General features: G+C 33.1%; 2 protein-coding genes and 1 long non-coding RNA gene across 3 annotated transcripts; all 3 read right to left on the reverse strand.

Moving 5' to 3' along the window:
* Positions 1-16,265: 16,265 nt before the first annotated feature.
* Positions 16,266-30,583, reverse strand: LOC107939109 (putative disease resistance protein At5g05400). The gene is made up of 5 exons (XM_041116545.1): positions 29,151-30,583; positions 25,102-26,608; positions 23,329-24,327; positions 16,592-17,131; positions 16,266-16,457 (listed from the first exon to the last, which is right to left on the reverse strand). The coding sequence occupies exons 1-5, from the start codon at positions 30,581-30,583 to the stop codon at positions 16,341-16,343; spliced, it is 4,596 nt and encodes a 1,531-aa protein (XP_040972479.1). The 3' UTR covers positions 16,266-16,340.
* A 12,863-nt stretch (positions 30,584-43,446) lies between these two features.
* Positions 43,447-44,810, reverse strand: LOC121204525 (uncharacterized). Its single transcript, XR_005899552.1, has 3 exons — positions 44,536-44,810; positions 43,819-44,201; positions 43,447-43,702 (listed from the first exon to the last, which is right to left on the reverse strand). It is a non-coding gene; the product is annotated as an uncharacterized lncRNA (long non-coding RNA).
* A 14,593-nt stretch (positions 44,811-59,403) lies between these two features.
* LOC107939110 (probable disease resistance protein At4g27220) lies at positions 59,404-63,610 on the reverse strand. Its single transcript, XM_016872386.1, has 4 exons — positions 63,330-63,610; positions 62,599-62,628; positions 60,606-60,694; positions 59,404-60,521 (listed from the first exon to the last, which is right to left on the reverse strand). Exons 1-4 carry the CDS (start codon positions 63,608-63,610, stop codon positions 59,404-59,406), a joined length of 1,518 nt encoding a protein of 505 aa, XP_016727875.1.
* Positions 63,611-72,089: the final 8,479 nt, after the last annotated feature.

A 72,089-nucleotide genomic window follows, 5' to 3' on the forward strand; every position in this document is an offset into this window, starting at 1 on the left:
TGGGTTCAAGCTCGATATAATCAGTTGAACCTCATTGAAGAAAAACGTATAAGGGCAATTTGTCATGGGCAAATGTACCAAAAGAGAATGATCGCAGCCCATGACAAGAAGGTACGACCAAGAGAGTTCCATGAAGGAGAACTCGTTCTGAGAAAGATTCTCCCAATACAAAAAGACCTGCGAGGAAAATCGGCACCAAATTGGGAAGGACCATACATTGTAACAAAGGCATTCTCAGGAGGAGCTTTAATCCTTACCGAGATGGATGGGAAGGAGTTACCGAATCCGGTGAATTCAGATGCGGTGAAGAAATATTATGCTTAAGATGAAAACCCGAAAAGGGCATCTTAAAAAAAAGAAGAAGAAAAAAAGGGGATCAGGGCGAAAACCCGAAAAGGGCGTCTTGATTAGTACAAAAAGATTAGGATGAAAACCCGAGAGGGCGTCCTAATGAAACAAACCTGGCGGTCGAACGATAGGTCAAGTAGTGAGACTACAGTATTTGAAGCACTTCTGAAAGCTCGAAATTTTCTACGCAAGAAGTCATGCTCGAAAAGATTATTGATTGAGAAACGTGGAAGAGTTCATGTGTTGAATATCTAGAGCATTTGTATCCGTTGAATACGACATTTTCTTTCTTTTTGACATTTTTACTCTCATTGGTTAACTTTCTTTGTTTGCCACATTTGAAATAAAGGAATATAAGATATCCAGTTTTGTCCCTACATAACCATTGTTCGTGCATCTCATTATGTGTTTATTTAATGATAAATAGTGAAATGACATACTCTAAACAAAAGAAATGTCAAGCATTACCCGGATAAGAATTTGATAAGTGCAAGATCTTCAAAGCAAGAACAAAGTTTAACCAAGGGCAAAAGGGTGATATCTAAGAAACGTCGATTACTCGTAAAGCTCGAAGACAGGTATGAAGCCTGAAGAGAAGGTCGAGAATCAAAGCGATGAACGCAGATCCTCAACAATCATGGCGAAAATGACATACGACCAATATGCTTAAGGAGCACTGCATAATCATGTAGGCATAAAGGCATTTAAAACAAACATGTGCATATCATGATGACATCATGCATGGCATATACAGGTAATCCAGTAAAGCAAGAAATTTTGAATGAGAGTCGCACTGAATCAAAGGAAAAGATACCCGAGTTCTACCAAAGGACTGGTTTTGGTATTTTGATGTTTAATATTCATGGCTTTCCAAGGAAAATCAACTCATATTGCGAGAGATGAGTTGAGCCTCAAGACACGTTGAGGTATTTTTAATTTTTTTTTTCAAAATCAACTCATATTGCGAGAAGTGAGTTGAGCCTCGGGGCACGCCGAGGTATTTTTAGTTTATGTTTTAAATTGACTCATATTGCGATAGGTGAGTTAAGCCTTTTAATTTTTGTTTTTCAAAATCAACTCATATTGCTAGAGGTGAGTTGAGCCTTAGGACACGCTGAGGTAATTTCAATTTCTGTTGTTAAAAAAAAATCAACTCATATTGCGAGAAATGAGTTGAGCCTCAGGACACGCTGAGGTAATTTCAATTTCTGTTTTCAAAATTCAACTTATATTGCGAGAAATGAGTTGAGCCTCAAGACACGTTGAGGTATTTTCAATTTCTGTTTTCAAAAAAAAAATCAACTTATATTGCGAGAGGTGAGTTGAGCCTCGGTTCACATGCTGAGGTATTTTCAATTTCTGTTTTTAAAAAAATCAACTCATATTGCGAGAGGTGAGTTGAGCTTCAGATTACACACTGTGGTATTTTTTTCAATTCATATTGCGAGAGGTGAGTTGAGCCTCAGGACACGATGAGGTAATTTCAATTTCTGTTTGTCAAGAATCAACTCATATTACGAGAGGTGGGTTGAACCTTTTAATTTCTACTTTTCCAAAGTCAGCTCATATTGCAAGAGGTGAGTTGAGCCTCGGGGCACGCTGAGGTATTTTCAATTTTTGTGTTTTAATTTCAACTCATATTGCGAGAGGTGAGTTGAGCCTCAGGACACACGCCGAGGTATTTTCAATTAAGCCTTTTGATTTCTGTTTTTCAAAAAAAATCAACTCATATTGCGAAAGGTGAGTTGAGCCTCAGGTCACACGAGGTATTTTCCATTTCTGTTTTCATTATTATGTTTTTGAAAGAATCAACTCATATTGCGAGAAATGAGTTGAGCCTCAAGACACATTGAGGTAATTTCAATTTCTGTTTTCAAAATTCAACTCATATTGCGAGAAATGAGTTGAGCCTCAAGACACGTTGAGGTATTTTCAATTTCTGCTTTTCAAAATTCAACTCATATTGCGAGAAATGAGTTGAGCCTCAGGACACGCTGAGGTAATTTCAATTTCTGTTGTCAAAAAAATCAACTCATATTGCGAAAAGTGAGTTGAGCCTCAGTTCACATGTTGAGATATCTTTAGTTTTTGTTCTAATGTCTGTTTTTAAAGAGTCAATTCATATTGCGATAAATGAGTTGGGCTCAAGATTACATGCTGAGTAAAGAATAAAGATTGAAGTTGATGAAAGACACCAAATGTGGTCTCCCTGAAGTTGCAATGGAGCGGTCAAAGTTGCAAGTCTTGACTCCCTGAAGTTGCAGTGGAGCTGATCGAGAATATCAGATCTTGCCTTGCTAGAGTTACAGAAGAGAAGATCGCAAATTTCATCTCACAGAAGCGATAGAAGAGCAGATTAAAGCTGTAGACCTCATCTTTCTGAAGCAGCATGGAAGCAGATAAAGCTACATATCTCATATCTTTGAAGTTACATTGAAATAGGTTGAAGCTACAAGGCATATATCAGAAGATGCAATGGACCAAGCTACAAGATACGATGGACTGGAAGAAGACTATTTGCATAAGAAGAGCACCAATGAAGTCAAGACTCAACAAGACGGGACAAAATTGGCCTTTCATTTTGTCTTTGCTCTATTTTCGTTACACGAAAATGAGCAAAGAGGGGCAGCTGTACAGGCCAATTTTGGGCCCTAAACCAAACAACCCACTAAACCAAACAACCCAATAACCCGTCAGCCCAACTAACCTGAACCCATTACAAATTAAACCCAGATGTATTACATTCATAGCCCAAAACCCCAAAACCCTAATCAGCCGAACCACTCGCCGTTGCCCCATGTGCGCGATCACTCAGCCCTCACGCGAGCTGCCAGACCACTTCCTCCTCTGCCCGAGACCTGGCACTGCCCATACCGTCTGACACTCCCACCACCAACACCGGCCATGCCCTGCAAAAACAACAGACAAGCAAAGCAGAAGCAAGAATAGAAAAAATAATAACAAAGTATGTAACAAAATAGGCTATAAAAGCCGAAAAAAAAACTGAAAGGGGACCCTTTTTTTCTTCTCTCTTTCGATTTCTTAACAAAAAAGCAAACAATTGATATCCGAAATACTACGATCTTAACATCAAAAGGCAGAGATTCGAACACCCAAAATCAGTGAATCAACAAGTCAAAAATCAGAACCGGAAACCTAAGGTGATTGTGAATCTATTCTTGTTTTGTCTTCTGTTCTATTTTCCCATATATATATACTAAAATATATAAAAATAATAATATAATACAAACAATAAAAAAAAAGAAAAAAAATTGACATTTTCGAATTTCCGGCCACCGTGCACGGTGGCCGGCGCCGGCGCCGGCGAGACTCCGGTGACCGGACCGGTGACCGGCCCGTGGCCGGAGCTCCCTCTTCTCCCCTCTCTTCTTTCTTCCCTCTCCCCTTCTCTCCTTTTTTTTCTCTCTACGGTACAAAATGAATTTTTTTTAGAAAATTTTTGACTTATATAGGGGTCCAAAACGCACCGTTTTGGACCCCCTCTGTTTAGACTAAAAACGACGCCGTTTTGGACGCGGGTCGGGTCGACCCGACCCGCACCAGGTCAGGTCCGCGTGTTTTTTGAAGCGGAAGGGCTAATTCCGCGATCGGCCCTTCCGCATTTTTGCTATTTTACAATCAGGTTTTTAATATTTTAATTTGGCCCCAGAGTTTTGCCCGTTCATCAATTTAGTCCCTCCGTGCTGCGCTGCATTTTGGTAATAGAGAATATTGCACTTTTGGTCCTCGTTGTTTTCACGCGTGTCCATTTTAGTCCTTTATTTCTTTATTTCTTTTTAAATTCGCCCTGAAATTTTGTTCTTATTCCGATTTAATCCTTTTTCGTTTATTTTCCTTTTTTTACATATTACTAATATTGTTACTATTATATTTATTATTATATTATTTATTTTCACTATTATTATTATTTTCATCATTATTATACATATATGTATATATTTATGTAATATTATTAATAGGCGTCCCAACATTATTATTATGTATGTATATACATTTTAATACCGTGCATGTATATGATTCTATTTAATTGTTAGTTTTGTATACTAAATTCATACGTATATTTCTCATGTCATTTCATGTATCCATTTTTACTATTATATATGTATATAGGTAATAATTTTTCAAAACTTTGTTTTAATCTTATGCATTATTTGTATCGTTCCCTTTCATAATATTATTATATATTGGTGTATATATGTTCTTTAGGTGCATGTGTTCCTCAATATTTATTTTATGTACATATGTAAATATTATGAATATATATTTAACATTACTAGTTATATATTTTTATTATCTTATATATCTTTCTAATACCATTAATATTTATATATACATATTTTACATATATACTCTTAATTATTTTCATGTGTATATTCATCGTATTCTCTTTATGTTCTCGTATTCAATGCTAACATTGCATTTGATCTTGCATGCGCGGTTATTATTTTCTAATATTATTGTCATGTTTGTTATTTGTTTCAAATGTATCAAGCCATTTCATTTACTTATTTTCATTTCGTATCAATTATGTCTTGCATTCTCCTGAAAATTACGTTCCGGTTTTCTAATTAATTTCAATAGTCAAGGCAATATATCGATTTAACATTAAGTCATCAAGTTCATCGCTATGTTGGGTGAACGTCAATTGACTCGTGTTAAAGCGATATACCCTTCTAAAAGAAAAACGGAATAAACTAAAATTTCTTGTTTTTTAATCGAATCACGACTAAATTTTACATTGAACCGTGTTTTTGAAAATCAAGACAACCTGTGTTTATGAGATACCAATTTTTGGGCGTCGCGAGGGTGCTAATACCTTCCTCGCGCGTAACCGACTCCCGAACCCTAATTTTCCTCTGGCTTTTAACGTAGACCTAAATTCAGCCTTTCTTTTGTTTTAAAAAAAAAGAATCTAATAGGTGTCCGATCACACTTAGGAAAAGGATCGGTGGCGACTCCCTCTTTTTTTTAAAATCAAACTTCAGTTTTCAAACTTTTTCACTAGATTGCCACAATTTAGCGACCCGAATCCACAAAATTTTTACGTCGCTACAAATGATGACCTCTATCTTTTGAAAAAGAATAAAAATTAGTGAATAGGAAAAAAAGTTAAGAAAGATACTTTTTGGTTGTGAACCACAATAATAGTTTATCGAATCATTTTATTGAGAAAGTAAAAAAGAGGTGTCCAGCGACAAAGGAACCCGAAAGGGACCCCTACACATTATAAAGGGACTTGATTGAACATATATATTATATATATAAAATATGGTTTGATTTTAAAGAGAAAATTTTCATGCACGTAGCAATCTTATATCGGCTTTTTGGGATTCCCTTTGCCTACTCTAGATTTTGTATCTTTTGCCATATTTTAATGTTATTCGATGATGTCATATATCTAATTAAGTGTTTCAAAAATTATTTCATAAACATTATTGTATTTTTATTTCATAATTTTAGATTTACGAGAGATTTTGTACCTTTTGTTCTATAGGAGGTTTATTTTCACTCATAACCCAAATTTTTAAATTGAAGGAAAACGTGTTTAAGTACATTTAAATTTACGGATAGCAATGATGCTAATTAAAGTCAATTTTATGTAAAATTTGAAATTAAATTCAAAAATAATAATTTATATGATATTTACAAGAATTTTTTTTCTTAGAATTAGTTTGATATTTCAATTATTTCTATGGATATAATAATTGGTATTTTATTTTTTTCTCTTTCAAATTAATAAAATAATAAAATTACACTTTGACACTTCAAAATTTATAATTTAATTTTATCAACTAAAATAATTTCTTAATTTTGCCATTAAAAAAGTTTTGAAGTCCCAGAAATAAATTTATTAGATATACAAAAATACATGTAATTATAATAATATTAAAAAAATCTTAAATTAAAATTGAAATTTAGCTATGCAAAAACTATAAAAGATGGTGGTATTTAGTAAATTTCTAAATCTCAGTATGCACAATCCCTTTTATCCTATTACTGAGTTGAAACTTTTTGTACCAAAAACTAATAAATTTTACATGATTACGAAAGAAACATATAGAATAATCCTATAAACATGCTTTGTGTGTGTATATATATATAAATAATATATAATATTCTAATTCTCATTATTAACCTTATTAATGTTTTTTTTTCTAAGCCACAAACAAAGGATAGAAATGAAGGAAAAAGGTAACTTTTATCTTGGTGACACAACACCTTACGAGATTCCTCTAAGATGCCTATATTCCATTTCATCTTAGTGAAAAATGGAAACTAATTAATTAGAGAATGGATGATATAATCTTTAATTAATCTTTTAATTTGACAATTAGGTTTACTTGTACTTTTTTTGTTCACTTGATACTTGAATTAGACACCTAGGTCGATTTTTGATCCCTGAATTTGAAAATTTTAAAAGTTTGATGATGTAACGCTTTGAGATAGTGCCACATCATCACTTAAAAATTACAAATTTATATAATTTTTCAGATGTTGACGTGATACAATCTCAGAATGTCATGTTTGGTGTTTTAATAACTATATTGATGGTTTAACATGTCAGATTACTATTTTCGATTCAACCAGTTTGATCGATTCGACCTCCGGACCAACAATAATTAAATATTAATAAAAATCTAAAATATTAAAAATTTATTAAATTGGTTCAACCTATTGAATTCTTGATTTTTGTCCCAATTTTCAATCTTTGCCAATTTCAAGTAGTTTCTAAGTTAATCGATTCAACCCCTTTGTTTGGAGTTTGGACCATTATATTTATTAGTTTTCAGTCCGATCGATTCGGTTTTGTTTCAGTACATTGGTCACATCATCAAATCTTGACAGAATCGAACAATGGCCAAAATTAATCTCGATGTCAAGTTCAAAGACCAAAATAGACTGAAAAATAGTATAAATACCAAAGTGAATTTAGTTACCAAATTCAAATCCGAAAATTATATCACCCCATTAAAGAATGATGGGATAAAATTGGGACCATTTTCTTCATCCATCTAGTTGATTATGACATCAAAATTTCAATCACTAGGGAATATAAAATAAATCCATAATATATCAACATTAAGTTCCAAGGAATTTCAATCTTCCCTCATTTTTTATTACGACAATTGGGGAATATGGCTTTTAGAGAGAACAATTGCATTTTGGTTTTTTTATATTTAATAGTTTAGCTTTTATAAGTATGAAAGTAGAAGGAAAAAAAAAACCGAGTGAAGAATTATTTGCAAACTTTACTTTTGAGTAATGGGTGAAGATGGCCACCTTCACTAGGTGGTCCTTTAGAATTGAAGTTATAACTTAAAAAGAAAATACAAGTGAAGGAAAAAGTTATTTTTTATTGCGTTTGACTTGCTTGTAAAATATGAATAGGTTAAACAAATTAATAAATGTAAATAAAAGGCATAATGCCAAATTTAGTTTTCAATATTTATATTTTTTTCAATTTGATCCTTAATTCTTTGAGTTAAATTTAATCTTCAATCTTTTAAAGACTCAAATTTGATCACTAACATTTTAAAAAGAATAACTATTTTTTAACCGAAATATTAAAAATACAAATTAAATTTTTAAACATGACAACTTACATAAAAATTCGAAATTCGTGTGTACTGAAAATAGCTACAGCTTAAATCTTTTGGTATAAAAGCTTTCACAAGGAATTCGTCTCTATCATGTGATATGTATATATATTCTTTTAATTTCAAAGCGCATCCCTAACAGATCAAAATTTGACCCTTATTAAAACCTTTTTTTTTTCTTAAATTAAAATTGATTTTTTAACGCCAATCCTGGAAATGGGCAGCGCCGTCGGGCCTGTTTCGGTTCTTTACAGGATGGCTTGCGCATGATGCCTTTCCGTCACTTGTTAAGGATAATTGGTTGACTAATGGTATGTTTAGGGAACCAATTGAGCGATTTACTCAGGCTGCGAGGAAATGGAATAGAAACGTCTATGGGCATATTACACACAGGAAAGAGAAGTTGATGCGGCGAATTGCTTGGATACAAACGGCGTTGGAGTTCCAGAAATTGGAACGACTCACTCATCTTGAATGAGACTTACGGGGGGAACTATAGATTACCTTAGATCAAGAGGAACTATTGTGGCATAACAAATCTAGATGTAATTGGATTGTTGGTGGGGACAGGAACATGAAATATTTCCATAGTCGTGCTTCCTCGAGACGCCGACATAATCAAATTAAAGCCCTTAAGCTGTCGAATGGTGATTGGTGCTTTGATGAGGAATAGTTATAGGGGTTAGTAGTTTCCTTCTTCCAATAGTTATATACGGTGGACAACCCATATATGGGACAATATCTTGTTCGGGGTTTCTTTCCGTTCCTAGATAGTGGTGAGCTTGGTCGGCTACAAGCAAGGTTGACAATGGAAGGAAGTCAAGGCTGCATTCTTTGAAATGGCTTTTCCCAAAGCACCGGGTATTGGTAGGCTGCATCTGTTTTTGTCATGATACATGCGGTTTTCAACAGAGGGAACGTAGATGAATTCTTTAATAAAACAATGCTAGTGTTGATACTGAAAGTGGAGCATCCTGAGCAGCGGCCAAGCCAGAACAAATTTGTAGGGGGTTGAATGAAATTTTAAAATTTTATAGTCTATATCTTTATAATTTTTAAAAGATTAAATTAAATTTTTTTAATTTTAAGGGGCCAAAATATAATTTTACTTTTACTAATTTAAAATTTTAAAAAAAATTAAGGGGTTAAATAAAAATTTTACATTTTAGGGGGACCGGGCCCTACCAGCCCCCTAAATCCGCCCCTGATCCTGAGGTTCTATCTCAACTTCGTCTGATAAGCTAGTATACCGAGCCTTATAAAATTCTCACCAAGGTAATAGTCAATCGATTAAAGCCTATGATGTCAGAAAAAATTGGGCCTAATCAAACGAGCTTTGTTGCTAATCGATGCATTGCAGATAACATTCTTATTGCATAGGAGATTATTTACTTTATGCATGATCGAAAAGGAAAGAAAGGTTGGATGGTCATTAAGGTGGATTTGTAAAAGACATACGACTGTGTTTGTTGGAATTATATAGAAGATTCCTCGGTGTGGATGTTGGAATGTTGGCTAAGCTTATCTGCTTAATTATGCATTATGTCATCACTTCATCTATGCAGGTGATATAGAATGGCACATTATATATACATGACTTGTATATTTTGATGGAAGTAAATGTCTAAATTCGAATAGATAAGGAGCTGAAAGTTGATGCATTGAATATATAATTTTTGCAATATGTAGCATCATTTACAATTGTGGAATTCATAACCCAACTAATGGGTAAATGATATTCTCTCATTGGCATTACATGATAGATGAAAAGCTAACGTGATCACGATTTGTTTGTTTTTGTGATAAATGACTTTATTTATATTTGATAGTAATTGAATTTTCATGAAAGATGTAATTATTACCACGTGATAAAATAACATCATATTGAGAGATTAAAGATATTCTATGAAGGTAACACATTTATGAAAAGATCATTAGACGAAGATTTATTAAGTAGCTTTTGTAATGATATGTAATTAGAGAAAACTCAGTCATAATATTATAGTGGAATGGCTTTGTGACTAAATAAGTTTATAATTAATAGGTAACAAGTTAGAACTTAATTATAAATTATTTAAGCTCTAATTATATATGTCCAATTAGTACCTCTCCTAACTCGTTCAAACTTGAAATAAATTGGACGTAGAATCAAATAAAAAGAATGAATGGAAATGATGAAATTAGAGAATTTGGCTGAATTCACAAATGAATGTATTTTCTCACCAAGTACAGAAATGACTTGAGAATTAATTTAATTTTTTTTAAAATTATTAATTAATTAATTATAATTAAATAATTAAAGTTCAAAAGTGAAATTAAATTAGTTAGTCGTTGTGAATCTGTTGAAAATTACATTCATTTACAGTAAAGTAGTTATAACAGAATTAGAATTGGGTTAATAAAATTATTTAATTGAGAAATTAATTTAGTTAATTAATATTTATTTTGAAAAATAGGAAACAAATATTAGATTAAATTAAATTATAAAGTACTGAATCAAAAGTACAATAAACACATATAATTGGATTTGATACATGAGAGACCCAAAATCCCTTGTAATATATGAAACGGACGACAATCCTAATATTATTAACCAGGGTGCGGTGCTCGCCCCTACTGTACTTAGAGAGTAGGAGTGTGTTTTCTATTAAGATAATATTATTTGTTTAAGCCTTATTCAACTAGTATTCTCCTGTTTTTCCATATAAATAAATGACACTAATTGACCTAAAAAACACACTTTATCATTACTCTGCCAAAAAATAGTGATAATTTATTTACTTAGAATAAAATTTATTTTTTGGGAATTATGATCGTTACCTATTTTTATTATGAGAAATATTTTCCTACTAAAAGTAATAATATTGTTTCTTGTTTTATGTTTGGTTCATTTTACATTAGCCTACACTCGACGCAATTTAGGGGCACCAGAGTAGTGAAAAAGACCATTCGATTGAAAGTCGAAATTGACTCGAATCTATCTCACATAAAGTATAAGTACTTTTGGTAAAAAAATTATTACTATAAATATCACAATCCGATCTGCTATAACTGTAAACCGTTTTCTTAACATACAGCCACAAACTCGTTTTTTTCTACTCTCAAAATTTTGGCCCAATCTTCTTCGATTTCCACTTTGCACTGTTAGATAACACCCTCCCCATTCCCCTCTCTGTCCCTCAAAAGAGAGCTAAAAGGAAACAACTTGATTTTGAGATGATGAAAAGGAAAGTAAAATTATCAACAAAGTTCATCATTCTTTGGACAGAAAATTTATTCATTTCAACCCAAAAAGAAGGGAAAAAAATTGGTTGATGATGAAAAATGAAGCAAAATGATAGCAAGTGCTCCTCTATGTCTACCCCAATTGCTAGTACCTACCTCTATTCATTGCAAGTAACTTTATTCTACAAGGAAATCTCCTTACACCTCGAAGTTTTCCTTTAATACTTTATTTTTTTACTTACAATCCATTTGATAGGAAAAAGTTGAAATGTAATGGTGGAATTACATTATAGCATTGGGTTGAAACCCAAGAATCTTATCTCATCCCTAATTATTGAATGCATACATGCGCATGCATAAAATGGTAGGCAAAACCTACCTATACCTTTGTTTTTAGTTCTCTTTTGTTTATTTCGCAATTCTTTTGAATAAGGAAAAGGGAGAAACTGACCGAAAGAAGGAAGTGAAAAAAACAAACAAACTTGTTTGATATGGTTTTAATATAAGGGACACATGATCCGAAGTTAAGGTGAAATTTTAAAAGGAGAGATTTTTTTTTCTTTTTACAAATTAAAAAACTCATTAGATGAATAGGGAATTTTTTTAATTTCACATATTTAAAATTTTAAAAGAAATTTTAAACTATTTTTGGTACATAAATATTATAATTAGGGAGGGAATGAAACAAGGGTTTAATCATTGCTCCTTTATGCCTTTAGTATTTTTGTATAGACTAAAACATGCTAAGTCTTTATATTCTTTTTTTTACCTTTGAAATTTAATCTTCCTATTTTTATTTTATGAAGTTTAGTTTTATTTTTTTAGTTTAAAAATGTCAATCTAATTGTTAACGTTATTAAAATTTTTTTTAAATTTAGATTTTATAACAATAATTTTTTGCTACATGGTCACCAAGTGAGTATTTTTTAAATTTAATATCTCATACCAATGAATTTGATATGAGAATTTTAAGGCGGCATTAACAATTGGATTTAAATTTTAAATTCTAAAAAATATATGAACATAATTATTTTAAAAAATTAAATTCTAAATTTATGAAGAATACGAGAATAAATTTTAAATTTTTTAATATATAATTATAACTTAAAAATTAAAATGAGACTAAATTTCAAGTGAATAAAAAGAAATTGATAAGAAAATGAGAAATGAATTTGGAGGATAAATAGAGACAATGTTGAGGTGGAAAATTGATTGAAGTCAAGAAACAATATCCGGAAATCCATGTCCCCATACCAAATATGTTTAGATGATGGAATCTGCAATAATAAACTACATTGAAAAAAAGTGAATGAAAGGCACCCCATTTGCTGAATAGATTCTATACCAATCCCATCCCATCCCATCCCATCCCCTCTTTCTATTTCTCATGTCTGCATGTCTCTCTCCTTTCAATGCTACGTTGAAAATACAGGGTGAGGTGAAAACCCTCAACCTTTTTACTTCTAATTCCTGTTGAATTCCTAGATTTAGGCATAATGATTATTATAGAGTTACAACTTTATAAAAAAAATTATGTTAATTGTTAATTTATTTATTTTTATTTTATTTAGCTCTTAAATTTATATATTTTTTGTCAAATCACATTAAAATATGGAAAAGTTAACGTTTTTTAACTTTATTAACGTGACATACATGTAGATTGCCATATGGATGACATGTCACCATTTGATTAAATTTTTAAATTTTTAAATATTTAAAATATTTTTTTAATTTTAAAAAATTAATTAAATAAAATAAAAAACTAAAGTACCCTCAAATAATATAACTTATTTTGATTACTGGAAGATATTTTCATAATTTCCCTAATCGAGTTGGTGTCCAGTTGACTCGTGACATCAACTTAGTCAAAGACTTAAATAATAGTATAGATATACAAATAATAAAGATGTATTGACTTAAATGGAGCAGTGGTTAAACTTTTTGTCAAACCTCTGTTTGGCATGGGTTCGAGCTGTGTTACCCTCATCTCCTACCTCTAATTTTTTTGCTCGATAAAAACACATTTTAAGCATTTGCAAACAATGTTATAATATGCAAAATGCAACAATCCCCCACCAAAAGTGTCCCTCTACCAAGTACAAATCACCAAAATTTCATTTCCATAACATCATAATTCCATACCACTATACCCCTCAAACCCCCCCTCGTTATTCTGCCCTTTAAAAAGCACTTATGCAAGCAACCGAAACATAAGCCCCATATAACCAAAGATCCTTTAGTCACTAATAGTTAACCAATTCGTCAGAAGAAACTCAGCTACATCGCTCATGATATATTAACCACCATGCCTTAAACATTCTAGGCCTTTTTGTTCCAGCTAATGCCAAAGCAAATGCTAAATCATTTTTGTGCTTTTCAGCCTTCGAGAAGGAAACATTACCTACTCTATCCATTCTGTTTTTGATATCCTTGAAGATAGATTGCAGTATGAATGGTCTCAGCCTTTTGTTCTCAATCCAACTAAACACCTCATTTGATCCAATCTCAATTATTAGAGAGCCTTCACCTTTCAAGCCCATTACTAAATACACATCCAAAGCAATGATGATAACTCCAACCTCGGCTGCAATGGAGTCCTTTGCAGCAATTGGACCCAAAAATAATGCCCTTGCCACCCCATCCACATCTCTTAGCACCCCTCCACATCCGGCTTCGTACTCGTTCGGCACTCCACTTACATTAAATTTTACCTAACCATATCTTGGAGGACACTAGGCCACCCATCCCAAATTTTACTAATTTAATTAGTACGGGTACAAATCCCATCATATGCATATTTTTATTTGTTTTTTAAATGAAAAGATTAAAATACCCTCAAATAATATGACTTATATTAATTACAGATGAACATTTCTGTATTTTTTCCAATCGAGTTGATGCCTAGTTGATTCGTGACACTAACTCTATCAAGAGCTTAAATAACAGTATAGATATAATTTTAATTCTTTTCATAAATGGTAGAGATAGGCGTTGTCCATAGATTGAACAACAATAAAATTTGAAGTACATTTTTTTAAAATCAAATCTCTATAACAATTCTTATATCAAATTTTAGTAAAATTAATTTTATTCCTAAATAAAATATAAATAATAAGTTTCACATAAGATATTATTTAAATAAAATGTTTAAGCCATATTTTATTAAATGAGTTAATCTTTAAAAATGAAATTATTTAAATATTATATTAAATTATTTTATATATTAAAATGGAATTATGTATATTATAAAAAAATATACAATCAATTTTCTTACTAATACGTATTCATTATAATTATGATAAATAATTAAAAAGTTTTGATATATAGCTATATATATTTTAGAAAGGAAATACTTCATTAATAACTAAAAAAAATATATAAGGAAGGACTGAAAAGAGAAAAAGGACAACTAAAATCCCAAGTCAATAGATTTATTCCATACACCTAATTCTAATTCCTATCTCTTTAATTGATCCATTATATGAAATATTCATAAGCAGGACAGAAAAAAGACAACTTAGTTCACAATAATTGACATTACATGAGTTATCTTTTTAGTGCTTTTAAGAGTCTAAATGAAGTAGAAAGACTGAAAATTAGACTAAAGTTGGAGATAATCTTTGAACCAGCTTTCCAAATTTAGAGACATCATCGTTTCGACTGTGCCCAAATTAAGGCCTCCTGACTGCGTATAATTCAGCAAATTTTGGGGCCATCATTGGATTAACATGACCCTTTGCATCACGGGCTATAGCAGACCAGCCTGCAGCATTCTCCTCAATACATAACGTGGCATTAATATTGCACTTCACCCATCCCACGGGCAACTTTGACCAACATGAACCAGCAACACCAGAAACTGCTCCAGGCTCTTGAATTTTATAAAAAATTCGTCGAACATCATTCCAATCTTACATAAAAGAGACAGAAAAAGCAAGGATATGAGCGGTTGAAGCATTTTTTGATTGCCATGCAAAAAGGTTCCTCTGGAACCAAAGACTCCACATAATACCAACGAGTTATTTTTAGTGAAATATTATAATGAATCAAAATTGATATTGTGTGAAAATAAATTAAAGATAATGCACATACATACCATCTGATTGCATCTGCAACCAATCTTGTGTCATATCAAATCCTGTCGAGAATCGGGGTTCAGTGAGCTACGGTTGGGGGATCTAAGATAAAGATGATACTGCCAAAGCTAAATTGCATTGCTCCAATATTTATAGAACTTTGCTTTCATCTTTGCTGCCAATGAACTATGAAAAGTATTTGGGATCTTGCACAATTCAATCAACAGTATGTAAACATGACAGATTTCAGGAAAATATACATTTGCAATAGAACTTTTGTTACTAGAGAAGACATTAATGGTTTCAATAAATAGCTTGAAATAGCCAGTAATGGAACTTGCCCATTCCCACTCTTTACCACTTGAAGCAAGGTCTGAAATTCAGACCAAGCTCTTGTTAAAAACTTAAGCGAACTATGTAGCATTGTTGTAAACATGTTTGCTCCGTAAAGATAGAGCACCTACTCACCATGTACTGACCCTAATTCTCTTTGATTGAAGGCAAATTAGCAACACCATCATTACGTTAGAGATGATGCAGTCCCCTAAATTGTAGGGTTGGAATAGTGTGTAATCCCTCAATGTAGAATCTTGCCCATTACAATGAAAAAAAATAGACATATAGCTGAACAAATCAGTACTTGGTAAATAAACTATGCCTGGGACGTGCCAAATATTACTGTCAAGACTTTAGCTTTTAAATACTCATTTATTTCTGTCAAACAAAATCAACAAATTAATTTATTCATTGCAACAAAGATCAACCAATGGGTAAATTGTCCAACATTATGTTTTAAAATGCTTTTCAAGGTAGCAAATGCATCAAACTCTGTACAAAAAATAAAGAACGAGTAGATTATTCCATAAAAGAAGCGACTCGATCGATCAGACTTTGAAAAACATAATCAATAAATAAGTAATAATTAGAACTAAAAAGAAAAATAAAAAGAACAAAAAACCAAGGCAAGAAGAAAGGTAAATGGTCATGCCATATTTACCTAGTTAATTAACTAGTGTTGACTGTTGGTACAATCGACGTGATTTAGGCTCAAGAATGATTTCTGCAACATTTTTCACTTAAAGGGTGAAATTTCTTCAGCTTCTTCTTTATACTGAGGTAGAAAGGTAGGTCTTCTCCTTTTCCAGAATATAGCTTCTCGTGAAGGACTGGTATCATTTAGCTGAGATGCCTTCATTTCATAACAAATTAAATTTCGTTGAGAATAAAATAAAAATAAAATGAAAATTACTCAATTTCATATATATTAGAATTTAGAAACAATAGTGGAAAACTCAAGTAAAAGAGTGTTGGGAGGATATATACCTCATCAGTTTTAGCATGCACAATCAACGTTAAATAATCTGCACTGAAACTTGTTATCAGCTTGGAACATTGACTAATATCAAGAAAATCCAAACATGGGAATTCCAGATGATAACCCACAGGGCTGAAGCTCTCGAGCTTTGACAAATAGTTAAGTACTATTTGCTTTAACCGAGGGAATACCATTTTCATCTCCAACTGAGGACCTTGTGCTGATGATGAAGATGCTAAAATGTCATCACTTCCAATTATTTCCTTCAAGTTCTCACATGACTGTATCTCTAGAAAGCTTAATTGTGATAAATTTTGAATGAACATCACTGGAAAGATGTATGTCAAATTATTACAGTTGTGAATAGTTAGTTCTCTAAGATTGGTTGCAACCTCTCGCAACCTAACCACATTAAAAAGATCCAATTGTTCAGAAGTCCCTAAAGTTATATTTTTGAAATCTGATGATTTTTGCCCCAACTGAGTGTTTACCATATTGCATGACTTGACATCTTCACCGTCTATATCTTCCATAGCAAAGGTCAACTCCTGCACAAAAGCACAGGAAAGTGTTATTATTATAAGTTCTTTCGATATCAACCAAGTATTGCACTCTCATATTTGGTTTTCTTTTTAACTTTTAATTACACGAATTGATGTAAAAGCTATTAACAAATTGTGCATAAGAGACTTTCCACTTCTTTTTTTTTTAATAAAAAGAAACAAAGGAACTATGAAAAAAAGAAGTGATAGCGAAAGAACCTTTACAGAAACACACTTCTTAACTTCTTTATGAAAGGTATAGTTTGTAAACGCTGAACATTTTTGGATATATAAAACTTCCAAAGTCGGTGCTTCCAAAAAATTGTTTCCCCTAACAATACTCCTCAACTTTCTCAATTCAACAAGTTGTACTTTTTGTAGATGAGAAAAACCTCCAACTGAAGCATGTGGGAAGACATATTCTAAACTTGGGCATCTTTTAATCTCCACAAATTTCAAGTTTGGCAAGTAACGTGCTTTTGATTCTCTTCCATCATTAACTCGAAATATCTTTGAAAAATTTTCACAATGAAAAACTCTCAAAATTTTGAGATTTTGCAAGAAACACTTGGGAGGTTGGTCATTGCATTTGAATTCCATCATTGCTTGTGATGTATCTGTTGCGGAAAGGATCGATTCGAGAACTCCGATATGACTACAAGTAAATTGACCGGAACGAAAAATAAAGTGAACACAAGGATTTACGTGGTTCGGCTTTAATGCCTACGTCCACGGGCAGAGGCGAAAAGAAATTTCACTATAACAAGATGAAGATTACAAGTGTTTTACACTCAAGACACAACCCGAGAACCTCACAACTCTCAACCCCTATAGAAAACCCGAAAGCTAAAATCCTAGCTTTCAAAGAACAAGCTTTGCTCTCTCTTGGTTTGGGATAATGAATATGGCTAATGAACCTCTCTATTTATAAGAGAGTTCAAGGACATAATTGTCCAAAACTTTGGCAAAGATTTGTGGTTGAAAATGGACACCAACAACCATCCACTAATCCACTACCACCAACAACCCACTACCAACAACAACAATCCACTACCAATTTTAAGCCATTTCTTAACAAATCTCCACCTTGGCTTGAAATTTACCAAGCTGAACATCATAGTGAATTCCTCGAACTGGATCACCTCTTCCAAACGCCTCTCTGGCGCTAATCAATCCCGAATACCTATCAAGTTCAAGCAATGCTTGAACTTATATGCAGGGATCACCTTAGTTAACATATCTGCAGGATTCTTCTCGGTAGCAACCTTGCTGATAACAATGTCACCTTGCGTAACATGTTCCCGAACAAAATGATATCTGACATCAATGTGTTTGGTCCGTTCATGAAACATCTGATTTTTAGTCAGATGTATGGCACTCTGGCTATCGCAAAATACAACAGTGAAATCCTGTTGTAAACCCAAACTGCTTACTAGACCTTTCATCCACAATGCTTCTTTCACTGCTTCTGCTAACGCCATATATTCCGCCTCAGTCGTAGATAAGGCTACGGTAGATTGTAACACAGCTTTCCAACTAATGGCTCCTCCAGAATAAGTGAAAACATAACCCGTCAGAGATCTTCTTTTGTCCAGATCTCCAGCATAATCAGAGTCCACATAGCCCGTGACACTGCTAGTGCAGTCACTCTGATCATATACCAAGCATAAATCTGCAGAACCTCTCAAGTACCTGAGAATCCATTTCACGGCCTGCCAGTGTTCCTTGCCAGGACAACTCATGTATCTGCTGACCACACTAACTGCATGTGAAATGTCTGGACGAGTGCAAACCATTGCATACATCACGCTTCCAACTGCACTCGAGTATGGAATGTGAGACATTTGCTGCTTTTCTTCATCAGATTGTGGTGACAACTCTGCAGAGAGTTTGAAATGTGGTGCCAACGGAGTACTCACAGTTTTCGCTTTATCCATGCCGAAGCGTTGAAGAACCTTTTCAATGTAGTTCTTCTGCGACACACGAAGCTTGCCCGCCTTGCGATCTCTGTGAATATCCATGCCCAAAATTTTCTTGGCAGCACCCAGATCCTTCATCTCGAACTCACCACTCAACTGCGACTTTAACTTGTTGATTTCCGACATGTTTTTGGAAGCAATTAACATGTCATCAACATACAGCAACAAATAAATGTGCGAACCATCTGAGAGCTTCCGATGATAGACACAAGCATCATAGTCACATCTTGTGTAACCATGCTGAATCATGAAGCTATCAAACCGCTTGTACCACTGCCTTGGGGATTGTTTCAATCCATATAAAGACTTCTTTAATAGACAGACATGGTCTTCTTTACCAGGAACTGTAAAACCCTCTGGTTGACGCATGTAGATTGTTTCCTCGAGCTCACCATGCAAGAACGCCGTTTTTACGTCAAGCTGCTCAAGTTCTAGATCAGACTTGGCCACCATGGCAAGTAATACACGAATGGAAGAATGCTTTACGACTGGGGAGAAAACTTCATTGTAGTCAATCCCCTCTTTCTGAGTGAAGCCTTTAGCAACCAATCGTGCCTTGAATCTAGTTGCTTCAACCCCTAGGATGCCTTCCTTTTTCTTGAAGACCCATTTGCAACCAACTATCTTCTGGTTACTTGGCGGCTTAACCAACTCCCAAGTATGGTTCTTGTGAAGAGATTCTATCTCCTCACTCATAGCAATTGCCCACTGTGCCGACTCATCACACGTGACAGCCTCATTATAACTGGAAGGTTCTATACCAATGGACTCCGCCACACTGAGCGCGAAAGACACCAGATTAGCGTAACGCGGATTTGGTTTGATTTGTCTCTTCGTTCTTCCAGTGGCAATGCTATATGGTTTTTCTTGAGGTGACTCATCTTCATCGGAATCTTGCACCTCAACTTGATCATCCTGGACTGAAGTACCTTCCGTAGGAATTGGAGCGTCCACCTGACACTCCACCTGCTTCTCAACACCGTGATCTCCCATTCTATCTGACTCCTCCTTTTCCCGGGAATTTGTGGTGGATCGAAGCATGGATGACTCATCAAAAGTCACATCTCTGCTGATGATGAACTTGGACGAAACCGGATCAGGACACCACAACCTGTATCCTTTCACCCCTTGGCCGTATCCAAGAAATATGCATTTCTTCGCCCTCGGTTTGAGTTTTCCCTCATTTACATGAGCATACGCAGGGCAGCCAAACACTCTTAAACCAGAGTAATCAGCAGGAGAACCAGACCATACTTCCTCAGGAGTCTTCAGCTCAATAGCTGTTGACGGAGATCTGTTAACCAAATAACAAGCAGTATTAACAGCTTCAGCCCAAAATTCTTCACCGAGCCCAGCATTTGATCGCATGCAACGAGCTCGCTCCAAGAGAGTTCTATTCATGCGTTCTGCAACTCCATTTTGTTGTGGTGTTCGACGAACAGTGCGGTGTCTCACTATTCCTTCATTTTTGCAGAACTCATTGAATTCACCTGAGCAAAACTCCAAGCCATTATCCGTCCGGAATCGCTTGATCTTCTTTCCTGTTTGATTTTCGATCAAAGCTTTAAATTTCTTGAAGTTGATGAGAACCTCATACTTGCTCTTCAGAAAATACACCCAAACCTTTCTCGAGTAATCATCGATAAAGGTAAGCAGATATCTGTAACCACCTTTAGAAATTGTCGGAGAAGGCCCCCAAAGGTCAGAATGGAAGTAATCCACTGTGCCTTTTGTCTTGTGAATCCCAGTGCTGAACTTTACCCGAGTCTGCTTACCGAATACGCAGTGCTCACAGAAATTCAACTTTCCTGTACACTGCCCAGACAATAATCCTCGTTTGCTTAGCACCGATAAGCCTCTCTCGCTCATATGCCCGAGCCGCATATGCCATAACTTCGTGGTGTCAGAATCTAGATCATCTGATGATGACACTCCCGCAACACCTGTAACCGAGGAACCATCGAGGAAGTAAAGGCCCCGCTCCAAATTACCACGTATCACAGTCAAAGCACCCGAGAATACCTTGAGAACTCCACCTTCAGCAGAGTACCGAAAGCCTTTCTTGTCCAACGTACTCAAAGAGATCAAATTTTTCTTCATTTCTGGAATGTGCCGAACATCAGTTAGAGTTCTAACAATACCGTCAAACATCTTTATACGAACTGTGCCAATCCCCATGACTTGACATGCGTGGTCATTTCCCATTAGTACTGATCCAGAATGCTTCTCGTATGTTGAGAATGCATCTTTCGAAGTACTTATATGAAATGTAGCTCCCGTATCAAGAATCCATCTCCCACCAGCGTAAGAGTCGGATACTGCAAGAACGATCTCGGCATCACTTGAAGAATCTGCATCAGCTACATTCGCACGATCATTTTGTTGCTCCTGTGATTCTGATTTCTCCTTCCTTTTCGGACAATCTACCTTCATGTGCCCGTACTTCTTACAGTAGTAGCACTGTATTCTCTTCTTGGACTGCGATCTAGGATGGCTTTTACTTGAACTTCCACCCTTTGCCTTGGATCTTCCTCGAGCAACCAAGCCTTCGCCTTCATTGTTTTCGACCACCTTACCAGTGATTTTCTTCCTCAACTCACTGGAACTTAAGGCATTTTTCACCTCCTCTAGAGTCAGGTCATCACGACCGTACATCATTGTATCAACAAAATTCTCATACGAGGGAGGCAAAGAACACAAAACAATTATTGCTTGGTCCTCATCATCGATTTTGTTATCGATATTATTCAAATCCATGATAATGGAATTGAATTTATCCAGGTGCTGGGAAACAGGTGTACCTTCCTCCATCTTCAGGGCATAGAGTCTTTGCTTGAGGTAGAGCCGGTTCGTCAATGACTTCGTCATGTACTTGCTCTCTAACCGGAGCCACAAACCGGACGCGGTTTTCTCATCCGCTACTTCTCGTAGCACTTCATCTCCTAGACATAGCAGAATAGCACTATGTGCTCTTTCTAGCATGTCATCCTTTTGCTCTTCCGAAAGCGTGCTTGGTAATTTATCTTTACCAGACAATGCTTTTAGCAATCCTTGTTGAACCAGCACTGCCCGCATCTTGATGCGCCATAAACTGAAACTATTTTTCCCGGTAAATTTCTCGACATCATACTTAGTCGATGAAACACTTGTAGCCATAATTTGGAACCTTTGAATGAATGATAATATTTTCTTCCTGATGTGAAAGATCAGACAAAGCTGCAGTCACAGGGCAATTCAGAAAATATTATCACTCCTTCAACTACGCTCTGATACCAATTTGTTGCGGAAAGGATCGATTCGAGAACTCCGATATGACTACAAGTAAATTGACCGGAACGAAAAATAAAGTGAACACAAGGATTTACGTGGTTCGGCTTTAATGCCTACGTCCACGGGCAGAGGCGAAAAGAAATTTCACTATAACAAGATGAAGATTACAAGTGTTTTACACTCAAGACACAACCCGAGAACCTCACAACTCTCAACCCCTATAGAAAACCCGAAAGCTAAAATCCTAGCTTTCAAAGAACAAGCTTTGCTCTCTCTTGGTTTGGGATAATGAATATGGCTAATGAACCTCTCTATTTATAAGAGAGTTCAAGGACATAATTGTCCAAAACTTTGGCAAAGATTTGTGGTTGAAAATGGACACCAACAACCATCCACTAATCCACTACCACCAACAACCCACTACCAACAACAACAATCCACTACCAATTTTAAGCCATTTCTTAACAGTATCAACCAAGCATTCACCGCTCCTCCAGTTCTTAATAGTAAGGGAAATTAATCCGTGTAGATGTTCTAAATCTACAAGATCAGGGACGAGATTTTTGTGATCCTCAATATCTATGAGAATAAGATCTTTTGTGTTGCCTAGCAATTCCTTGAATGCGAATAACCCAATCTCCTAATCGAAATTAATCACATAAATAAAAAACAAATCATTAATTAATAAGATCACGAGGAAAAAATTAATGAAAAATAAATTAAATATTAGATTAATATAATAAGATATTGGTATCATAAAAAAATATAATAACAGATTGACATAACAATTACCACCAGGATATATGATAATTATACACAACAAATATAACGATTACCATTTTTAACTTTAAGCTCAACTTTAAGGGTTGGGAGGGGCGTGGTATAAAAAGGTTTAATAATTAAGAAAATCAAATTAAAAATCCAGAAAAGGAAAAAGGAGTAAGAAAAGTGTACCTTTAACGTTAACTCCAGCTCATTGTTGGCTTGTTGAATGGGAAGGTTCGTTACTTTAGAACAATCATTAGCTTTCAATCTTTTCAAAGATGGTGCTTTGACAATATAGTTTTGTGGGACAAAACTAGTCAAGTTTCGTAAGGAAATAAGTTTTAGATCTTGTAGACTTGGAAGGAGCAGGCTACCATGGTGTTGAACTCCATCTTTTTCATTTGGCATGCCGAATACTTGCTTTAATTCATGACAATCACAAACCGAAAGAGATGCAAGAGCAGGAAGACCTTGAGCCAAAGTGATTGGCACAACACATTCCAGTTTTGAACACCAATTGATGAAAAGAGTCTTCAATTTGGGCAAGCGGAGAGGAAGGGAAGAAGTCTTTGATTCTATTTCACCATCATTGAAAATAGTTACCAATTCGTGGCAGTCTTGTATCTTGAGTTGTTCTAAAAGCACTAGGCTTTGAATAAGGGAAGATGAAAACAGGGATTTCAATTTTCCGCAGCCATCTATGTTTACAACCTTAAGACTTTGGAGGGTGAAAGAGTGGGATGAGCCTTTGAATATCCATCTCAATTCTGGTAATTCGTAGAGAATCAAAGATTGTAAATTTGAAAGTGGGTGCTCTTGATTTTCTTCTCTGTTATGAAGCAGCTCATCCACCACTTGGAACTTGGAACATTCTCTAACTTCCAGATGTTTCAAGTTTTTGAGGAAACCTTGTGCAGGCTGACCCTTGCATAAGGCTTCTAATCGAAGCATGTCTGCTATAAATAATGTCTCCAAATGAGTGAATGCTGAAGTTGGCCCATTCTTTGTTGCAGTAGTGGTGGTATCAACCAAGCATTCAAGATACAAGCAATCCCGAAGTTGAAGTGAAGTTACTCCATTTAGTCCATCTTCATTAGCTTCTGGAACCAGATTATGATCCTTAATTGCTTTTACTTTAAGCTGTTTTGAAGTTTTGAACCATTCCTTGAATGCTGATAATCGAACAGCCTAATTGTAATTCACATATATCATTCATAATTAAAACACAAATTTATTTATATATCAATTAGCAATCAATAATTTACATGCGAACATAAATAATTTAATTAGCAATCAATAATCAAGGGCGCTAAATACCATTAATGCAGAATTAAACTAAGGGCAAACAACTCAAAGGTTAGTACTAACGTACATTTAATGAAAACGTCAAAAATGATGTAATTTTCACCCTTAAAAATTAAAATCTAAAGTAATCAAACTCATAAATGTTAATGAAAATGTTCCATCTACATGGTTTCATTGATTAACTTAATTCTATAGAAAATGGAAATTAATATTAAAATTACATTAGTTTTTATTAAGTAAGAAACTAGAAAATAATTCATTTGTTTATTAAGAAAAATACATTTGTTGATTACAAATAAACCTATAATTGTGCACCTGGATATGATTAACTCTGCTTTTAGCGAAAGCTAAAAGAATGAACTTGAAAAAAAAACTGAGATTGAGTGCACTTTATTACTAAAAGAAAAGTCAGTAAAACTATAAAAAAAATGAAAAATAATATATATTAACAACGTTGTTGATGTCCTAAATTTTTTTTATAAAAAAACTATTGATATTTTTGAAACACCAATAATTATTATTTTTATATTATTTACTTCCACACACATGGCAGTGTCAGTTCTAGTATGATTAAAATATCTTAAACATTTTGCTGTAAAATCATAAATAAATAAAATTCAGTAATGTAATTAGAAAGGGAGAAAAAGAACAATGCACCTCAATGGAAACTTTCTCAGCTTCTAAATGAACAACCGAATCAGTTAATTGAGGGCATCCTGACACTGAAAAGGACAATAACGATATCAAGCACTGCTGGTGTTGGAGCATATTGCCTTTGGCAACTCTGAACACTTGTTTTAGTTGAGGGCAATCCCTTATCGTAAGAGTCAATCCCTGAAGCCCTTGTGGTGCCAGCGACGTTGGAAAAATATACTCCAAACCATCACAATTAGATATTCTGAGCATGGTTAACTTTGGGAAGCACAAAGAAGTATGAGAATTGATGGTCGATGAAATTTCTTCCAGTTCTGCCACTATTTGCGTCAATTCATCACAGAAGCTTATGTCAAGTTTTTCTAAGAGTATGAGACTTTGACCAAGGGAAAGTGAAAAGAGTGATTTCAAACGTGAGCACCGTTCTATAGTCAATTCAACTAAGCTTTCAAGTCTTACATGTTGGGTTGGCAATTCCCATATGCAACTCAAATATGGCAACCCTTTAAGATGTAAAATCTTTAAATTTGAAAGGAACGGAGCTTCATTCTCTTCCACCTCCTCCATTTGAAATACCACTTTTATATTGTTGCAGCGTTCAATTCTCACTTGTTTTAGGCTTCGTAAGATCATTGGTACCGGCACCTTTTGTTGTGTTCTATTAGTTAAGCATTTTACATACTCATCCTTGATATCTGACACTTGAAGACACTCTAAATTCCCAAGTAATTGGGAAACTGCATTGTAAGGAAACACTTGCTCAATTTTCAAGGATCTTGCTCCGTCTAACATCAAGCTTAAAATGCCCCTTTCACGACTTAAGCATATTTTGTATTTTTCCAATTTAGGAAATTCAAAGTCTGGTGGAAAATGTAGAAAAGATATCCCAAGAGATAGACTGGTTAATCTGGTTAAAAAATTTATCTCGAGAAAGGTATCACTACTTATCTCAATTCCTAATTCTGGTAGATACAACTCCTCTAGCTGAGACAACCTTCGAATGACATTAGAGGGAAAGCTCAAGGAAAATATACATTTGGTTAGATCCAGTATCTTTAGATTTTCCAACCTCCCTAATTCATTTGTCAAATTCTCAGATCTCCAACCATCCAAACTTAGAATCTCAAGTGTCTTAAGGTTTCCAAGGAACGAAAAGTCCTTAAAATTCTCCAAATGCAGAGCACGAAGTTTTGGCAAGAACGTAAGAGCATACAAGGAAATAATCCTCTCAGAATCATATGCAACTGTAAGATTTAAAACCTTTAGTTCTCTCATAGCTAGAAAACATGTACCTTGTATATCGCAGTTCTTAAGCAATAGGATCTCTAGCTTTGAATGCATCAATTTACCAGGAAATTTTTTTTCTTCATTGTCCAATAATGAGATTGCTTTACTAGATTCAGAGTTTTTATTTAGTAACTCCAATCTAGATTTGATCATAAAATCACTTTTTTCTTCTGATGCAATCCATAAAGCAACATCACGAACTATGTCATGTAATTTAACGTTCCTAATCAAGCCAAAATAAAAGAGAATATAGTGAATAATATTTTTTTATAATACAATTTTTGGAAGATTAAAATGTAAAAGGTTTTAGAAAAAGGATCAATAGGAAGAAAATTTTTTAATAAAACAAAAAGTGGAGGAAACTATCAAATTTAACTATAGTATACATCTTAATCAAATTTTACATTATATAAATTAGACTTAATATAATATTTGGTACTTTGACATTTTTTTCTAATACTTTTTTTTTGTAATTTATTACATACATCTTTTTTTGCCCAATTTGGTATTTAAACTTTACAATTTTTTAATTTGGTACCTAGGCATTTTTTTGGTCCAGTTTAGCATGTAAACATGACACTTTTTTTTCTAATATGGTACCTACGTTTTTTTTTAGGTTCAATTTGGCACCCTAACTTGTTAAATGATATACAAATTACCCTTAAGCTGCAAAAATATTGTCAGAGGAAATTTGTGTTAAAAATTATGCATTGAGTTATACTTAATAAATTAATATTGAACAAGAAAACAAGAGTTCTAAAACCTTAAAATAAAATAAATTCATTATTTTAAATTAATAAAATAAAAAAGTTAAACTAAAAGTAAATGAAGATTTAAAATATAAAAAATAATTACGATGTCATTTGTCACATGTCAACCATACATTGATTGTTTTTGCTACCTGATAAAAAAACATTATTAGTATATTGAAGTACTTTGTATGATATTTGACAACTTCAGGTACTAAATCAGACAAAAAAGAAAGATTAAGTACCAAATTAGGAAAAAGAATAAAGTATCAAATTAGACCCCAAAAAAGATTAAGTACCAAATTCAGAAAAAGTGTTAAGTTTAGGTGTATAGTTAGGGGGAAAACATGTCAAATTTAAGTACCAAATTAGAAAAAAATTTCAAGTACCAAAATAAAGGCTATAAATTATTAAATCACAAAAAAAACTGCTTTTTAGTTTCAATGTTTACAAGTAAGATTTACTGAATGTAAAGTTAAAGTTAAATAAATCTGTGGGTTTATGTTTTATTTATTATTAAAATATTTCGAATATTTTTATCTGTTAATATTTTAATGGGTAATTAATAGTAGTATAAGAGCAATTTTTTCTTGTTATACTTCCATATAATCTTCAAAATGAAAGTACAACAATTGAATGACATCTTTTGCGATCAAACATGACCAATAAATTTATAAAAAATTCTCTCACTCCTCCACCAATAATCATTTATTAAAATAAATTTATAATACATTTTTTTTAAAATAAAATATTTTCATTCACTCACATAGAAGTAACAAAATTCAATATTTATAAACAAACGATATTTTTCAAGTTCAAGAGATGAAGAGTCCAAAATTGCTCGTGTTTGGCTAAGCTTGTGAACTTAACAAGAGTAGTCTATCCATGTATATATCATTCTTGCTTTTAGGTTGTGTTTGTCTTACAATAACTTCCAAAAAAATGGATCGACCTTTTGAAAAAATAATTTTTTTACTATTTAAATAAATTTGCATAAAATATTTTTTATTTGAATTTTTTTAAAAAAAATCAATTTTAAAACTTGTTTTATTAATATTTGATCCATTATCAATGATTAATTGTCGACATGACTATCATATCAATTTAATTGTCAATATTTTTATTAAATTCAATGCAATAAAGTATTTTTAAAATTTTATTTATATTAAAATATGTTGAAATAATATTTAAATAAGCATTAATATTTTATGTAATTAGCAAAAAAATTTTAAATTATTTTATTTTATTTATTCCTTTTAAATTTGATATTTTATGAATAAATTAGATTATCCAAAATTTTTTTTAAAATTATTACTTAAAGTATTTGATATACATTTCATTAATATATTCTACATAAAATATGATTAATTTATAATTATTTATATTTAAAATTAATAAACTTATTAATATATTATATGACATTTATGAAGTATGCAAAATTTACTAGTAATTTCATTTAATAGAATTTTTAATATCTAAAAACACATAAGTTCAAACTTGAATGTTTAATAATATTTGTCAATATGTTCTTAAAAGTAAAAATTTTATTATAATTTATATTAATAGCTTTTCTAAGATTTTAATAACTTTCTTTTAACAAATTTTATGATAAAATTAAAAGTTTAGAGGATGTAATTTTAGGTTAATGAACTATATTTTAATTTTATTTTATTAACATACTCCAATAGAGGACTTTTATTAACTTGAAATTAAAATAAATTAATGAGAATTTAATATTAAGGTGAATTCTACTTTCAAATATTAATTTTAGTCTAAATTGAAATAATAAAATTACTTATTTAGATAATATAATTTGAAGTTTCACACATGATATATGAGTATATGAAGTTTAAACTTAATATTTAAAATATATATTATTTATAAACAAACCAATTGAGAGTCTAAAGATGCTTTTGTTTGGCTGAGCTGGTGGACTTCTAAAGACAATTCTACTCCTAAATCTACAACAATTTCAACTAATCAAAAGGAATAAGCTCTAGAGTTTAAGGACCATACCTTGCACCATCTCCATCTCCATCTTTTAATAGCAAGGAAGAATCTTTGAGGTAATCAATGGCTCCCAAAACTTGAATCCTCACTTCTTCAATTGAATCGGCCTTGCCAAATAACTCCAAACACCAAGCATATCGCACCAAATCTTCCACATTAATTGAATGATCCTCTGGATATAAAGCACACAATAAGAAGCATTTCTGGTTCGTCTCTTTCTTCAAATGCTCGTAACTCATCTTAATACACAAGTAGGCATTTTTTTCTTCTTCTCCAATGTTACCAATTTCCACTAACCTACTGCTTTCAAGTTTCTTGCGGGCCACTTCCCATCCTTTACGGGTCTTTGTACTTTCTAGAGCCGTTGCTAGCGTTACAATCGCTACCGGTAGACCCTTGCATTCTTTTGCAACTTTCTCAGCCTCCTCAAGAATATCCCTTGAAACTCTTTCATTAAGATTAGCTTTCATTCTGAATAGTGTCCATGCTTCATCATCATCCAAAACATCAATTGGAACAAAAACTTGACATTCCATAGATTCGCATACTTTCAAGAGACGTGTTGTCAAAATGATTTTACATCCCTTCCCATTTTCATTTAGCGGAATGCCTATGTCTTTCAAGTGGACCTTATTCCACATATCATCAAGGATTATGAGGACCTTTTCTTCATTTTCCAATCGAAGCCATAATTCTCCTGCTCTCCCTTCTTTAGTTTTCTTCTCGAACTTTAAGTCCAAGAAATCTGCTATTTTATCTTGAATATTTTCAATGATTGATTTTTGGGACACAACAACTTCAATAACTTTACGAAAACATCCCAACTCTTTGGTTTTTTTACCGACTTCTTTGACTAAGGTGGTTTTGCCCACCCCTCCCATCCCCCACACTCCGATCATGTTAACTTCATCGTCCTTTAATGCTTCCATGATCTTGTTGAATGCAGCAGTTGAAGATTTGGAAGCCAAAATATCTTTAGATGTGAAGAATTGTAAGCCAGGAAGCTCCGCACGATGGCCGATTCGTTCAAAGTGAGAGTCTTCTACAAGTTTACTGATATACACTGTCTTCTTCTCTATCTCCTTGCCTAACTGATATCGCCAGCACCAATTAGGACACAAACGGAAGCATCTCTTATTTTCTCCAACTCTACTGTCCAAATTCTGTACATCTTTCAAGGCATTTTCCACATTTGTCAGCCATTCATCTACATAGTCCTCAATTACTTGAGTTTGAATCTGCAATTTTGCCTCCTTAACGTCTTCTTCAACCCGAGTTTGTTCTCTATTCAGATTTTTTTGCTGTTGGTGGAGGTCTTCAATTAACTTATGAAAACGAAATAAGTAGCGAAGACGACGTTCTATTGGCTTCACCAAATAGTCAACCATCAGTGTTCCTACGGCATTAGAAGCAGCACCCGAGAAGAACTCTCCCGCCATTGTCGTTAATCTGAATTGAAATAACAAATCTGATAAGCTTAAGCAAAATGGTAGAAAATATACACTTTGACGTGAACCACAAAAAGAAATGAAAGATATATTATATGCAATGTTTTAAAAAAGAACTCTCCTTGCTTCACACAAAATGCTCCATCTTTAAATCTGAAACCAGAACAATTGAATCTGTCGACCAAAATTTCAAATTTGCAATGAAGTGCTAATGAAATAATACATATACATTTTTTTGTTACATTTTGTAATTTAATTTAAGAGTTTAACCTGGTTTAAGGTCACCCTACAAATAAAATTCAATAAACATAAAATACAAATTTCATTTTATAATAATAATAATAATAATAATAATAATAATGTTGATATAATGTTCAACAGGGAGGAGAACAAGGAAGAGGGTGCGGTTGTTTCATGGAGGTCGGTTTATCTAAAAAGACGGAGAGTCAAAAAAAAATAAAAAGATAGGAAAAAAGTTGAGGAGGATAAGTGTTCCAAGGTTGCGTATTAGCTCAAAAAGGTCAATCCCTTATTCATCGTTATGAAGGCATTTATAAGGGAGGCCATCTTGTCTACTAGTATGACTTGATAGGATAAGTGGTCATCGCTATGAGATGAGTAAAGGATGGGCATAGTGGGATCCATTCTATTATTTATTCAATCAATATGAGGTTGATATGCTTAAGTGCAATCTAGTAGTCTTCAAGAAAGTGTTCACACCTAAAAAACGAGTGTGTTTCAACAGTACCTACCAAGCGGTGAAATGTCTATGGCAGTAGGAGGTCCATGTTTATCAGAAGGAAGTGAGTGGTTAAGCTTCTCTTTTGAGACTAAGGGCCAGATGAGTAGCAGGGTATCAAGAAGGCTAACTATTGACCATTAAGGCCTCCAAGTGGAATCGGAGAGTTGGTCATGGATGCTCCCTAGGTAGCCTATCATGCTTATTTAGATGAATTGACCTCTATCAAACCACCACGCCATCTTTCTTGTTCTCTTCTCTATTGAACATTGTGTCAACAAATAATAATATCTTGACTTGAATGGGTTAACTGATGGTTAAAACTCTTGTCAAATATTTGATTGGCATGGGTTTGAACCATGTTACCGCCATCGTTAATAATAATAATAATAATAATAATAATTTTATATAAGCTATAAGGCTATGCAAAAATATAAATAATGATGATGATGATGATTTTTATATTTAAATTTATGACGGTGAAGTGAATATGTTTATTTGTATGGTAACTATTTGGTATTGCATTTGTGGAATTTTGTAAACTCCTCAACCTGTTTGTGGAGTTAAAAAAAAAATTCAGCACAATGTATGGAATAGTTTTTCTTATTTGTATATTTGGTAACTTCAAACTTTATTTTTTAAATTATCTATATAATGCAATGTATATAATATATATAAACACGAGTTTGAAAAAATATTTAAATTAATATATCATTGTTTTTAAGTAATATTATTTTGCATTAAATTAAAATTATATAATTTAATAAAGTTAAATATATAAAATAATGTGCAAGAGATGTGAAATTAAAAAGTTACCAACACTCCAACACTTCAAATGTTTCCTTGTAACGCCTGTGTATGAATCAAACTGATCCTCACTGAAATCATTGTAATTGAAAAAATAATTAGATTGTGAACCAAAAAATAAAATCAAACAAATGTTGAAAAGTTAAATCAGATTAAATGGAAAGGAAAGATGTTGATACAGTGATGCTTCTTCTGTATTAAGGAGAGTTGAAATGGTTGTTTAACCTTTAACATAATCTTGATAACCTTTAATATAACATTACTGACCTTCCCTACTATAATCTCATATATTTTGGTAACCTCTTTTGTAAACTCTGATATAATTACGATGGGTATATAACATCATTCGCAGGCCATAGTATAATCACGGTCTCAAAAAATGACATACGGGTAGCGTTATTTGAAAATCAAAACTTAAAAATATTTAAAATACAAAAAAAAAACCTTAAAATATATAAAATTCAAGAAAAATTCTATTAGAAGCTACCCATATCGTTGAAAAGTCAAAGATATGGTGTCAGAAAGTTGAAACCGAAAATAAGAGAATTTATGGCACTGAAATTTGGTTTGAAATTTTGGTCCCTAATTGTATAGGGACTTTGCAAGTTGGCCCTTGAACCTCAACTATATATAGGCCTAACCATTTCTCATTTTCTTCATCCCATATTTGTTATTCTCTACTTAAAGCATTATTCTCTCTCCCTATTTGTAGATTTCACTTGTATTTTTGGAGTGAAATATATTTGGTAGTGCCCGAGGACGTAGGCAAAATTTGCCGAACCTCGTTAAAATTCTGGTGTTTTTTATTATTTATTTTTGCATATTTTGTGAGTGTGATTGTAGTGATTTATTGTGCTATTAAATTACGATAAAGGGATATTCTGGCTAGGAAAGACCTGGTACTTAAGTGATCCTCATGATCCACCTTTCTTTCTTGGGAATTGAACTTAGTGTGATTTTTTAGTACAAAAATTTTACTCTTTTACACGCTTCCGCGCAACAATTGGTATCAGAGCTAGATTCGTACTCGGGGAATACGACCGTTTATGGCACTATTCACGTATACGACACTGTTCACGTATACAATAGTTGGGATTGAGGAGAAAAATGGTAGAGGCATCGTCATCAGCAAAGACAACTGTGACCAATGCAAAATTTAAAGTAGAGAAATTTGATGGTACCAATAATTTTGGTATGTGGCAATGTGAGATCCTGGATGTCTTATGTCAGCAAGACCTAGATATAACCCTTGAAGAAAAACCTGACAAGATGGATGACAAGGAGTGGGCCAAGATCAATAGACAGGCGTGTGGTACAATCTGCCTATGTTTGGCCAAAGAGCAGAAGTACTCTGTCATGAGGGAGACATCAGCGAAGAAGTTATGGGATACACTGGAAGAAAAGTTTCTAACAAAAAGTCTTGAAAATAGGCTTTATATGAAAAAGAAACTTTTTCGATTCACATATGCTCCCGGTATGTCGATGAATGGCCATGTGAACCCATTCAATAAAATTTTAGCAGACTTGCTAAATTTGGATGAGAAATTTGAAGATGAAGACAAGGCATTGTTGTTGTTGAATTCTTTTCTTGATGAATATGATCATCTTACCACCACATTGCTTCATGGGAAGGACACGATCACATTTGATGCAGTCTGTAGTGCATTGTATAAATCTGAGACTCGAAAGAAAGATAAAAGAGATCACAGAGATACAACTGTAGAAGTCTTAACAGTAAGAGGTCGTTCACAAAGCAGCAAATCTGGTAGAAGGGGAAAGTCCAAAGGGAGACCCGCCAAAGATAAATGTGCCTTTTGTCGTGAGAAAGGGCATTAGAAAAAGAATTGTTCTAAGCTACAAAAGGGCAAGGCTATTTCTAATGCATGTGTAGCAGAGCTTGATGAGGAGTCAGACTTTAGCTTGGTTGGTATGACAATGGCATGTCATATAGATGAGTGGATTTTGGATTCAGGATGTACTTACCATATGTGTCCTAATAAGGATTGGTTTTCTAGTCTTAAAGATGTGTCCTAATAAAGATTGGTTTTCTAGTCTTAAAGAGCTAGAAGGTGGAGTTGTTCTTTTGGGCAATGATAGTGCTTGTAAGACAATAGAAGTGGGTACAGTCTAATTGAAGAATCACGACGGCTCAATCCAAGTCTTGACAGATGTTCGCTACGTAACTAGCCTAAAGAAAAATCTCATCTCGTTAGGGGCCCTAGAATCTAAAGGGCTCACAATCACTTTGAGAGATGGATTACTAAAGGTAGTAGCCCGGGAATTGACAGTGATGAAAAGCACAAGAAGAAATAACTTGTACTTTTTAAATGGAAGTACAGTTATTGGATCAACATCAACAGTTTCTGAGAAAGATGTAGATTCAGAGGCTACCAGATTATGGCATACGCGATTGGGACATGCTGGTGAAAAAGCTTTGCAGACTTTGGCGAAGCAAGGCTTGTTGAAAGGTGAAAATTCTTGCAAATTGGAATTCTGTGAACATTGTGTTCTGGGCAAGTAGACGAGGGTAAAATTTGGTCCAACAATTCACAATACGAAAGAAATTCTGGACTACGTTCACAGTGATGTATGGGGACCTACTAAAGTGGCTTCTTTGGGGGGTATGCACTATTTTGTTATTTTTGTTGATGATTATTCGAGAAAAGTATGGGTGTATCTAATGAAAAGAAAAAGTGAAGTTTTAGATGCATTTCTGAAATGGAAGAAGATGGTAGAGACTCAAACTGGTCGAAAGGTCAAACGACTTCGATCAGATAATGGTACTGAGTACAAAAATGATCCATTTCTACAAGTATGTTAAAATGAGGGCATTGTGCGACACTTCACTGTTCGGGATTCACCACAGCAGAATGGGGTGGCAGAACGCATGAATCGGACTATACTGGAGAAAGTTCGATGTATGTTGTCCAATGCTGGATTGGGCAAGGAATTTTGGGCTGAGGCAGTTACATATGCGTGCCATCTAATTAACTGTAATATCCCGAATCAGGGCCTAATCGGAATAGTGGTTTCGTAACCACAAATCCGAGATAGAAATAATTATTTTATAATTATTTTGATGATTATGATATGATTGCATGATTGTGTGAAAATTTTGTGATGAAATTCTATGCCTAAAGTGCTTAAATTGAAAGTAGGGACTAAATCGAATAAGTTGCAAAATTTGCATTCTAGAAATTTTTAGTATGAAATTGCTTTGAAATATTTATTAGGAGGTCTTAAATAGCAATTTTACCAATTTTAAGTTCATGGACAAATTTAGGACATGGAAGGAATTTTTGGAAAGTTTAGTAGTAAGGGTATTTTGGTCATTTTGATATTAAATGAAATAAAATGGGAAAAATAACACAAAATAGTCATATTCCCCATTTAGTTGCTGCCGAAACTTCACTCTCACCATAGCTAGGGTTTCTTCAACTTTCAAGCTTCATAATCAAGAAAGACGTGGAATCGACCTCAATCGAGGAAAAGAAAAGATTGTGGACTAAATTGCAAAATCCTTGTATTTTGGTACCAAGGTAAGTTCATGTGTAAATAATGTAGCATAATTGTTATTTTTAAGTTATTGATATTAATTATGTGTTATGCTGAATTTCATTATGAAATGTATGCTTTGTGGTTAATTTCAAATAATATGTAAATTATGTGAGCTACTTGTTAAATATAATTGTTACCGAGTATTGATTTCAGCATTCTACGGAAGACGGCAAGGATAAGTGTTCGAGAAAAATCCCGTTTGAACCTTAGGAATAGATTAGGATACAAGTGACATGTCACTAGGATGGTTGAGCATCCGAACTCGTTGAGTTGAGTCCGAGTTCACTTATGGATGCGAATGTCCGAACTCGTTGAGTTGAGTCCGAGTTCGTGAAATGTAACTAGGCATCCGAGCTCGTTAAGTTGAGTCCGAGTTCACTTATGGATGCGAACGCCCGAGCTCGTTGAGTTGAGCCCGAGTTCGCTTATGGGCGGGTTACATGATTGCTTGATTGTATATATGGCACTTATGTGCAAGTTATCCATGTATCCGAATTATATTCCGATGTGTTCAACGGGTAAAGTTCTACTCAAATGGAAGAGTATTCGAGATGTAAAGAGATGTATTGGTAAGTGATATGAAATGGATATTTTGGACAGGTATGTATTTAACCCTCGGGTTGAGTATTGATACAACCACGATAAGGTAATAAGATGATGAAGAATGATTAAAAATGTGATATGTGTTTTAGTGATGTATGCTAATGTTGATTGGTATAACTGTTTGTTATGTTACTTATTATTTGCATATGAACTTACTAAGCATTTATGCTTACTCCCTCTTTCTTACTCATTGTAGTTTTGGACAAGCCAGCTCAGGAGTCGGGATAGGTCGAAGGCTCAGTCACACTATCCAGAAGACTTTTGGTAAATGGCTTGTAAATTTAAGTATGGCATGTATAGCAATATACCTATTTTGTGTAAATGATCTTATGGTATGGTTGTGAAATGGTTGAGGAAATGCTTGATAATGATAAATTATGAAAATGGTTAGTTTAGATTATGTTTGATGTTAAGGAAAACTATTAAGATACTTAGTGCATAAAAACTCATAAAAAGGATGAAATTTACCATAAACAGAATACCGCAGCAACACTAACGCAAGTTTGAAAATTTACTAAAAATCATAGAAATTGAATTTGGTGATTAACTACATATAAAATTGAAGATTATTATGTCTAGTTTCAAATGAAACAAATGAAACAAGTAAAGGAATTATATGTTAGAAGATATTTGAATTTTAGTGAAACAGAGTCATAGCAGTTTCTGAATCCCCTCTTCCTACTTTATAAATTCACCATAAATTGTAAAGATATAATTAGGTGGTGTATTTTATATCCTAAGAATCCTTATTGAGTCTAGTTTTAGTAGAAACAAATCTCATAGTCATATGAATTTTGTACAGAGAGAAATGTGGTTCGTAGTAAACAGAGGTCAGACCAGTCGAGTCCTGAAACAGGGGTAACTTTAACTAATAAACTGTACTAATTGGCCCAACCAAAAATTCTAGAAAAAAATTAGTAGATATGTATATGAGTCTAGATTCAGGGAAAATTTACGGATCTTAATTTTGAGTTTCGTAACTTGAGATATGATTTTTCTTGTGACTGTGACGCAAGTAGCTTAAAAGCTGTGAATGTAGAAACAAATAATCCAAAGTTCTAAAAATGTTAAACTAAGCTTAGTAACACCTCATACTCGACTCCGGCGACGGTCTCGGGTGTGAGGGCATTACATTAACCGTTTGCCATCAGCTGTAATAAATGAAAAAACTCCTATGGAGATGTGAACTGGTAAATCTACTACTGATTATGATTCTTTACATGTATTTGGTTCTACTAGATATTATCATGTAAAAGAATCTAAGTTAGACCCAAGAGCAAATAAAGCATTATTCCTAGGTATAACTGATGGAGTAAAAGGATACCGTCTCTAGTGTCCTGATACAAGGAAGATTGTTTTCAGTAGAGATGTGACTTTTGATGAATCAACCATGTTAAAGTACAATGATTCACAAAAGGATGACAAAACCAGTAGTACTTTGCAGCAGGTAGAGCTTGAAAAGGTTAACGATGATCCAGCTAATATTGGAGGGACAAATAATGAAGAAGTTCCAACCTAAGAACCTCTACAGCAACAAGATTTAATTGCATATAGGAGGCCAAGAAGAGAGATTCGTAAGCCTGCTCGCTTTGATGATATAGTGGCTTATACACTTCCAATTGCAGATAATGATGTTCCGTCTACTTACACAGAAGCAATAAGTAACCCTGATAGTGTAAAGTGGAAGCAAGCCATGAATGAAGAAATGCAGTCTCTTCATAAAAATAAGACCTAGGAGTTGATGACACTGCCCAAGGGAAAGAAGGCAATTGGATGCAAATGGGTATATGTAAAGAAGGAAAGATTTTCTAGTAAAAATGAAATTGGATACAAGGCTAGATTGGTAACAAAAGGGTTACGCTCAGAAAGAAAGAATAGACTACAATGAAGTGTTTTCTCCAGTTGTGAAGCATTCGTCTATTCGAATTTTGCTAGCCTTGGTTGCGCAATATGATCTTGAACTAGTTCAGTTTGATGTGAAGACCGCGTTTTTACACGATGATTTGGAAGAGGAAATCTATATGACTCAGCCAGATGGATTCAAGGTTGCTGGTAAAGAAAATTGGGTTTACAAACTAACAAAGTCACTTTAAGGATTGAAGCAATCTCCGAGGCAGTGGTATAAGCGATTTGATCAGTTCATGAAAGGGTAAAGGTACACAAGAAGTAAATTTGATCATTGCGTGTATTTTCAGAAGCTACAAGAAGGAACTTTCATATACTTGCTCTTATATGTTGATGATATGCTAATAGCATCTAAGAGCAAAGTTGAGATTGAAAGATTGAAGACTCAACTCAATCTCGAGTTTGAGATGAAAGATTTAGGTGAAGCTAAGAAGATTCTCGGCATGGAAATATGGAGAGATAGAGCTTATGATAGAGTTTGCTTGTCTCAAAAGCAGTATTTGAAGAATGTACTACAACAGTTTGGCATGAATGAGCATACAAAACCTGTAAGTACCCCATTGGCTTTTCATTTCAAGCTTTCTGCACAACTATCTCCTTCGACGAATACGGAATGAGAATACATGTTGCAAGTTCCGTATTCTAATGTAATGGGTAGCTTGATGTATGCAATGGTGTGTACAAGACCCGACATTTCATAGGCAGTTAGTATAGTGAGTAGGTATATGCATAATCCTGGAAAAGGACATTGGCAAGCTGTGAAATGGATTCTACGGTATATTCAGAAGACCGTGGATGTTGGATTACTGTTCAAGCAGGATAATACACTTGGTAAAAGTGTTATTGGGTACGTTGATTCTGACTATGCCGGTGATTTGGACAAACGAAGATCAACCACCGGTTATGTGTTTACACTTGCTGGAGGACCAATAAGTTGGAAGTCTACACTATAGTCTACAGTTGTGTTGTCAACCACAGAAGCCGAATACATGTCTGTAACAGAGGCTGTAAAGGAAGCTATTTGGTTACAAGGTATGGTTAAAACCTTGGGATTGGTTCAGGAGCATATTAACGTGTATTGTGATAGTTAAAGTGCTATTCATTTAGTAAAGAATCAAGTCTATCATGCACGTACAAAGCATATCGACATACGATTCCATTTTGTGCGGGAAATTATTGATGAGGGGAAAATTTGTCTTCAGAAGATCAAGACTGCAGATAATCCCGCAGATATGATGACCAAGGTAGTAACAACAATCAAGTTCGAACATTGTTTGAACTTGATCAATATCCTGCAAGTTTAACAGTTGAAGAAGGCACTATCAAGTATTGTTGTCAAAGGCAGAAAGAATTGTGTGAAGATAAGATTATCCTAATCAAATCTTCAAGTGGAGATTATTAGAAGCTACCCATATCTTTGAAAAGTCAAAGATATGGGTGTTAGAAAGTTGGAACCAAAAATAAGAGAATTTATGGCACCGAAATTTGGCATGGAATAATTGCCCGAAAATAAGAGAATTTATGGCATCGAAATTTGGTTTGAAATTTTGGTCCCTAATTGTATAGGGACTTTGCAAGTTGACCCTTGAACCTCAACTATAAATAGGCCTAACCATTTCTCATTTTCTTCATCCCATATTTGTTATTCTCTACTTAAAGCATTATTCTCTTTCCCTATTTGTAAATTTCACTTGTATTTTTGGAGTGAAATATATTTGGTAGTGCCCGAGGACGTAGGCAAAATTTGCCGAACCTCGTTAAAATTCTGGTGTTCTTTATTATTTATTTTTGCATATTTTGTGAGTGTGATTGCAGTGATTTATTGTGCTATTAAATTACGATAGAGGGATATTCTGGCTAGGAAAGACCTGGTACTTAAGTGATTCTCGTGATTCACCTCTCTTTCCTGGGAATTGAACTTAGTGTGATTTTTTAGTACAATAATTTTACTCTTTTACACGCTTCCGCGCAACAAATTCTAGGAGTATAAGAAAAAAAAGCCAAAAATGAAGATAATCTAAAATTTTTAAAAAGATATGAAACTTTTTTTAACTATTACATTTTTTTATATATTTTTTGAAATTATAAAAGTTATAAATTATTAAGAATGTACGTAAAAAATAAACACAATTGAATCTCCAAATTCAAGATTTATCAAAATTTATTATGTATGTGAAATCAAAAATAAAAGAATGAATTCTTAATTTTTAAATTCTTTTAAAATATATTTTTTGAATTTTTAAAATATGTGTTGTTATTTAATAAATCGGGCACACAAAAATTAACAATGTCAATCTGGTAGCTAAAAAAATACTTAGTTAACAGTTTCCATTAGTAAAGTCTAAAAAAATGTACAATTATCAAATTTAGGGGTAAATTGTTAACCCTAATTTTACTAACATGTTCAATTTATAATTATATTACAGGTTAAGAAATAATAATAATTTGGATAAACTATTCAGATAGTCACTCTAAAATTATTACGTTTCTGTTTTGGTCACTTCAAGTTTATTTTTTTTTTGTCAATTTTAACATTGTCGTTAAGAACTATTCTTGTTTTAGTCACTCCTCCATTAAAACCAAACAAAATACTAAAGTGCTGACACAAAATACTGATTGTATTGCCATGTGTGTATATATTGTTTTGGTACGGTGAAGAAGAAACAAGTTCGTCACTATTCCTACGTAAGTTTAATGGGTTTTCTATGTAAGTTAATTTTTATATAAAAATAAAATTATCCATATGAAAAATGATTTACGCTTTTAAAAAAGGTAAATCATTTTACACGAAAAATGATTTATTTTTCATTGACTTATAAATCGTTTTCATTGACTAAGTTATAGACAAAAAAGTGAAAGACTTAGTAATATTGTAGAACAAAGTCATGAAAATCGAGTGAATGAGTATGTTTTCTTTGGGACCAATGTCATTTACAATAGGTGGTTAGAATAAGTGGTAATTAATTTTTTTAAGCATTTGGATTCTTGAAATTAAGGGATAATCTCGTATTTGGTATTTATATTTTTAAAAAATGTCTAATGTGTTACTTGAACTATTAATTTTTATATTATTTGGAACTTATATTTTCATAAAACATATAATGTGATACTTATACTTTAAAATGACTAATGTGGTACTCGAACTATCAATTTGTATATTATTTGGTACCTTTACATTCATAAAATGTACAATGTGGTACTTATACATTGGAAATGTTTAATCTGGTACCTAATTTATCAATCTGCGTATTATTTTGGTACCTAAAGTTAAAACCCTTAGTAAATGCTAAACTAACCAATAAGAATTCAATATGTGAATTTTTTTCTAAATCACCGATAATACAACATTATGTGATAAAAAATAAATAAAACAAAAAGTAAATAACTAAATCTAAACAACATAAGTTAAAAGTTTACAAAAAATCATCGAACTTTAACTTAAAATTTCTTCAATTTTTTAAAAACCCTAAAATTTCTAGATTTTTTTGAAATTTATACAAGCCAAAATTTCTCAAAAATTATGTTTCTTACTTCTTATTGAACTTGAATGAGAGGTTGAATAACTTGATTTCAACTACCATTCCATTATTTATTTATCTCTTCACATGATATTATATTATCCATGAGAAATTGATGATTTGGAAAAATAATTCATGTGTTGAATTTTCATTGGTTGGTTTAGTAATTACCATGGGTGTTGACTCCATTTATCATACTAGTATACATATTAATAGTTCAGGTATCATATTGAATATTTCAAAGACCAATATAGTAAACGAAAATAAAGAACAGGGGCTTAATTGGACATTTTGAGAGTTTAGGGGCCACACTAGAACAAACCCTAAAGTATAAGGGCCTTTGATTCCATTATTCCTTTTTTGAATTTAATAGTATCTCGTAATCATTTTTGCATGTAATTCTTATTTTGGTTATGGGTGGTTTAAGGGAGGTCAAGTGAAGCTTTGATAGATTATTTATATTTTTTTTATTAAAGCTAAATGTGATTAAACTGGAAACACAAAATATGATGCAACAAATAAGGAATTGAGTTTAATAGCTAAAACAAAAGCAGTACTTATGAGAATAAGGAAGAGATTCGTGTCTCCAAACTTACCTCAATTCATCACTGTTTATCAGCTGCTGCTGCTATAAATGGAACTTCAACTGCAGCAAAAACACAAAGTAAAAGCTGGTTTTTTTTCTTTCTTGTTTTTTGGAAAAAAAAAGAGACACCACCGCAGACGAAGAAATTAATGAGAGTTTTTTTTTTAAAAAGTCGAAATGAAGAAGAATAAAATTAAAAAGCTTTTTTTTTGGGGGGGGGGTGGGGGGGCGGCAAATAAAAGAAAAGAAAAGAGAATGGAAGTCGAGAAAAAGAAAATAGGAGGTACCTTCTTCCTTTTCCTGTTAAAAGGAGGAGACTGGAAATCAAATTAAAAGAAATTTTAGAAATTAAAGAAGATGAAAACAGATTTTAATTCTCCCTAAGAGAAAAAAAGATGGTGAGAAGGGTTGCAGTGGGAAACTTTAACAGAGATGACAAAATGCTGAGCAAAGAAACAATGAATACAAAGGGCCCTCAAATACCAGGATTCAAAGTGTAAAAAAAAAAAAATTATCATGTGGTGTCTGAAATCTATTCCGAGATTTTCGAGATATCTAAAAATTATCTCAAGATTCCTGAATTCTGAAAACATTTTATGAGTTAGGGTTAGAGTTGACTAAAAAAAATAAAGAGGGTGAAGAGCTGTCGTCTATGTGAAATTTGTAGGAGCTTTCCTTTTGACAAATATTTTCATGTGAATGGCATTTTAATCCTTTTATTCTATTCTGCTAATCACATGGTTTCCTCTGATTATGGGATTTCCCACCAAGTTTTATTAGATTTATTATAACAAACTTTATAACGTGGGAATATTATATTATTATACAATTTTTCTGACCTGGGAAAATATTCATATTTTTAAATATCCATTTAAAAAAATAATTTTTCTATGGGTATCATCGCGTAGGGATATTTATGGGTCGGATCTAACTAAAATCATAGGCCCGATTAATAGTTCCAAGCTCATTTGGACTCAATAAAATAAATTTAAATTTTTGTTTAGACAAATCTAAATTATATATGCTAAACACAGGTCAAACCTAATCTATGTAGACAATGAGCAGTCAGCAGGAATGTCACCTTGAGGAAGAGAATTTGCACAAAGGAAGAATAGCTTAAGAATAAATACTCGAAGATCTATAACTCTTTACTTGCTATTTTTAAAAAAAAAAATACTAAGTTAATCTGTTATAAATATGAAATATGGAAGGCTGTAACATAAGGCAAAGTAGCCAGATGCTTTCTTCAAATACTGGTATTGCAAGATCAAAAAGGTTCAAAAACTTTTTTGGGTCCGATTGAAAACAAAGCGAACAGGAGATAGAACCTTCCATAATCAGGAATTCCACATCCAGTGCTAATTTCAGCTCCAGTCAATACCACAACCTTGGTGCTGCAAAATACAAATAGCAGTCAAATATTTAACCCATTGGAATACATTAACATCGTTTATTGTGTGTGGCTACAATTACAAAAGGAACACTATGCAAAGCCAAGGACAAGAATAACCTTTGGAATATGAGTTGATACAAGTGGTTTACGTCTTCAGCACTCGGAGGATCTGCTTGGGGAACCACCTTCTTGTCTGAAGGTGGTTGTGTCTCTCTAACTGGCACCCCTGAGACTGATATCCGACACGACGTCTGTAGAGCATTGACATAATCTTATCCTTCTTCTTGAGCTAAACAATTGCCTCCACTTGTGACCTGAAACGATGCATTTGCAAGAACATGGTAACAACTATGCAAGCCACACTTACAAATGATCAAAGTAACACGTTATGTGACGTATAAGGCTAAAAGAACACCTGCCTGTCAAAAGGGTTCGAAACGCCTCTGGTCTACTTGTAGAAGGCTGCATAACGAACATAGACACTTTAAGCTTGAAAGCTCCTATCAAAAATAGAAAACAACCACAATAGCAGAGGACCGCATCAAACCAAGTACAAAAGTGCAGGTTTGTATGCTGAGAATGGTCACTTGATGAAAAATGAAGAGTACAAAATAATATGAATTCAACACCTAGCTTTATCAGATTAGGATAAAAGGAAACATATATTCAATTCGGTAGAAAAAAAAAATGCAGCTATATCTGAAAACATGATCCATTTATAGACACCTCTACTGTAGATGTAGCATTTAAAATTTTCTTTTCTTTTTATATATTAAAAATAAAAGAACAAAATATATGAAATGTGGAAGTATGGTGCATATATACAGAACAAACCAGTGGGACGGGAACCGCGATAACTTAAGCCTGGAAAGCGAAAAAACAGAGAGTTGAAAGGAAAAAAAAAGTTAAAAAATGGTGGAAATTTTTGCGATTGAGAATGGACTCAAAGGAGACCCAAGGCTTCAAGCTATATCAAACGCCATACGGGTTGTTACTTTCGGGTTCTCTGTCAAGAAGCAACAGTGGTGGTTAGTGAACGATGATAGACTGGTGGTGATTGGAGTGGTTAACGATGATGGTGGTGGCCGGTGGGTGTTGGAGTGGGGGAGGGTGGATGAGTAAATTAGGAAAAGAAAAGAAAAAAAGAAAAGGTGACCTATTTAACCATATGATTCATGCCAACTGGATCGGGCCAAAAATATCATACCTAGGCCTCGGTTTATTTTAAAAATAGGTTTTATTTTTGTCTAAATCTATTATTTTAACTTATATTTTTACTTAAATTCTATCACTTTTCAAGCAAATCTTTGAATCAGTTTTATCATAATTACAGTGAACTAGGCAACTAAAATGAAAAGACAAAAAAAATATAATTTTTAGATTTTTAATTTGGTAACTAGGTTCACATTTTTTTGTACTTTTTTATCTATTTTGTTCCTTAAATTTGGCAATTAGATCCATTTAGGTTCTTAAATTTATATTTATCAAGATTTGATGATATGATAATGTTATTAGAATATGATTAGATAGGATGAATGAAGAATTAATTGATATAACTATTTGAACAAAATGGTTGAACTAACTAACTCATAATTTGCTTGGGATTGGTGAAAATTAAATATTAAGACAAAAATCCACAGTTGAACAGGTTGAATAAATATAATATTTAAAATTTTTTTAGATTTTTATGAAGTTTTAATTCTTTATTTTATTAATGTTGGTCCAACTATTAACCTAGTTGAATCAGGAATCAGTGGTCCAACCCATTCAACTATTGATCCGATTATCAAAACATTAAATATGACACTCTAATACTTACCACATTATCATTTGAAAATTTATATATTTATTTAGGTGATGATGTGGCATAATTTTCAGAAGATTACATTATAATTTTCAATTTTCAGATGATGTGACAGTTTATTTGGTTGGCTTAAAAATAAAGACTTCTTACAAACTCCGAAAGGGTTCGAAAGGGGATTGGATAAGACAAATCGTGTTACCTTTGTGGCCATGGAATCGAGGATGCATTATATGTTCCCAGAGACTACCCATCTGCGAAGGATATCTGGAACCATGTTCTCCCTTCAAATCATAAGAAACTTTTCTTCTATGGTAGCTTATCGAACTGGATGCCTTCAAATCTACAAGATAAGTCTAATCTCAATATGAGAGAATTAGAATGGGCATGTTTCTTCAGGATATTACTTTGGCATATCTGGAAAAAAATTAGAATTTGATCATTTTCCAAGGCAAACCAATGAATCTAGATGAATGTTGCGCGGAAGCGTGTGAAAGAGTAAAATTATTGTACTAAAAAATCACACTAAGTTCAATTCCCAAGAAAGAGAGGTGGATCACGAGGATCACTTAAGTACCAAGTCTTTCCTAGCCAGAATATCCCTTTATCGTAATTTAATAGCACAATAAATCACTACAATCACACTCACAAAATATGGAAAAATAAATAGTAAAGAACACCAGAATTTTAACGAGATTCGACAAATCTTGCTTATGTCCTCGGGCACTACCAAATATATTTCATTCCAAAATACAAGTGAAACTTTACAAATAGGGAGAGAGAACAATGCCTTAAGTAGAGAATGAAAAATGTGGGATGATTAGAATGAGCAATGGTTAGGCCTATTTATAGTTGAGGTTCAAGGGCCACCTTGCAAAGTCCCTATACAATTAGGGACCAAAAATTGCTATTATTCCATGCCCAACACTAAATAAATATTTGGTGCCCATAACTTTGACCTTTCCAAGGTATGGGTAGGTATGGGAAAGGTATGGGCAAGGAATGGGTATATTCTAATAATCTCCACCTTGAAGATTTGATTAGGATAATTTTATCTTCACACAATTCTTTCTGCCTTTGACAACAATAATTCATAGTGCCTTCTTCAACTGTTAAACTTGTAGGATATTGATCAAGTTCAAACAATGTTCGAACTTGGTTGCTATTACTACCTTGGTCATCATATATGCGAGATTATCTGCAGTCTTGATCTTCTAAAGACAAATTTTCCCCTGTTCAATAATTTCCCGCATAAAATGGAATCGTACGTCGATATGCTTTGTACGTGCATGATAGACTTGATTCATTGCTAAATGAATAGCATTTTGACTATCACAATACATGTTAATATGCTCTTGAACCAACCCCAAGGTTTTCGCCATACCTTGTATCCAAATAGCCTCCTTTACAGCCTCTATTACAGCCATGTACTCGGCTTCTGTGGTTGACAACGCAACTGTAGACTGTAATGTAGACTTCCAACTTATTGGTCCCCCAACAAGTGTAAACACATAACCGGTGGTTGATCTTCGCTTGTCCAAATCACCGGCATAATCAGAATCAACGTACCCAATAACACCTTTACCAAGTGTATTATCCTGCTTGAACAGTAATCCAACATCCACGGTCTTCTGAATATACCGTAGAATCCATTTCACAGCTTGCCAATGTCCTTTTCCAGGATTATGCATATACCTGCTCACTATACTAACTGCCTGTGAAATGTCGGGTCTTGTACACACCATTGCATACATCAAGCTACCCACTGCATTAGAATACAAAACTTGCAACATGTATTCTCGTTCCGTATTCGTCGAAGGAGATAGTTGTACAGAAAGCTTGAAATGAGAAGCCAACGGGGTACTTACAGGTTTGGCCTACTCGTTGACGCCAAACTGCTGTAGTACCTTCTTCAAATACTGCTTCTGAGACAAGCTAACTCTATCATGAGCTCTATCTCTCCATATTTCCATGCCAAGAATCTTTTTAGCTTCTCCTAGATCTTTCATCTCAAACTCGAGATTGAGTTGAGTTTTCAATCTTTCAATCTCAACTTTGCTCTTAGATGCTATTAGCATATCATCAACATATAAGAGCAAGTATATGAAAGTTCCTTCTTGTAGCTTCTGAAAATACACGCAATGATCAAATTTACTTCTTGTGTACCTTTGCCCTTTCATGAACTGATCAAATCGCTTGTACCACTGCCTCGGAGATTGCCCAGCTACTACTTTTAGTAATCCATCTCTCAAAGTGATTGTGAGCCCTTTAGATTCTAGGGCCCCTAATGAGACGTGATTTTTCTTCAGGCTAGGTACGTAGCGAACATCTGTCAAGACTTGGATTGAGCTGTCGTGATTCTTCAATTGGACTGTACCCACTTCCATTGTCTTACAAGCACTATCATTTCCCATAAGAACAATTCCACCTTCTAGCTCTTTAAGACTAGAAAACCAGACCTTATTAGGACACATATGATAAGTACATCTTGAATCCAAAATCCACTCATCCGTTCGACATGCCATTGCCATGCCAACCAAGCTAAAGTCTGACTCTCCATCATGCTCTGCTACACATGCATTAGAAATAGTCTTGCCCTTTTGTAACTTAGGACAATTCTTTTTCCAATGCCGTTTTCACCGCAAAAAGCACATTCATTTTTGGCGGGTCTCCCTTTGGACTTCCCCTTCTACCAGATTTGTTGCTGTGTGAACGACCTCTTACTGTTAAGACTTCTGCAGTTGTATCTCTGTGATCTCTTTTATCTTTCTTTCGAGTCTCAGATCTATACAATGCACTACAGACTGCATCAAATGTGATCGTGTCCTTCCCATGAAGCAATGTGGTGGTAAGATGATCATATTCATCAGGAAGGAAATTCAACAATAATAATGCCTTGTCTTCATCTTCAAATTTCTCATCCAAATTTAGCAAGTCTGCTAAAATTTTATTGAATGAGTTCACATGGTCATTCATCGACATATCGGGTGCATACGTGAATCGATAAAGTTTATTTTTCATATAAAACCTATTTTCAAGACTTTTCGTTAGAAACTTTTCTTCCAGTGTATCCCATAACTTCTTCGCTGATGTCTCCCTCATGACAGAGTACTTCTGCTCTTTGGCCAAACATAGGCGGATTGTACCACACGCTTGTCTATTGATCTTGGCCCACTCCTTGTCATCCATCTTGTCAGGTTTTTCTTCAAGGGCTATATCTAGCTCTTGCTGACTTAAGATATCTAGGATCTCACATTGCCACATACCAAAATTATTGGTACCGTCAAATTTCTCTACTTCAAATTTTACATTTGTCACAGTAGTCATTGCTGATGACGATGCTGCTGCCATTTTTCTCCTCAATCCCAACTACTGTATACGTGAACAGTACTGTATACGTAAATAGTGCTATATACATGAATAGTGCCGTATACGTGAATAGTGTCGTAAATGGTCGTATTCCCCAAGTACGAATCTAGCTTTGATACCAATTGTTGCGCGGAAGCGTGTGAAAGAGTAAAATTATTGTACTAAAAAATCACACTAAGTTCAAATCCCAGGAAAGAGAGGTGGATCACGAGGATCACTTAAGTACCAAGTCTTTCCTAGCCAGAATATCCCTTTATCGTAATTTAATAGCACAATAAATCACTACAATCACACTCACAAAATATGGAAAAATAAATAGTAAAGAACACCAGAATTTTAACGAGGTTCGGCAAATCTTGCCTACGTCCTCGGGCACTACCAAATATATTTCACTCCAAAATACAAGTGAAACTTTACAAATAGGGAGAGAGAACAATGCCTTAAGTAGAGAATGGCAAATGTGGGATGATTAGAATGAGCAATGGTTAGGCCTATTTATAGTTGAGGTTCAAGGGCCACCTTGCAAAGTTCCTATACAATTAGGGACCAAAAATTGTTATTATTCCATGCCCAACACTAAATAAATATTTGGTGCCCATAACTTTGACCTTTCCTAGGTATGGGCAGCCCATAACTTTGACCTTTCCTAGGTATGGGCAGGTATGGGAAAGATATGGGCAAGGTATGGGCAAGGTATGGGCAAGGAATGGGTATATTCTAATAATGAAATTATTAAGGTGTCTTACAACTTGGCTAATAAATAGTCTTTAATGCATAAAGAAGCTTTATTGTCGGGCTTGCAGTGTCAATCTGAACAAATGACTTTAGGTGTGCATTTTTTTCCTTAATACTGACCATGTTGTCCAATCTGTTTCAGGTTTCTCTAGTGCATACGGAGTCCTTCGAGATGGAGAGGGGAAGTGGATTTTTTGCTACAATTAATCTTTAGGAAAGTGCTCAGTTCTCATTGCGAAATTTTGGGGCATCTTGAATGGTCTACTTATGATCCAAAAATAAAGTTATGATGAGGCTGTCATACCTTCAGATAATTTTGAGACAGTTAACATTATTGGTGATAGTAAACTTGAAGGTTCAAATTCCACTTTGATTAAACGAGTTCACCAAATATTTTTAAACAAAGAAAAGTGGATTTTGCAATATCTCCCACGAAAATTTAATAAAGCAAATGATGCAATAGCTAAAATGACTTGCCCAAATGATGAACACTTACATTTATTCGAAGAATCTCCGGAGGCAATTAAAAGAAGTCCTACATGAAGATAGTTCTAGAGGAAATCTATTTATGAATAAGCTCATGTAATATTTTGTTTTGTATTTCAGAAAAAAAAATTACACAAATTACTGTTGGTTGCTGATTATAGGATAAGAATGAACATAAAGTCAAAATCAAATTTAAAAACATTATAAAATTTTTAAAATTGATTTTTTTTGAAATTATAAATTTTTTTAAAAGTATTATTCTTTTTTTTGAAATTATATTTTTTTTAAAAAATAAAATTTTGTAAAAAAATTAAAAACTAAAAAAATCTAAAAAGTGTTAATATGCCTAAAATTCCAAAAAGAATCTAAAATATTTTTGTTTCCAATTATTTGAGATTGACAAATCAACAAGGCTCCTTTCTATTTGAACCTTGATGCACATCAAGTCATCTTTCTCCCTTTATGTATTAAGATAATGCAACTCAAATTTGGGAAGTGTTAGGCCTTTCTGCGATAAGTTTTAGTCCCTTTTATGATGAGAGGTTTTGATTCATGTCATTTTTGAAGTTATGGTCTGCTGCAATGGTGGAAAGGAAGAAAATGGTAGGGAAAATATATAAAAGATGAACATATGAATACTTTTATATATAATAACTTAATTAAGTTTATTTAATAATATATAACAGAATAATTTTCATCTCAACAAAGGAAAAGAAAAAATTTAATGATGGTCAACAAAAATTAAACCACCTGGCACCCAATGTGGCAAAAACATTATAGAAAAGTTAGATTTAACTGCCACTTCATCACCGTAGTTAATTTTTAACTGTCAATATTAGTTAAAGGTTTATTTGATTAATTTTTTTAGTTCAATTGAGTCTAAAAATTTCGAAAAAATTTAATTGAATTTTTTAAAAGATTCAAGCGCCTATAACATTATTAAGCCTTCAGTTTATCAAATAACACATTACTCTTTCTTCGTATGGGTATATAATAGTTTTGGGAGTTCCTTTATATTTTTCCACTCCTCGATCATTGGTTAAAATGCAAAGTGCAATATGTACATTGGCAACCTAAGGGACCTAGCCCCTAGAAAATTGTAGGAAACACCCTCCCCAATCCCCTTTCTATCCTTCAAAAGAGAGCTAAAAGGCAACAACTTGATTTTGAGATGATGAAAAGGAAAGCAAAAATTATCAACAAAGTTCATCATTCTTTGGACAGTAAATTTATTCATTTCAACCCAAAAAGAAAGGAAAAAAAAGGGTTGATAATGAAAAATGAAGCAATATGATAGCAAGTGCTCCTCTATGTCTACCCCAAATTGTTAGTACCTCTATTTATTGCAAGTAACTTTATTCTACAAGGAAATCTCCCTGTACCTCTAAGTTTTCCTTTAATACCATTTTTTTTTAACTTTCAATCCATTTGGTAGGAAAAAGTTGAAATGTAATGGTGGAATTACATTATATAGCATTGGGTTGAAACCCAAGAATCCTTATCTCATCCCCAATTATCGAATGCATACATGCGCATGCATAAAATGGTAGGCAAAACCTAGCTATACCTAATTTGTTTTTAGTTTATTTCCACTTCTTTTGAATAATGAAAAGGGAGAAACCGACTGAAAGAAGGAAGTGAAAAAAAAAAAAAACCTTTTGATCTGGTTTTAATATAACGGACACATGATCTGAAGTTAAGGTGAAATCTTAAAAGGAGAGATTTTCTTTTTCCTTTTACAAATTTAAAAAAAAAAATCATGAGATGAATAGGGAAAAAAAACATTTTTTTCTCTCACATAGTTGAAATTAAAAAAAAACATTTTAAACTATTTTTGGTACATATTACAATTGGGAAGGGAATTATAACAATTGAATTTAAACCCTAGTCTTTGGATACAACAACGGCTTAATCATTGTTCCTTTATGTTGTTAGTACTTCTGTATAAGTTAAAATATGCTCTAAATTTGTGTATTTTTTTTTTACATTTAAAATTTAATATTTCTACTTTTATTTTATGGACTTTAGTTTTTTTTAATTTAAAAATGTCAGTCTAATTGTTAACATTATTAAATTTTTTTTAAATTTAGATTTATAACAACGTTTTTTTTGTTGCTATATAGACATCAAGTAAGTATTTTTTTAATTTTATTATCTCACACTAACGAATTTGACATGAAAATTTGAAGACAGCATTAACAATTGAATTTAAATTTTAAATTTTAAAAAATATATGAAATAAATTCTTAAAAATTAAAAAAATTTCAAATTTTAAATTTACGAATAATACGAGGAGAAATTTTAACTTTTTTAATATATAATTATAACTTAAAAGACGTGGAAAATTAATTGAAGTAAAGAAACAAAATCCGGAAATCCATGTCCCCATGCCAAACATGTTTAGATGATGGAATTTGCAATAATAAACTACATTGAAAACAGTGTATGAAAGGCACCCCATTTGCTGAATAGATTCTACACCAATTCCCTCGTTCTATTTCTCATGTCTGCATGTATGAGCAAAATTCGATTCGATTCAAAAAAAATTAAAAATTTTTGAATTTTGAATTATTCGAATCAAGTTAATCGAGTTAATCGAATCAACTCGAAATTTTTTTCGAATTTCGAGTTCGAGTCGAGTTGAATTTTCGAATTCGAATAAACTAAATATGAACTATATTTTTTTTATTTTTTTTAAAATTTTAGGCTTTTACCTAAACCCAATTTCCCCAAAACCCAAATATTTTCCATTTCCCCAAGCCCGTCTGCACAAGCCCCAAAGATTTATTTTCCCAAATCCCATTTCCTCCCCCAAATTAAACCCCCAGCAAATTTCAAACCCTAAATTATTTTTCTTCTTCCCTTCATTTCCATTCAATTCAAACCTTAAAATCTATTTTTCTCAAAAAACCCTAAAATAAACCCTATTCCTTCTTCTTCTTCTTAATTATTTTTTAGTTATTTATTCACTTATTTGTTCACTTGTTTAATTCAATTTTTTGTTGTATGAAAAAAATATTTTTTTGAAAAATTACATAAAAATAAACAACACTAAAGTCATTTTTTTTAAAAAAATTAACTTGAACAAATATATTCGAATTGAATTTCATCTCACTCGACTCGATTTGAGAAAACTTCAAATTAAGTTAGGATGATAAAATAAGATTCAAAAATTTGATTAACTCAAAAAATTTTGATTCAATTCGATTCGATTCAATCAAATGCTCACCCCTAATTTAAAATACGGGGTGAGGTGAAAACCCTCATCCTTTTTTCTTCTAATTCCTATTGAATAGCTAAGATTTAGGCGTAATGATTATTATGAAGTTACTAAATTTATAAAAAAAATTATTTTAATTGTTAATTTATTTATTTTTGTTTTATTTAGCTCTTAAATTTATAATTTTTTTGTCAAATTACCTTAAAATGATGAAAATGTTAACGGTTTTTAACTTTATTAATATGACATATATGTAGATTGTCATATGGATGACATGTGATCATTTAACTAGATTTTTAACTTGGGACACCAACTTAATCAACAATATTATTCAGTAAAATTGTTTATCACGGTGTTATCATCAATCTTGAGTTGGTGTCGAGTTAACTTGTGATACTAACTCAATTAACAACATATTAATATATACAACTATTAAAGGTAGTACATTGTGCATATCAAAATAAGAACATATAAAAAAATCGAAATGAAGCTTTGGTTAAGTGGCGACTTTAATATTTTATTAATTTAATTGGCGAGAGTTTAAATTTTGTCATATGCATTTAATTATTTTTATTTTAAAATAAAATAAAAAAATAAAAGTACGCTCAAATAATATAACTTATTTTAATTACGGAAAGATAATTTTATAATTTCCCTAATCGAGTTGGTGTCTATCGAGTTGGTGCCTGGTTGACTTGTGACACCAACTCAATCAAAGGCTTAAATAATAGTATAGATATACAAATAATGAATATGTAGTGGTGATTAAACCTTTTGTCAGACACCTGTTTGGTATAGGTTCGAACTGTGTTACCCTCATCTCCTACCCCTAATATTTTATTCAACAATAAATGATGGAGATAACAAATTGTGCATATAAGATTTTATTAATTCAATTAGTTTGAATCTAAATCCCACCATATGCATTGAAAAACATAATCAACATAAGTATACATTGTCTATAATAAAAAAGTAATAATTAGAACTAAAAAACCAAATAAAAAGAAAAAAAAAACCTAAGGGTAGAAGAAAAGTATGGTCATGCCATATATACCTAGTTAATTAACTTTTTTTTTTTGCTCAATAATGGTAGAACACTACCACAATGCAGTAAATAACATACAAAAACACACGTATCCCCAATCAATTAAACAACCTTAAATAGCAAAAATCACTCACAAGACAAACCCATCCAAACACCAAACAAACCGAAATCCCCTCAAAAAGTATCTCTCTCTGATTAAAAGAAACAATAACCAAACATTGAAACACCATCTAGACTCATACAACAACGAACCCATATTCTCAAACATTCTAAAAAACTAGACTCAACTCACCACCAAGCTTTAAACAAACATGGCCTACTCATACCAGCAATTGCTAGTGTTTCTGCCATTTCATTACCGTTAAGATTAGCTATTGAAAACGATAACTTTTCAACACAGGCAATCCTCCTATCTAAGTCTGCAAATGAAGCTTGTCGCCTATCTAAGTCTGCAAATGAAGCTTGTTTCGACGATGGTCTCCTTTTTTTTATCCAAAATCCAGTGTAGACTGTTGGTACAATCGACGTGGTTTAGGCTCAAGAATTGTTGCGCGGAAGCGTGTGAAAGAGTAAAAATATTGTACTGAAAAATCACACTAAGTTCAATTCCCAGGAAAGAGAGGTAGATCACGAAGATCATTTAAATACCAAGTCTTTCCTAGCCAGAATATCCCTCTATCGTAATTTAATAGCACAATAAATCACTACAATCACATTCACAAAATATGCAAAATAAATAATAAAGAATACCAGAATTTTAACGAGGTTCAGCAAATTTTGCCTACGTCCTCGGGCATTACCAAATATATTTCACACCAAAAATTACAAGTGAAATTTACAAATAGGGAGAGAGAATAATGCCTTAAGTAGAGAATGACAATTATGGGATGAAGAAAGTAAGAAATGGTTAGGCCTATTTATAGTTGAGGTTTAAGGATCAACTTGCAATGTCCCTATACAATTAGGGACCAAAATTGCAATTATCCCATGCCAACTTTTAACCTAACTTGTCAACCAATCTTATTTTCTACTTTCCGTGCCCACCCTTTTTTACTTTTCAAACAATGGGTGGGTTCCAATAAGAATGATTTCTGCAACATTTTTCACTTGAAAGGGTGAAATTTCTTCAGCTTCTTCTTTGTACTGAGGTAGTAAGGTAGGTCTTCTCCTTTCCCAGATTATATCTTCCCCTGAGGGACTGGTATCATTTAGCTGAGATGCCTTCATTTCATAACAAATTAAATTTCGTTGAGAATAACATAAAAATAAAATGAAAATTACTCAATTTCATATATATTAGAAACAATAGTGGAAAAACTCAAGTAAAAGAGTGTTGGGAGGATAAATACCTGATCAGTTTTAGCATGCACAGTCATCGTTAAATAATCTGCACTGAAACTTGTGATCATCTTGGAACATTTCTTAATGTCAAGCGAATGCAAACATGGGAATTCCAGATGAGAACCCACAGGGCTGAAGCTCTCGATCTTTGACAAATTTTCAAGTTCTATTTTCTTTAATTGAGGGAATACCATTTTCATCTCCAACTGAGGACCTTGTGATGATGATGAAGATGCTAAAATGTCATCATTTCCAATTATTTTCTTCAGGGTCACACATGACTTTATCCTTAAAATGCTTAATTGTGGTAAATGTCGAATGAGCGTCTCTGGAAAGATGTATGTCAAGTTATTGCAACAGTGAACCCTTATTTCTCTAAGATTGGTTGCAACCTGGATGGGACCCTTCCATATATCTCGCAACCTAATCACATTAAACAGCTCCATTATCTCTAGACTTGAGATGATATTTCCACCCTGAAGCTGAAACAATTGTTCAAAGTTCCCCAAAGTTATATATTCGAAATCTGGTGATATTTGTGTCAACTGAGTGTTTACCATATCACACAAATTGACTTTTTTACTGTCTATATCTTCCATAGAGAAGAAGAACTCCTGCATAAAAGTAAAGGGAAGTGTTATTCTTTTAAGTTCTTTCAATATCAACCAAGTAAGTATGGCACTCTCATATTTGGTTTTCTTTTTAACCTTCAATTACATGAATTAATGTAAAAGTGTGCATGAGAGACTTTCCACTTTTCTAAGGAAATTAGATTTTAATAAAAATCCAAATGGATAAGAAATACAAGTTTACAAACTTGTTAACTTCTTTTTGAAAAACAAAACAAAGGAATTAAGAAAAAAAGTGAAAGGGGACGTACCTTTAAGAAAACACTCTTTTTAACTTCTTTATGAAAGGTAAAATTTGTAAACGCTGAACATCCTCGGATGTATAAAATTTTCAAAGTTGGTGCTTCCAAAAAGTTGTTTTCTCCTACAATGCTCCTCAAGGTTCTCAATCCAACAAGTTTTACCTCCTCTAGATGAGAAAAACCTCCAATTGAAGTATGTGGGAAGACATATTCTAAACTTGGACATTCTCTAATCTCCACAAATTTCAAGTTTGGCAAGTAACGTGCATTTGATTCTATTCCATCATCGATTCGAAATATCTTTGAAATTTTTTCACAATCAATAACTCTCAAAATTTTGAGATTCTGCAAGAAACACTTGGGAGGTTGGCCATTGCATTTGAAATCCATCATTATTTGTGATGCATCAACCAAGCATTCACCACTTCTCCATTTGTTAATAGAGAGGGAAGTTAATCTGTCCAGATGTTCCAGATCTACAAGATCTGAGACGAGATTTTTGTGATCTCCAATATTGTGGAGAACAAGATCTTTTGTATTGCATAATAATTCTTTGAATGCGGATAATCTAGTTTCCTGGTCATAATTCATCACATAAATGAAAACAAATCATTAATTAATAAAATCACAAGAAAAAAAATTTAACTATTAGATTAATATACTAACATATAGGTATCATAGAGAAAATATATATAATAACAGATTTGGCATAACAATTATTACAAGGATATATGATAACCCACGATACCATTTATAACTATCACCAGGCTCTATTTTTATATATATTTTTAGGCTGGTTAGGAGGGGCATGGTATAAAAAAGTTTAATAATTAGAAAAATCAAATAAAAAATCCAGAAAAGAAAAAAAAAGAGTAAGAAAAGTGTACCTTTAACGTTAACTCCAGCTGATTGTTGGCTTCTTGAATAGGAAAGTTTATCACTTTAGAACAAACATTAGCTTTTACGCTTTTCAAAGATGGTGCTTTGACAATATAGTTTTGTGGGACAAAACTAGTCAAGTTTCGTAACCAATCAAGTTCTAGATCTTGTAGACTTGGAAGGAGCAGGCTACTATGGTGTTGAACTCCATTTTGTTCATATGGCATGCCGAATACTTGCTTTAATGCACCACAAGAAGAAACCGAAAGCGATGCAAGAGCAGGAAGACCTTGAGCCAAAGTGATTGGCACAACATATTCCAATTTTGAACACGCTCTGATGAAAAGAGTCTTCAATTTGGGCAAGCGGAGAGGAAGGGAAGAAGTCTTTGATTCTATTTCACGATCATTGAAAAGAGTTTCCAATTCGTTGCAGTCTTGTATCTTGAGTTGTTCTAAAAGCACTAGGCTTTGAATAAGGGAAGGTGAAAAAAGGGATTTCAATTTTCCGCATCCACCTATGTCTACAGCCTTAAGACTTTGGAAGGTGAAAGAATGGGGTGAGCCTTTGAATATCCATCTCAATGCTGGTAATCCGTAGAGCTCCAAAGATTGTAAATTTGAAAGTGGGTGTTCTTGATTTTCTTCTCCGTCATGAAGGAGCTCACCCACCACTTGCAACTTACAACATCCTCTAATTTCCAGATGTTTCAAGTTTTTGAGGAAACCTTGTGGAGGCTGACCTTGCATAAGGCTTCCAACCCATCCATATCCTCTATAAATAATGTCTCCAAATGAGTGAATGCTGAAGTTGGCCCATTCTTTGTTGTATCAACCAAGCATTCAAGATCCTGAATTTCTCTTAGTTCAAGTTGTTTTGAAGTTTTGAATGATTCCTTGAATGCTGATAGTCGAACACCCTAATTGTAATTCACATCATCATTAAAAACACATTTTATATATCAATTAGCAATCAATAATTGACATACAAACATAAATAGTTAAATTTTCTTTTAAATCAATATTGTTATCTACGGTAAATACCATTAATGCAGAATTAAACAAAGGGCAAACAACTCTAAGTAATCAAACTCATAAATTGCCTACTTTAATTACTTGGAAGGCTGGAAATAAAAAAAAATAAACAGTTAATGAAAATGTTACATCTACATGGTTTCTTTAATTTGCATTAAGTAAGAAACTAGAAAACAATTCATTTGTGTAATAAAAAAAATGCATTTGTTGATTACAAATAAACCTATAATTGTGCATATCAATGGCATAGTGTTGTAGAGATTTGGGGCCATGACCCATAAAATAGTAAAATTTTAATTTAGAGTCATTATAATTTATAAAATTTTAAATTATTAATGATAAAATTATACTTTAGCCCTAAAAATAATAAAAAATTAATTTAACCCTTTAAAAATTATAAAAATATAAATTATTAAAGTGATAAAATTTTATTTTTACTATAATTTAATTCTACTAAAAAAATTCAGGCTCCTCCACAATGCCTATGGATATGATTAATTCTGTTTTATATTTTAACTCTGCTTTTAGCAAAAGTTAAAAGAATGAGATTGAAAAAAAAGAAGAAGAAGATATATTTTATAATGAAAGAAAACTCAGTAAAATAATAATAAAGTTGTAAAATAATATATATTATCAAAGTTGTTGATGTCCTAATTGTTTTTATGTAAAGAAAAAAAAGAACTAATGATATTTTTGAACCCCCAATAAATATTATTTTTATATTATTTACTTCCATACAGATAGTAGTGCCACTTGTAGTATGGTTAAAATATCTTAAATATTTTGCTGTAAATCAATATGAAAACTGAGTAATGAAAAGTTATAAATAAATAAAATTCGGAGAAAAATAATAATGTACCTTTATGGTAGCTTTCTTAGCTTCTAAATGAACAACCAAATCAGTTAATAGAGGGCATCTTTTCACTGAAAAGGATATAACGATTTCAAGAACTGCTGGTGTTGGAGCATACTGTCATTTCCCACCCTGTCTTTGGCAACTCTGAACACTTGTTTTAATTGAGGGCAAGCCTCTACGTTTAGAGTCAAACCCTGAAGCCCTTGTGGTGACATCGACGTTGGAAAAATATACTCCAAACCATAACAATTAGATATGCTGACGTCTCCTAACTCTGGGAAGCACAAAGAATTATGAGAAGTGATGGTCGATGATATTTCTCCCTCGTCACCTTCCAATTCTGTCACTATTTGCTTCATTTCATCACAGTAGCTTACTTCAAGGCCTTTCAATTGTACTAGACTTTGAGCAAGAGAGACTGAACAGAGTGATTTCAAACGTGGGCACTTTTTTATAGTCAAAACAACTAAGCTTTCAAGTCTTACATGTTGGGTCGGAAAAATATATTCCAAACCATCACAAGTAGATATGTAGACCGTTGTTAACTTTGGGAAGGACAAAGAAGTATGAGAATTGATGGTCGATGATATTTCTCCCTCGTCACCTTCTAATTCTGTCACTACTTGCTTCAATTCAGGACAATAGATTATCTCAAGTTTTTCCAAGAGTACGAGACTTTGAGCAAGCGAATGTGAAAAGAGTGATTTCAAATGTCGGCAGTGTAGTATAGTCAATTCAACTAAGCTTTCAAGTCTTACATGTTGGGTTGGCAATTCCCATATGCAACTCAAATCTGGCAACCTTTGAAGACGTAAAATCTTTAAATTTGAAAGGAGTGGAGCTTCATTTTCCTCCACCTCCTCCATTTGAAATACCACTTTTAGATTCTTGCAGTAATCAATTCTCACTAGTTTTAGGTTTCGTAAGATCATTGATACTGACACCTTTTGTTGTGTTTTATTAGTCAAGCATTCTACATACTCATCCTTGATACGTGACACTTGAAGAGACTCTAAATTCCCAAGTAATTGGGAAACTGCATTGTAAGGAAACACTCCCTCAAATTTCAAGGATCTTGCTACGTCAAAAGTATGACCAAAACTGAACATTTCTTCGTTACCAGAACATATACTAAAACAGCTTATGCACATTTTGTATTTTTCTAATTCAGGAAACTTGAAGTCTGGTGGAAAATGTAGAAAAGATACCTCAATAGATAGTCTCGTTAATCGGGTCAAAAATTTTATCTCGAGAAATATATCATTACTTCCATTTCCCATATTTAATTCTGGTAGGTACAACTCCTCTAGCTGAGACAACCTTCGAATGACTTCAGGTTGAAATCTCCAAGGAAACCTACAATTGATTAGATCCAATATCTTTAGATTTTCTAACATCCCTAATTCATCTGCCAAACCCTTGGATGCCCAACCACCCAAACTCAGAATCTCAAGTGTTGTTAGGTTTCCAAGGAATGGAAAGTCCTCAAAATAGTCCAAATGCAGAGCACGAAGTTTTGGTAGGAACGTAAGAGCATACAAGGAAATAAACCGCGTAGCTGTAAGACTTAAAAACTTTTAGTTCTCTCATTCCTAGAAAACATGTACCTTGTACATCGCAGTTTTTAAGCAATAGGATCTCAAGCTTCGAATACATTAATCTATTAGGAAATTTTTCCTTTACACTGCCCAACAATGAGATTGCTTCACTGATTCAGAGTTTTTATTTAGTAACTCTAATCTAGATTTGATCATAAAATCACTTTCTTCTTCTGATGCAATCCATAGAGCAACATCACGAACTATGTCATGTAACTTAATATACCTAACCAAGCCAAAATAAAAGAAGATACATTAAATAATATTTTATTATTATACAATTTTTAGAAGAATGAAAGATAAAAGAATCCAGAAAAAGGAACAATATGAAGAAAAAAATTTAATAAAAACAAAGAGGTGGAGGAAACTATCAAATTTAGTATACATCTTAATCAAAATTTACATTATATAAATTAGAGTTAATATAATATTTGGTTCTTGACATTTTCTCCAAACACTTTTTCTTAATTTAGTATCTAAATTTTTTTTTGGCTCAATTTGGTATTTAAACTTCACAATATTTCTTAACTTGGTACTTAGGCATTTTTTGATCCAATTTAGAACGTGAACTTGATACTTTTTTCTACTTTAGTATCTAAACTTTTTTTAGGTTCAATTTGGCATCCTAACTTGTTAAATGATATGCAAATTACCCTTAAGCTACAAAAATATTGTTAGTATTAGAGGAAATTTGTGTTAAAAATTATGCATTGAGCTATACTTAAAAAATTAATATTAAATAAGTAAACGATAGTTCTAAAAACCCAAAATAAAAGAAATTCATTATTTTAAATTAATAAAATAAAATAAAAATGTTAAACTAAAAGTAATTAAACATTTAAAATATTAAAAAGAAATTCGATATCACTTATCACATGTCGACCATACATCGATTATTTTTACTACCTCATAAAAGAATATTATTAGTATATTGAAGTAAGTTGTATAATATTTGACAAGTTTAGGCACTGCATCAAACAAAAAAAAAATTAGGTACCAAATTAGAAAAAAGAGTAAAGTATCAAATTGAACCCCAGAAAAAGATTAAGTACCAAATTAAGAAAAAGTGTTAAGTTTAGGTGTCAAATTAGGGAGAAAATGTTAAATTTAGGTACCAAATTGGAAAAAAAAATTAAATACCAAATTTAAAAAAAAAGTCAAGTTCAAGTACCAAAATTTAGCCTATAAATTATTAAATCATGGAATATGTAAGGGATTAAAAGATATAAAAAGCTACTTAGCTTCAATGTTTTTGAGTAAGATTTATTGAATGTAAGGCTAAAGTTAAAGTAGACCTATGGGTTTATGTTTTATTTTATCATTAAAATATTTTTAATATTTTTATTTATTAATATTTTAATGGGTAATTAATATTATTATAAGAGTATTTTTTTCTTGTTATACTTTTATATACTCTTCAAAATAAAAGTATAATAACTAATAACATCATTTGAGAATCAAACACGATAAGTAAATTTATATAAAAATCTTTTACCTCTTCACCAATAATTATTTACTAAAATAATTTTATAATATATTTTTAAAATAAAATATTTTCATTTATCCACGGAGTGACAAAATCCCAATCAAGAAAGTGATAATTTGGACCATATATATATATATATATATATATAGCTTTGCCTTGGAATTTAAGGATCATACCTTCCAAAATCTCCACCTCGCTTAACAAACCTGATGAAGCCAAAATGAAAGTAAATAGCAATTTATTATTATAATACAATTTTTAGGAGATGAAAATATAAAGAAACTAGAAAAGGAACACTAGGAAGAAAAAGGAGGAGGAAAATATGAAATTTAGCTATAATATATCTATATATCTTAATCATATTTTACATCATGATATGAATAATTAAATCTTGGAATGTGTTAGGGATGAAAAGAAACAAATGGCTATTTCTTAGTGTTAGTCTTTACGAGTAAGATTTATTGAATCTAAGGCTAAAGTTAAATAAGACATGTAGGTTTATGTTTTATCATTAAAATATTTAAATTTATTATATGTTAATATTTTAAAGAAAAATATTTGATACACAATTTATAAATGTTTTAAATTTTACAAATAGGGTTAAGGGGCTGATAAAAGTCCTATAGAGAATGACAATTTGTTAAGGCTACTTGTTAAAGAAGAAAGTACATTAAGAGTGTAACCTATATTTTAATAAGTAAAAAATATTTCAAATTAAAATTTAAGATGTATATAATTTGTAAGGAAATAATAATTTTTTTGTTCACATTAAGAATCTAAAAGTTTTTTAGTTTTTTAAGTTTGTGTACTTAACAAGAAAACTCTATTTAGAATTCTAAATCTTGGTATACCCAAGTACCAATTAATGAAAAGGGATAAGTATGTATAGTTTGAAAAGGGATCATACCTTCCAACATCTCCATCTTCTAACAAGCAAGAATCTTTGAGGTAATCGATGACTTCCAAGACTTGAATTCTCATTTCTTCAATAGAGTTAGCCTTGTCATATAAGTTCAAACCCCAAGCATATTGCACCAAGTCTTCCACATTAATTGAGTCATCTTCAGGATATAATGCACATAGTAAGAAACATGTTTGGGACATCTTGTCCTTCAAATGTTCATAACTGATCTTAAGAGAAATGTAGGCATTTTTCTCTCTTTCTGTTTGAATGCTTGGAATCTCCATTAATCCACTTCTTTCAAGTTTTTTTTTTGTGCATCTTTCCACCTATCAAGAGCTTTACCTTTTAAAGCCTTTGCTAGTTGTTGTGTAGAAGCGTGTGAAAGAGTAAAATTATTGTACTAAAAAATCACACTAAGTTCAATTCCCAGGAAAGAGAGGTGGATCACGATGATCACTTAAGTACCAAGTCTTTCCTAGCCAGAATATCCCTCTATCGTAATTTAATAGCACAATAAATCACTACAATCACATTCACAAAATATGAACAATAAATAGTAAAGAACACCAGAATTTTAACGAGGTTCGGCAAATCTTGCTTACCTCCTTGGGCACTACCAAATATATTTCACTCCAAAACACAAGTGAAACTTTACAAATAGGGAGAGAGAACAATGCCTTAAGTAGAGAATGGCAAATGTGGGATGATGAGAATGAGCAATGGTTGGCTTATTTATAGTTGAGGTTCGAGGGCCACCTTGCAAAGTCTCTATTCACTTAGGGACCAAAAATTGCTATTATCCCATGCCCAACACTAAATAAATATTTGGTGCCCATAACTTTGACCTTTCCAAGGTATGGGTAGGTATGGGAAAGGTATGGGCAAGGTATGGGGTATATTCTAATAATCTCCACCTTGAAGATTTGATTAGGATAATCTTATCTTCACACAATTCTTTCTGCCTTTGACAACAATACTTGATAGTGTCTTCTTCAACTGTTAAACTTGCAGGATATTGATCAAGTTCAAACAATATTCGAACTTGGTTGCTGTTACCACCTTGGTCATCATATCTGCTGGATTATCTGCAGTCTTGATCTTCTGAAGACAATATTTTCCCCTCTTCAATAATTTCCCGCACAAAATAGAATCGTACGTCGATATGCTTTGTACGTGCATGATAGACTTGATTCTTTACTAAATGAATAGCACTTTGACTATCACAATACATGTTAATATGCTCATGAACCAACCCCAAGGTTTTAGCCATACCTTGTAACCAAATAGCCTCCTTTACAGCCTCTGTTACAGCTATGTACTCAGCTTCTGTGGTTGACAATGCAACTGTAGACTGTAATGTAGACTTCCAACTTATTGGTCCTCCAGCAAGTGTAAACACATAACCGGTGGTTGATCTTCGCTTGTCCAAATCACCGGCATAGTCAGAATCAACGTACCCAATAACACATTTACCAAGTGTATTATCCTGCTTGAACAGTAATCCAACATCTACGGTCTTCTGAATATACCGTAGAATCCATTTCACAGCTTGCCAATGTCCTTTTCCAGGATTATGCATATACCTGCTCACTATACTAACTGCCTGTGAAATGTCGGGTCTTGTACACACCATTGCATACATCAAGCTACCCACTGCATTAGAATACGGAACTTGCAACATGTATTCTCGTTCTGTATTCGTCGAAGGAGATAGTTGTGCAGAAAGCTTGAAATGAGAAGCCAACGGGGTACTTACAGGTTTTGTTTGCTCGTTCATGCCAAACTGCTGTAGTACCTTCTTCAAATACTGCTTCTGAGACAAGCTAACTCTATCATGAGCTCTATCTCTCCATATTTCCATGCCGAGAATCTTTTTAGCTTCTCCTAGATCTTTCATCTCAAACTCGAGATTGAGTTGAGTCTTCAATCTTTCAATCTCAACTTTGCTCTTAGATGCTATTAGCATATCATCAACATATAAGAGCAAGTACATGAAAGTTCCTTCTTGTAGCTTCTGAAAATACACGCAATGATCAAATTTACTTCTTGTGTACCTTTGCCCTTTCATGAACTGATCAAATCGCTTGTACCACTGCCTTGGAGATTGCTTCAATCCATAAAGCGACTTTGTCAATTTGCAAACCCAATTTTCTTTTCCAGCAACCTTGAATCCATCTGGCTGAGTCATATAGATTTCCTCTTCCAAATCACCGTGTAAAAACGCGGTCTTCACATCAAGCTGAACTAGTTCAAGATCATATTGCGCAACCAAGGCTAGCAAAATCCGAATAGACGAATGCTTCACAACTGGAGAAAACACTTCATTGTAGTCTATTCATTCTTTCTGAGCGTAACCCTTTGCTACTAATCTAGCCTTGTATCGAATTTCAATTTTACTAGGAAATCCTTCCTTCTTTACATATACCCATTTGCATCCAATTGCCTTCTTTCCCTTGGTCTGTATCACCAACTCCCAGGTCCTATTTTTATGAAGAGACTGCATTTCTTCATTCATTGCTTGCTTCCACTTTACACCATCAGGGTTACTTATTGCTTCTGTGTAAGTAGAAGGAACATCATCATCTGCAATTGGAAGTGCATAGGCCACTATATCATCAAAGCGAGCAGGCTTACGAATCTCTCTTCTTGGCCTCCTATATGCAATTGAATCTTGTTGCTGTAGAGGTTCTTGGGTAAGAACCTCTTCATCATTTGTCCCTCCAATATTAGCTGGATCATCGTTAACCTTTTCAAGCTCCACCTGCTGCAAAGTACTACTGGTTTTGTCATCCTTTTGTGAATCCTTGTACTTAAACATGGTTGATTCATCAAAATTCACATCTCTACTGAAAACAATCTTCCTTGTATCAGGAGACCAGAGACGATATCCTTTTACTCCATTAGTTATTCCCAAGAATAATGTTTTCTTTGCTCTTGGGTCTAACTTAGATTCTTTTACATGATAATATGCAATGGAACCAAATACATGTAAAGAATCATAATCAGTAGCATATTTACCAGTCCACATCTCCATAGGAGTTTTTCCATTTATTGCAGCTGATGGCAAACGGTTAATTAGATGGCACGCATATGTAACTGCCTCAGCCCAAAATTCCTTGCCCAATCCAGTATTGGACAACATACATCGAACTTTCTCCAGTATAGTTCGATTTATGCGTTCTGCCACCCCATTCTGCTGTGGTGTATCCCGAACAGTGAAGTGTCGCACAATGCCCTCATCTTGGCATACTTGTAGAAATGGATCGTTTTTGTACTCAGTACTATTATCTGATCGAATTCGTTTGACCTTTCGACCAGTCTGAGTCTCCACCATCTTCTTCCATTTCAGAAATGCATCCAAAACTTCACTTTTTCTTTTCATTAGATACACCCATACTTTTCTTGAATAATCATCAACAAAAGTAACAAAATAGTGCATACCTCCCAAAGAAGCCACTTTGGTAAGTCCCCACACATCACTGTGAACGTAGTCTAGAATTCCTTTCATATTGTGAATTACTGGACCAAATTTTACCCTCTTCTGCTTGCCCAGAACACAATGTTCACAGAATTCCATTTTGCAAGAATTTGCACCTTTCAACAAGCCTTGCTTCGCCAATGTCTGCAAAGTTTTTTCACCAGCATGTCCCAATCGCATATGCCATAATCTGGTAGCCTCTGAATCTACATCTTTTGTAGAAACTGTTGATGTTGATCCAATAACTGTACTTCCGTTTAAAAAGTACAAGTTATTTCTTCTTGTGCCTTTCATCACCGTCAGTTGCCCAGCTACTACTTTTAGTAATCCATCTCTCAAAGTGATTGTAAGCCCTTTAGATTCTAGGGCCCCTAATGAGATGAGATTTTTCTTCAAGCTAGGTACGTAGCAAACATCTGTCAAGACTTGGATTGAGCCATCATGATTCTTCAATTGGACTGTACCCACTCCCATTGTCTTACAAGCACTATCATTGTCCATAAGAACAATTCCACCTTCTAGCTCTTTAAGACTAGAAAACCAGTCCTTATTAGGACACATATGGTAAGTACATCCTGAATTCAAAATCCACTCATCCGTTTGACATGCCATTGCCATGCCAACCAAGCTAAAGTCTGACTCCTCATCATGCTCCACTACACATGCATTAGAAATAGCCTTGCCCTTTTGTAGCTTAGGACAATTCTTTTTCTAATGCCCTTTTTCACGGAAAAAGGCACATTCATCTTTGGCGGGTCTCCCTTTGGACTTTCCCCTTCTACTAGATTTGCTACTGTGTGAACGACCTCTTACTGTTAAGACTTCTGCAGTTGTATCTTTGTGATCTCTTTTATCTTTCTTTCGAGTCTCAGATCTATACAACGCACTACAGACTGCATCAAATGTGATCGTGTCCTTTCCATGAAGCAATGTGGTGGTAAGATGATCATATTCATCAGGAAGAGAATTCAAAAACAATAATGCCTTGTCTTCATCTTCAAATTTCTCATCCAAATTTAACAAGTCTGTTAAAATTTTATTGAATGAGTTCACATGGTCATTCATCGACATACTGGGTGCATACGTGAATCGATAAAGTTTCTTTTTAATATAAAGCCTATTTTCAAGACTTTTCGTTAGAAACTTTTCTTCCAGTGTATCCCATAACTTCTTCGCTGATGTCTCCCTCATGACAGAGTACTTCTGCTCTTTGGCCAAACATAGGCGGATTGTACCACACGCCTGTCTATTGATCTTGGCCCACTCCTTGTCATCCATCTTGTCACGCTTTTCTTCAAGGGCTATATCTAGCTCTTGCTGACATAAGACATCTAGGATCTCACATTGCCACATACCAAAATTATTGGTACCGTCAAATTTCTCTACTTCAAATTTTGCATTTGTCACAATAGTCCTTGCTGATGACGATGCTGCTGCCATTTTTCTCTCCAATCCCAACTACTGTATACGTGAACAGTACCGTATACGTAAATAGTGTTGTATACGTGAATATGACCGTATACGTGAATAGTACCGTAAACAGTTGTATTCTCCAAGTACGAATCTAGCTCTGATACCAATTGTTGTGCGGAAGCGTGTGAAAGAGTAAAATTATTGTACTAAAAAATCACACTAAGTTCAAATCCCAGGAAAGAGAGGTGGATCACGAGGATCACTTAAGTACCAAGTCTTTCCTAGCCAGAATATCCCTCTATCGTAATTTAATAGCACAATAAATCACTACAATCACATTCACAAAATATGAACAATAAATAGTAAAGAACACTAGAATTTTAACGAGGTTCGGCAAATCTTGCTTACGTCCTCGGGCACTACCAAATATATTTCACTCCAAAACACAAGTGAAACTTTACAAATAGGGAGAGAGAACAATGCCTTAAGTAGAGAATGGCAAATGTGGGATTATGAGAATGAGCAATGGTTGGCCTATTTATAGTTGAGGTTCAAGGGCCACCTTGCAAAGTCCCTATTCACTTAGGGACCAAAAATTGCTATTATCCCATGCCCAACACTAAATAAATATTTGGTGCCCATAACTTTGACCTTTCCAAGGTATGGGTAGGTATGGGAAAGGTATAGGCAAGGTATGGGGTATATTCTAATACTAGTGTTACAATGGCTAAAGGTAAGCCCTTGCATTCTTTTGCAATTTTCTTAGCCTCCCCAATAACACGCGAATCAGCTTTCTTGAGACCTGCATTGATTTCGAACAAAGTCTATGCTTCATCATCTTCCAAAACCTTCACTTGAACTGTCTCCTCACATTCCATATGTTGGCAAACATTATAGTTGCGTGTTGTCAAGATGATTTTGCAACCCTTTTCATCTTTAACCAATGGAATACCTATCTTTCTCAAATTCCCATCATCATTCCACTCATTCCATAGATCATTGAGGATTACGAGAAACTTTCCATTACTCAATCTACTCCATAACTCTGTTGCTTTGCCGCCTTTAGTGTTCTTCCCAAATTTCAAGTCTATGTTATCTGAATTTTTTTTTTGTATTTTTTCAATGTCTAAAGTTTCGGACACAGTGACCATTATAACTCGATCAAATCCGTTGACTTCACCACCCACGTTTCTGACTAAGGTGGTTTTGCCCACCCCTCCCATCCCCCACACCCCTATTTGTTTTTTACTTTATCGTCCTTCAATGCCTCCATGATCTTATTGAAAGCAGCATCTGAAGATTTTAAATCCACATGATCCTTAGATGTGACCAAATCTAAGTTAGGAAGCTTGGCACAATGGCCGACTAGTTTAAATTCGGATTTTTTTACGAGATCAGCTATTTCAAATGCTTTATTCTCAATCTCCTGACTTAATTGGTATCGCCAACACCAATTAGGACACAGACGGAAGCATCTCTTATTTTCTTCAATTTTAGAGTCCAAAACTTTTACATCCTTTAGGGCATTTTCTGCCTTCGTCAGCCATTCATCTACTTGGTCGTAGATCACTTGAGTTCGAATCTACAATTTAGCCTCCTCAATGTCTTCTTTCACTAGAGTTTCTTTTGCAGCCAAATCTTGTTGGTTTTGGTGCAGCTCTTGAACAATCTTACGAAAACGAAATAAGTAACGAATACGACGTTCGATTGGCTTCACTAAATAGTCTACCAACAATGGTGCCACCAAACCAGAAGCAGCACTGAGACCCCACTCCGAACCCATTGTTGTTAATCTGAATTCACATAACAAATCTGCTAAGCCTAAGCAAAATGGTAGAGAATACAGTTGAGAATAGTTATGAAAATGTTGAGAGTTACCCCTTAAGATTATGATGAAGATATATTATAATGTGATGTTTAGAAGGCGCGCTCCTTGCTTCAAAGAAAATGCTCCAATTCTAAATCTGAAACCAGAGTCGTTGAGGCTGTGAGCAAAAGTATAACAGATATTATTACTCCAAAAAAACAAAGTATGACAGATATTTGTTATGAAGTGCTAATAACTATTGTTCTTGATATATATTGATGGTCATATTTTATTATTTAATTTAACTATACTTTATATGATTCTTAAAATTTTATATTTTTAAATAATGTTTGCCACATATTGTAATTTCGGGCTGCCATTTCACATTGTGTTATTGGCTTTTAGAGCAAAATCGTAAAAAATTTGACCAAATTAATCAAGTTCTTAAAAACAATATCCTAATTGAAATCATTAATCAATTTGGGTTTTTTTTAAACTAAATTACATTAGTAGTCACCCAATTATTAGTAAATTTTTTTTAGTCATCCAACTATGAAAAGTTACAAAATGGTCTTTTCAATCACCAACTAGCTAATGGTGGCATCTTTTAAAATTGACATAATAGTAAATTTAATCCTTAACATTTATAAATTATGTCAATCTAGTCTTAGTTCTAAAAAATTGAACTCTCAACATTTACACATTGTGTAATTTGGACTCCTTTTTTTTTCATTTTTTCTTTTCTTTATGATATTGAGGGTTAATTTTAAAAGAATGAGAAAATATGAAAATTATTATCTTAGATTTTTGGGTATTTTCATTTTTTGTATATTTTCAATCAAATGTAGCTGATAAATTTTTTTTTAACATTTTAGGTGAAAAGCAAAACTGCAAACAAAAAAGGACCAATTTACAGAATGTGTAAATATTGAGGATTAACTTTTTTTTTAGAATCAAGATTGAATTGGCATAATTTATAAATGTTGAAGATTCAAGTTGCTATTATGTCAATTTTAAAAGTTGTCACCATTAACCAGCTAATGACCCAAAAAAAGACATAATTGAATAGTTTGATGGCCATTTTGTAACTTTTCATAGTTGGTGACTAAAAAAAAATTTCTATTTTTATTACTTTTTATAGTTAAGTGATTAAAAAGGAAATTTACTAAGAATTGGTGAGTAGTATTAATTGGGTAAGAAAAGGGATAAATCCATAATTAATTCGTTTGGAAAATGATAAATTAATTATGTTTTACTCCTTTGAAAGTAAATACAAACTTACCACTACTACAATACTTTAGATGTTTCCTTTCTACGTCTGTCTTAATAGCCAATTGCTCCATATCTGACCTTAATTATTAAAGTAGGACTAGATTTATAGGTACAACTGAGTTATTCTGAGGGGAAAAAGTTACATAATTAAAGATAAATGATTTAATATTTATTTTAATCTCTAAACTATTACTTTTCTCATTTTGATACATAAAATATTCTTAGTACTTAATTAGTCCAAAGCCTCACGTGGCAAATTCAAATATATTATATAATTTTAAAATTAAAATTAATTACTTTAATATATTTATTTTAAAATTATCTATTTGTCTCATTAAATAATTTCATTAAACATCAAAATTATAGACAATAAGTGAAAGACTTCCTCGGTGGGCATAGCTAGCAGTTGGCCACACTTTAAAATGCCTAATATGGTAACTGAACTATCAATTTGTGTATTATTCGATACCTGTATATTCATAAAATGTACAATGTAATATTTATACTTTGAAAATATTTACTATGGTACCTAATATATTAATTTGTGTATTATTATAGTACTTAAAGTTAAAACCCTTAGCAAATTCTAAACTAACTAATGGGAATTCAATACATAAATTTTTTTCTAAATCACCATTCTACGTAAATGATACAACATTATGTGACAAAAATAAATAAAACAAAAAGTAAATAACTAAACCTAAACAACATAAGTTCAACTTTACAAAAATCATCACACTTTAACTTAAAATTTCTTCAATTTTTTAAATACCCTTGAATTTTCCAAATATTT

Source organism: Gossypium hirsutum, chromosome A01 (genome assembly GCF_007990345.1).
Source record: "Gossypium hirsutum isolate 1008001.06 chromosome A01, Gossypium_hirsutum_v2.1, whole genome shotgun sequence".
In the NCBI taxonomy this organism is placed as follows: Eukaryota; Viridiplantae; Streptophyta; class Magnoliopsida; order Malvales; family Malvaceae; genus Gossypium; species Gossypium hirsutum.

What these genes read in the sequence shown, in the direction of transcription:
- LOC107939109 (XM_041116545.1), bottom strand. Translation starts at nt 30,583, where the DNA reads ATGGCGGGAGAGTTCTTCTCGGGTGCTGCTTCTAATGCCGTAGGAACA. An exon ending in CTGAGAAAGTTTCCATTGAG is followed by an intron (nt 24,328 to 25,101) that starts GTGCATTGTTCT and finishes AATTACAATTAG; the next exon opens with GCTGTTCGATTATCAGCATT. An exon ending in TGCATGCTAAAACTGATGAG is followed by an intron (nt 16,458 to 16,591) that starts GTATATATCCTC and finishes TATGAAATGAAG; the next exon opens with GCATCTCAGCTAAATGATAC.
- LOC107939110 (XM_016872386.1), bottom strand. Translation starts at nt 63,610, where the DNA reads ATGGAGATTCCAAGCATTCAAACAGAAAGAGAGAAAAATGCCTACATT. An exon ending in GAAGATGGAGATGTTGGAAG is followed by an intron (nt 62,629 to 63,329) that starts GTATGATCCCTT and finishes TGGCTTCATCAG; the next exon opens with GTTTGTTAAGCGAGGTGGAG. An exon ending in CGAGGTGGAGATTTTGGAAG is followed by an intron (nt 60,695 to 62,598) that starts GTATGATCCTTA and finishes AATCAATTGTAG; the next exon opens with GTTTCCTTGGAGATTTCAAC.